The following is a 72,089-nucleotide window of genomic DNA, read 5'->3' as shown; positions in this document are numbered from 1 at the left end:
TTTGCCATTTTTAGCTTTTCTGGAAAAATGCAACTATACAATGAACAGTTGCAAAGGTGAGTTAGAGGCTTAGTCTACACTGTTGCACTTTTTTTAGTATATAAGCAGGAACATTAGCAATTCCTGAAAAAAAATTTGGATTTTAATTCCTTTTTAATATTCGGCATTTCCTTTTCAGCTGATGGATACAAAAAGATTGCTTTTTCATTTAAATAGATTTTTTGCTGATCTCTCTTTTCCAAAGCTATTTTTTGCTGTTTTTCTATCAGATTGTTTGCAGTTTCTCTGAGATATGCATTAAATACATCAGCTAGCTTTCATTTTATTATCTATATGACTGGTGTCTGTTTTTTTGAAGATGTCCAAATGAACAGACACCATTCCTGTGTTTGATCCCATGGGTGGACATAGAATATGTTTAGAAAGGAGAAATTTCAATCTCTACCACATTCAGGTAAAGAAACAATTCACTAATGACAAATGAAAATTTGTATCAAGGACAGAATTCAAACCTGGGACTCTTGCTTACTAGGCAGATGCATTAACCATCTATGCCACCTTGGCACAGTGGTTAGACAAACTTCATGAACTATCCAAGCACATCTCCTCCCTCAATCAAAATCTCCATTTGCCACATGCTAACAAAGTACTGTCCCCTAGGCCTTATTCCTTTGTTTTGCTCTTTGCATTACACGAAGTCCCACACAAGGTCAGATGAAGGGTGATCGTATTAGCCTTCATGGTGCATACTTATCTATATGAGTGGTCTCTGTTCTTTTGGACATTTGCTTCGATAGTCTGTGCAGTTGTGTCCAACCACCGTCTTCAGCAGTGGTGAGACAAGCATGCCTTGTTTACATCTCATCTGCTGTGCTACTTATGAGCAAGTGCACATTTGTTTACTTCCACATAGTTACTTGTCTTAAGAGTCCTCCTTCATCAACCATTATGGCCACAATTAAATCAACTTTTCCTTTGGATTATGAGTGACCAAAGGCATATGAAGTAGAATGGTTTATATGGGATGAAATGCATCTCCCACCACAAGATGTTCTTGGAATTCATTTTTCGATCCTCACTACTACTGCGTACATAAAGCTGGTGAATGGTAAGCTGTGCACTGATGTTGTGCAACACTATGCTAACAGTCTCAGGCTCTGATACTCTACTGGGCATATAGGGTCTGTCATGGTTGATCATGCTGGTTTTGGCCTCTGAACATTGAGGGTCTCCAAACTTCTGTTTGAGATACCATCTGACATTGAAGTGGCTGCCTATAAACCTTACAGCAAAGTTGTCCGTCATGTTGCTGAAATGTGGAAGATGTTCAAAACCTACCGTGTCCTCAGTGGTGTCCATCAGATTAAAAGTGATCTACAGAAACATGTGCCTTCCTACTTGGTTATTGCTGGTTGTGGGGCTGGCATCATGTATGATGGCCAGCTGCCCACTTGTTCAGGTTGTGGGCAGGAGGGCTATGTCCATTCTCCATGTTTCTAACATAGACTGGTTCAGATGCTGATTGGAGACATCACTCTTCCTATGACACCCACTGTATTAACTCTGACTTATGCATCTGCAACAGGGCTGCCTGCTGTACCTCCTCTGCATTAGCAGGTATTGGCGTTGACTCCTTTTGGTGACGTGATAGACATTTTACCTGTCCCTTGTACAATGCTGCTGGAGGCAGTACAAACAAATGGTGACCATTAGCAGGCACAAGCCATTTGCCCTGACAGCATGGTTGTTGATCATGGAGCTGTACCGGCCTCCACTTTTCTGCTGTCTGGTCATCCGCTGGATGTCAGTCACCCACCATTCAACATGGAACAGCATCTTAGGAAGCAATGGTCACTGAGGAAATGGAAGAGACAATGTCTCACCCCTTTGATGACTTCCTCCATTGAGTGTGTGCACATGATAGTGACCCCCATACTGATGATGTGCTGTCATCTGATGGCCTGGCACTGAATGATGCAATGTCTCTCCCCTCCTCCATTTCCTGTCAGCATCCACCCATGGACAAAGACTTTCATCTGCCTGCATCTGACGTGGCTGCCTTCCTTCTGTGTCCAATGATACCTGTGGGTGCACTGCTGATAGTGTTCCACTGAACTGGCCTGGTGAGATGTCTGTCTCCTGGGTGGATGATGTTAGTGCTGAGGATGGAAGGTCTGGAGGTATACAGAGTGATGGTATCTCCTTGGTGATATTAGCTTCCTCCACATCACACTGATGTGCCCTTGCATGGGGACTTAAAAGTGTGCCTTCTGTGCTTTCCCTTTGTTTACATCACCCCTCCTACTGGTGATGGCAGCTTTTCACACTTATCACATAGCCACAATCAATGTCAATACCATTCATGCACATCACAAACTGGCTTTACTCCATGAAATGCTGTATCCTTCAGACATTGATGCTTTCCCTACTGGTTGAGAAGTGGCATTCCTCCTACATGATGGTATCTTTGCTAACACGGTTGCCTATCTTTCTGATGCCAGAGGTATGGCTGTCATGCTTCGTGGCATCAGGATCATCAACATCTATGCAGCACACGCTTGCCCTCAACTGCTGACACTTACTGTCCCAACTATGAGCTAGGCTCCTAGATCACCATCTGTGAGCACTCGATCTTCTGCAACTGACACAATATGTAAATGTACATTCAACATCACATATCCCCCATGTGGTGCAGACTCTTCCTATTCTGCCATCCATGGCCCACTACATGCTAGCAGCATTGGATTCATATATTTGCAACAGCTAGCTGCTCAGTATAAGGCACAAGAACCTCACCATCCCATAGTGCATGATCGGTTTAGGTGTCTATCATGTCCCTGACAGAGTGACAGCCCTTTTCATCAGCTCTCAAATGGTGCCTAGTCACTGTTGTTCTATGAGCCTTACTTGCCTGTTGCTGGAGGCCCTTGCACCACATTCTCTTTCAGACCCTATGCAGCTTTTGGACATCCTGCCACCCTTTTACTTCCACCATGTTTTCCTCAAACTGAATTACATCTGTACTGCGATATTGCCAATGTGCTTGACAGCCGCAAAGGTTCTATGGCTTTCTTCACTTGCACAGCTCACTGAATGTGGTTGAGGGGAAGCGTCCCCATGTTGAGTGGTGTGCCATCTGGTGCTCACTATGTGCTCCTTGTCTTGCTACTGATGTACAGTCTGTATGCCACCTTACGATCAATGGGAAGCATGTATGTTGGTTACATCTCCACTGGATTCACCTTGCAGACACCCTGTTTTGTGTCACCTGTTGTGTTCTGGACATGGATGAACATCACCTGGTGTGCAGATCAGTGATAGACGTCTGGCTCTTGGTGCAAGAGATGATGGCCCTAATTACCTGTACAACACCTCATCAGATACCTCCTCACCTACTCCTCTTTCTGGACTCAGGATACTTCCCACAAATGAAGATGAACTCTGTGACATAGATTTGTGGACATGCAGTTGTATACTTGTTTGCTGACAGTGAAAAAATGTCCTTGATTTCTGGCACTTCTTTAATGAATGCTATTTTGCAGTCATCTGCAATCCCAAATACAATTTTCACTTGTCGACAATGAATTGTTTCATTGCCCAAATGTGTCAGAGATTGAAAATTCTCCTTTCTGGACATATTTCATATTATTTGTGGCATTTTCCATGTAGCTATCATTTGTTTGTTTTTTGACCTTTTCATAATTTTATTTAAGATCTGTTTGTATCTTTTAAAATAAGCATCAAATTCTAGAGTTGTTTTTGTTTCCTTGGATATGTAACACAGAAATCTTTTTTCCTTCAGCTTATTGTGGCACTTGCAAATGTTTGAAATTTCATGTTATATAACATGATACACACAAATCCTGACACTGTCAATGAAAGACAGTGAAGAAGTGATGCAAACAGTAAAATATCAGAATCCAGAATTTTGAACTGTCACACGAATCTGGCACATGTAGAGTCACACAAATGAAAATTCAAAATCAGCTTATATATGTAAATACACTGACAAAGAAACTTGCAACACCAAGAAGAAGTTGTGAGACAAAAATCAAAGTTGGTAGGCATGTTTCTACATCTGAAAGACAATGTCTACTCAAATTTTATGCCAGTTGCATAACAGTGGCACTAGTGGAGCCACTATAAGGATGCAAAGCAGGTTTGCTTTAAATTCAAGCTGTAATGTTTGTCAGTGTTAGTTACCTTTGAGACTGGACATGGTGAGTTGATGTTAGCCAAGACCACCGTTAAGGCAACAAAAATACTATTATCAATACCGTACTGAGTTTGAACGATGTCATATAATAGGCTTAGGAGAAGCTGGATACTCTTTCTGCGATATCGCAAAAAGACTTTCCAGGAATATAGCCACTGTACATGTCTGCTGGCAGCAGTGTTCATGACAATGTACAGTTGCAGGAACACTGTACTCTGGACAGCCATGTAGCACTACTGAGAGAGAATACCGTCTCGTTTCTGTATGGCTCTGGCACGTCATACTGCATCTGCCACAGCAATCTGAACAGCAGTTGGCACCACGATGACACAACAAACTGTTAAAAAATTTTTACTTCAAGGACAACTCTGAGACAAACATCCTGTAGCGTGCATTCCACTGCCCCCAAACCACTGCCATCTGCAACTTCAGTGGTGTCAAGTGAGAGCTCATTAGAAGGCAGTATGTAGGTCTGTCATGTTTTCTGATGAAAGTTGGTTCTGCCTTGGGGCTAGTGACGGCTGTGTGTTGGTTAGGAGGAGGACAGTTGAGGGCCTGCAACCAAGCTGTCAGCATGCTTGACACACTGGCCCTATACCTGGAGCTACGGCCTGGATTTTGTATTACAGCAGGACCACTCTTGTAGTTATCCATCCACCCTGACTGCAAAATTTTGTGACAGTCTGGTGATTTGACCTGTTGTGTTTTCCAACAGGTTAATGCTCTCCTACATACCACTGGTGTAATCCAAAATGCTCTACAGAGTGTAATGTTGCCTTGGCCTGCTTGATCACCAGATCTGCCTCCAATCAAGAATCTACGGGACATCATCAGATGACAACTCCTGCGTCACCCACAAACAGCATTAACTGTCCCTGTACTGACTGACCAAGTGCAACAGACATGGAACTCCATCCCACAAACTGACACCCAAACACAATGCATGCACATTTGCATGCTTACATTCAATATTCTGGCAGCTACACCAGTTATTTATGTACCAACATTTTATATTTGCAGTGGCTTATCTCACACTTATGACAAAGTATTCCTAAAATTTTATTTTACTTAGCTGGATCTGTGAAAACTTCTGAAGTGGGATACTGAAAGTGAACACTATAGTGTCAGTTTATCTCAGTCAAAATTGCGAAAATTGTGGAGCACCAACAAAGCATGTTTTCTGCTTGGAACAGCTAACAATTATTGTCTTTGAATAAAAGAGTTATATCTGTTCATATCATTGCATATTTCTTTCAGTTACCTTCTGAGATATACTGTAGCAGTACTTTCTGTGTATGGTCCAAGTTTCATTGAACTGTGTTCCTTGGTAGCAACCTATCATGCAAAAGTTACTTTTGTCCCTAAGTTTTGCATACCAGTGCAAATAGTTCAAAGTACACATACACATGGAATATGTGTTTTTATGAGGATAAAACATGGAGTCATCATGGTATTTGTTTCAAATAAGTAAGGAAAACCACAGAAAACCTGAACTGAAATGGCCAGTCAGAGCAAATTCCACCCACCTGAATATGAGGTCAGTGCCTTAACAGTTGCACTGCCTCATTAGGTTAGTCCTTATTGTACTATTGTCTTGGATTTACAGCCCTATAGTTTGCATGAGATAACATATAATATGAAACATAGTTTTGCGGTGACTCGCAGCATACTTTTATGACTCCCTCCAGTGTGGTGCTCAGCAAGAATCTTTCGATGTGCTGCGAAAAACTCTGATGACTGACCCTGTACTCGGTCTGTATGATGAGAGAGCCCCTACAGAACTACACACAGATGCCAGTGGGTATGGGATTGGTGCTGTTCTGGTGCAAATTTTGAATGGAAAAGAGAAGGTTGTAGCCTATACTTCTAGGACACTTATGAAAGCTGAGAGAAACTACTCAACTACAGAAAGAGAATGTCTTGCTGTGATCTGGGCCATGTGCAGATTTTGACAGTATCTCTATGGAAGGCCATTTACAGTTGTTACAGACCATCATTCACTTTTTTGGTTGACAGGTCTTAAGGATCCAACAGGATGACTCGCCAGGTGGGCATTACACGTGAACTGTAAAATTTTAATTTTTATATTTGGTTGAATTAAAAATATTTAATTTCTATATTTGGTTCAAGTACATTCTAGAAGTATCCACAAATGTCAAGAATCATTGTGCTGGAATGTTCTGTAACAGTATATATACCTTATGTGTTCTGACCGGAGCTTAATATCGGTTTATCTACATCTTAGAATTGTCAAATCATGTTCCAGTTAGTTTCCCCCTTAAACTGCAGTGATTATTTCCTGCATTTGTCAAGCAATCTGTTAGTGAGCATAACCTCAGACCGAGCTCTTGTATGTGCAAGTGCTGAATAAACGTTTGTTAAGTGAAGTTAGTGTTCATCATTCATCTAATTACACCTTCTTCTATGTGACATTATTATGGCAAATATTCATTAGTGAATCCATAATCATCCCAAATACTTGGTTCCTCGAAGCTGTCTTTATTGCTACACTCATGGTGAATCACACTGACCACAGTTAAGACAATTAAACAAGTAAAATCACATTACTGGAATAATCAAAAGCTCAAACATCCACAATGAATTGAGAAAACTCAAAATAATAGCAGACAGAGTAATGTAACACCCAACTACACTACTTCAGACATCAGCAGAAACTTGTTTTGCTATCTATATGGTTGCTATGTTAGTTACAAAATTACACGATTTACACAGAATGCCACTTACTGTACAAGATCCCAACCATATTTAAAAAAATAGGAAAAAGTGGAGTTATACCACTTGGTCTCTATGGGGCTCAAATATTAAGAACAGAAGTGGATCCAATACACTACCCAGAGGTACACCTAAGTGTGCACATTTCTTATCTCACACTTGTTTTACTTAAAACTTGTTTTCAGTAGACATGTGAACTATCACTACTTTTTGAAGCTTGTTTCCATGAGGGACTGGAACCACTCATTTGCTGTTCTTCTTACATCTAGTGTTTCTGGCTTGTTTAGTTGTATTTTATGGACAACAGCATCAATAACTTTTCACAATAACCTTTCATAAGTCTAAGAATATGCCTGTAAAAGTCACGGTTGTCAAGAGCATCAAGTATCACTTTTGCAAATTCTGTAATGGCAGATATTCTTCTTCGTCTTCTCTTTCTTCTTTATATTGTTGTATTTATTCATTTATTCATGTAACTGTTAGTGTGTCTTTCAAAATAGATTCATTTATTTTTGGTAATGCTGACACTGGTGAAATTGGAATGTACTTTTCAGTACTCACAGCATTCTGTTTCTTTAGGAAGGGCACAACTCGTGCTTGTGTTAGGTACTCGAGAAAAATATCTGACCTGAAGGACTCATTTATTACATTTGTTAATGGGGCTAGCATGCTGTCTGTGCACAGCTTCAGAACAGAGAATGGAACATCATCTATACCTTCTGATGTTGTATTTTATTTATTTTATTATTATTATTATTATTATTATTATTATTATTATTTTACAGAATTATGCCAAACCATGGAGCATAATTGAACTTCCTCACTGATTTGCTTGCTTTCTTCTTCTCCCAAAATCTCTTCATCTTCTTACTGTGATTTTCTTATGTTCTTCTGTCCATGTTCTCTTATATGAAACACTTGGCTTGGGTTTAAACTGATGGTTGTCAGTTAAAGTTTTGAATGTAGCTCTGTTCTGTAGAATTTTATTCTTAATTCCTATTTCCTGAGGATCTTTTTCAATTTCAAAGATCCAATCCTTTTTAACATTCATTGAGAGCACAAGGTAGAGAATCCTTTTGGTCTGTATATTGTTGTCCATTCTGAGTATGTGCCCATAAAAGGTTAATCTTTTGTTCCTGAAAGTGTCTGAGATTTTCTCCAAATTTTGATATAAATGATTAAGCTGCTGTCTCATCCAGATCCCTCAACACTAACTGGACCAAAAATTTGAGTACAGAATAAGCACAGCATTGTATCATAGTGAATCATGGACTGTGGAGTCTGCTTCGATAGGTGAGTGGTCAGTGCTGCAGAATGTCATGCAAAGGGGTCCTGGTTTCATTTTCAGCTGGGATGGAGATTTTCTCTGCTCAGGGACTGGGTGTTGTGTTGTCTTCATCATCATCCCATCCCCATTGACAGACAAGTCCCCAAAGTGGCACCATCTAAAAAGACTTGCACCAGACAACCAGTCTACCCGACGGGAGGTCCTCGCCACACAACATTTCATTTCATGGACTGTGGGAAAACTGAAACAGAGGACAATTGAAGCAGTTGAGATGTGGTGCTGCTGGAGAATGCTGAAAATTAGGTGGACTGATAAGGTAGGAAATGAGGAGGTTCTCTGCAGAACTGGCAAAGAAAGAAACGCATGTAAAACACTGATAGGAAGAGGGTGTGTGTTAAGACATCAGGAAACAACTTCTATGGTACTAGAGAGAGCTGTAGAGGGTAAAAACTATAGAATAAGACAGGGACTGTATGTCTGACAACATCAAACTAGTCAGAAGACTGATGACTCAAACAAGAAGGGATTGTGATGCTGTCTGTCTGAGCTTTGCTTGGAAAGTACACTGTATGTACCAGGTTGGAAGATTCTAGTACGTCCCTTAACATTGTTTTCTCTGGAGAAAAAGTCAGAAAAATTATATTGAAATATCCATTCAAAATCAACATTAAGAACCCACAATAATCGTCATGTCTTTCTCAAGGACCAAGCACAGCATCAAGCCTAGAGAGGAAAGCTCTGTAGTATGAACTGTGGTACCTGTAGTGGCCTATAATTAAGTTATTTCATTGAAAATTCAAACTCTCTTTTCATGGTGTTGAATGGTTTAGAAAGGACAATAAACACTGTAGATAGCATTGGTTTACCTAATGACTGTACAATGTATTCTGTTGAGATCTGCATCTAGATATGTACTCTGAAAACTCATGTAAAGTCTGTGGCAGAGGACATTTCCCATTGTCCCATGCACAAGAGTTTATTTCTTTTCTTTTTGCATAAGGAGTGCTGGTAGAATGAGTATTTAAACGCATTCTTGGCCACTATGAGGACAATGCAATTTCCTAGATTCCTCATTAACTACAAGTTCTTGAAACTTTGTAGGTAGGCTTTTGCGTGATAGTTGCCATCGATCTCCAAGACTTTGTCAGTTCAGGTTTTCAATGTTTCAGTGATGCCCTCCTGCAAGTCACAGAAACCTGTGATCATTCATGCTGCCCTTCTGTGTATCCCTTCAATAACCACTTTTAGTGCTATATGATATGTGTTCCACACCCAAGAGCGATATTCTAGGATAGGTTGCATGTGTGCTATCCTTCTTGTAGATGTGTGTGATGTCTGCTTTCTTCCATCCACTGGACACAAATCTTTGTTTGAGAAATCTACGGTATATTATGATTTACATGCAGGCTAACTTTGCTGCAAATTCTGTGTAGAAAGTGACAGGAATTCCTTTGAGTCCTATGGTCTTGTTCTTTAACAACAGTAACACTAAAATCTATATTACTTACCTTAGTAGTGGTGTGAGAATTACATTTGAGCAGTTTTCCTAAATTTTTCTTTTTAAAGAAACATTTGGAAACAAAGTTCAGCAGTACTGATTTTGATTTACTACCTCCAATTTCCAGACCTGTGTGATCCATGAGTGTCTGGGCACTAACATTAGTACCATGAACAGCCTTAAATTAAGATCAGAATGTCTTTGAATTTTGTGAGAGATTTTTCAAATGTGATGACACTCAGGTAGTTAGTTGTTGAAGGCATCATACATTGCTCCTTTGACAGCCAAACACATTTCATTCAGCATTTCTTTATCTGTAGCCCTCTGCTTTATTTCACACATTTTTGCAGTGGTTTTTTTCTTTAGAAGTCTCTTTATACACTCCTGGAAATTGAAATAAGAACACCGTGAATTCATTGTCCCAGGAAGGGGAAACTTTATTGACACATTCCTGGGGTCAGATACATCACATGATCACACTGACAGAACCACAGGCACATAGACACAGGCAACAGAGCATGCACAATGTCGGCACTAGTACAGTGTATATCCACCTTTCGCAGCAATGCAGGCTGCTATTCTCCCATGGAGACGATCGTAGAGATGCTGGATGTAGTCCTGTGGAACGGCTTGCCATGCCATTTCCACCTGGCACCTCAGTTGGACCAGCGTTCGTGCTGGACGTGCAGACCGCATGAGACGACGCTTCATCCAGTCCCAAACATGCTCAATGGGGGACAGATCCGGAGATCTTGCTGGCCAGGGTAGTTGACTTACACCTTCTAGAGCACGTTGGGTGGCACGGGATACATGCGGACGTGCATTGTCCTGTTGGAACAGCAGGTTCCCTTGCCGGTCTAGGAATGGTAGAACAATGGGTTCGATGACGGTTTGGATGTACCGTGCACTATTCAGTGTCCCCTCGACGATCACCAGTGGTGTACGGCCAGTGTAGGAGATCGCTCCCCACACCATGATGCCGGGTGTTGGCCCTGTGTGCCTCGGTCGTATGCAGTCCTGATTGTGGCGCTCACCTGCACGGCGCCAAACACGCATACGACCATCATTGGCACCAAGACAGAAGCGACTCTCATCGCTGAAGACGACACGTCTCCATTCGTCCCTCCATTCACGCCTGTTGCGACACCACTGGAGGCGGGCTGCACGATGTTGGGGCGTGAGCGGAAGACGGCCTAACGGTGTGTGGGACCGTAGCCCAGCTTCATGGAGACGGTTGCGAATGGTCCTCGCCGATACCCCAGGAGCAACAGTGTCCCTAATTTGCTGGGAAGTGGCGGTGCGGTCCCCTACGGCACTGCGTAGGATCCTACGGTCTTGGCGTGCATCCGTGCATCGCTGCGGTCCGGTCTCAGGTCGACGGGCACGTGCACCTTCCGCCGACCACTGGTGACAACATCGATGTACTGTGGAGACCTCACGCCCCACGTGTTGAGCAATACGGCGGTACGTCCACCCGGCCTCCCGCATGCCCACTATACGCCCTCGCTCAAAGTCCGTCAACTGCACATACGGTTCACGTCCACGCTGTCGCGGCATGCTACCAGTGTTAAAGACTGCGATGGAGCTCCGTATGCCATGGCAAACTGGCTGACACTGACGGCGGCGGTGCACAAATGCTGCGCAGCTAGCGCCATTCGACGGCCAACACCGCGGTTCCTGGTGTGTCCGCTGTGCCGTGCGTGTGATCACTGCTTGTACAGCCCTCTCGTAGTGTCCGGAGCAAGTATGGTGGGACTGACACACCGGTGTCAATGTGTTCTTTTTTCCATTTCCAGGAGTGTAGATGTTTTATGGGATGGAGGATTCCTCCCATCATGAACTGTTCCACTAGGTACGTATCTATGCAGTTCTTGGTCAACTGTTCATCTAAACTTGACACACAGTTCCTCTATATGTTCCTACCAGGAACTAAATGTTTTGAATTACTGCTTGAAATATGACACTATAACCTCTTTATCTTGCTTACTGAACATGTATATATCTCTACTTGTTTTAGCTGCTGTTTGCATTTCATTAATCATTGCTATTACAATTGCATCATTATCACTGGTACCAGTTTCAGTTTGGATGTCCTCAAAGAAGTAAAGTCTATTTTTTGACATAAAATCCAGTATATTTTCATCATGAGTGGGCTTCAGAACTGTTTATTCTGCGTAGTGTTCAGATAAGGTGTTTAGTATAGTTTCACAAATTGTCTTGTCATGGCCATGTCTTACATAACTACTATTGTTATTGATGCATCTTCCAGGCTGTATGGCTATGATCGGAGAAAATTTTTGTCTGTACATCTTCAGAGGAGCTCCTTCCGAGGCTAAGTCTTATTGACTGATGCATTAGATGTCAGAGAGCAGCATAAATACTGTGTAAAATTGGCATGGTCAAAATTACATGTGATGAGAAGAAATAATCTTTGTCAGAGATTATCAATTGTCGCCTGTCAGTTCTGCAGGGCCACTGTCCATATATCATCAAGTCTTTGATAAATGATTTCACATGTAGGTTCAATTTATTTCTTGGAGGATTTGAATTATTTGCCTCCTGTGACAAATACATCACCTCCATTACCCATAGCCTATCTTTTGGGTACACATGTAAACTCACCCTAAAAAATTCACTGCTATTAATTTTGGGCTTTAGCCTGCTTTCTGTCTCTACTATTATGTGAGCTCCTCTGATATTTATGAGTGCTTCAAACTCTGGTGCTTTGCTGCAGACTCTTCAGCACCTGATCATTAGGATTTTAATACTCCCATCTGGGGAGTCGACATTACTTTGGGTCTCACTACAATACTTCAGGTATTCATTACCTGCACTGGATGGAGAGTCCCCAAATCTAATTTCAGGCATTTTTTCAGGCTACTGTCAACAGCATTGATATACTTGGAGAAATGCATATAAACACTGCACTGTCTTACAAAATATTTATACACAACCAGTTTTGATCATTGATCATCTTCACAGTTTGCAAGTCGGTTATGGCATCTTTTCTGGTTAAATAGCATTCATGACATGTGAAGTTGCCACAGTATTTTTCCACTGTGAAGACGTTCAGTGATTGAAACTGATTGTGAATAAAAATGTTGTAAAACAACATAGTGTTTACCATACATTTCTCCAAGCAAAGATGTGCTTGGAGAAATGCCTTAATGTACCTCATACGCAGGCACCTTCCAGTACAGAAGCCTCTGATGTGTAGTGCATTCTTGGGACATTTAGGGGACCCTACAGTTCTCAATCCTGTGGAACCACTGAAGTCTTCAGTTTAGCACTCCACTCAACTCAGAACCAGGGGCCCATGATGGGTTCCGTGAACAATGCTGTAGATAGTGAGTGTCATTGAAATTCCCTCTAGAAAAGGCAGTTACTGAGTCTTTGTGAAATGATATCACATACATCTTCAGTCTATATCTTGGTGAATTTGAGTTATTGTCTACTGTGACAGATACATCACCTCCATTTCCCATTGTCCTATTTTTCTGATACATACTTAAAGTTAAATTATGAGGCTGACAGGCATACAAACTGAAGGGAAAGGTGGTCTTTCTAGTTTCTTGCTACTATTTTACTAATATCCATATTCACTGTGTATTTGAACTGCTGATGATTAACAGACCCTTACTCTTGAACACTTACTTCCTCCTGACAGGACAGGCTCCCTATTAGGTGAAGTGAGTAACACTGGCTGAGTTTCAATTTTAGTGGAAGAGAACACTTCAGACTAGTTGATAAGAGGTGGGTCTTCAGGGGGGGAGAGGTGTAATACCCTGAGTTCTCCCTCATTCCTGCCTCCCCTGTGCAAGGCTTTGAGACCTACAGCTGGCCTGTGAGTCGAAGTCAAGTCCAAGAGTAATGGTAGGTCCTGTGTTTTCTGGAGAGGAGACAGGATTTATGGGAGAGGATACTACTTGAGGTGCTTTTGGTATCTCTGGTAACAAGACTCACTGTAGTTTCCAAAACAAATCTATTTGCCTCCGCTTCCATCCATTCATCTGCTATCAGGAGGATTTACAGCTACTTATGAACAACAACTAACTCCTCCCAGGCTGAAGAACAAAACTCATAATAGGGGTGGATTGTGCCTGATGGAATGGTTCTGTGAACAGTTAACATTAAATTAATCTTATTGATTCTCCTTTAATTTGAGAACCTGTTATGAAGTTTGTGATTCCCCTTCAAGACCTGAAACTACAAGGAAGTGGTTTGTGTTATAACAAGAGAAAAACCTGACATAAAATTTACTGAGCCCTTGGAGCTACTCAGAAATTTGTGTCTGAAAGTTTTGGTTTGCTGAGGTTATGCTCACTAACAAATGCAGGAAATAATCACTGCAGTTTAAGGGGGAAACTAACTGGAACATGATTTGACAATTCTAACATGTAGATAAACCGATATTAAGCTGCTGCTATTAACTTTGTAAGAGCTATGACTACACTGTGATCCCAAACTTTTGAACACTTCCTTTGAATAAATTGGCCACTGAGATGAAAATGTGAAAATATTTCGTTAATCATGTAAATATTTACATTACTCTTGAGGGGAAATGATTTTCTGACTCACATATCACTGCCAAAATTTATAGAATACATAACAGCAGCTCACAGGCATCATTTTACTATAAAATGTGTTATATACAACTCTTGCAAGCTTCTCAAAAGTCGCAGAAGTATATGAACATAGATATACAATAAAATTTGGGGATATCAAAGTCTGGAAGAGGATGCTACTGTCAAATTTTGTAGAAAGCACATAGGTAGGTTATCACTGATCAGTGGCTCACTAAGAGGGGTACAGAGGGGGTGGCCCACCAACCGAGGTTGAAGTTTGGAGGCCCCTCAGGACCAAACAATTTTTAATCAAATCCCAAACAAGTCCAAAATATGTTCAGTAAATAAGAAGCAGTTTGGAGTTGGAGGTCCCATATGTATGGCAAAATAAATGTCAACAGAGACTGCAAAGGATACATCAAAAGATATTCAACAGTATCTGGAAAAAGATGGCCTGGATATTATGTTGTGTAGTGCTCAAGACTATGACACTGCTGCATCAGTATCAGGTGTAGCTGGAGGCATACAAAAAAAAGTTCAAGAAGTCAAGCCCAAAACTCTCTTGAGTCCCTGAGCTAATCATTGCTCAAACCTCACAATACCAAGAGGGTTACTTAATGCCACAGTCACTTCATATTTTAAAATAAAAAAAGTTTATTCTTTTTAAAGAATTCTACCAGATTCCACAAATGATTTAAGTTTTTAGTACCACTTAACCCAGAAATTTAAGTCTTAGTAAGTTAGAAGATATCATATCCATTATTTTTAGGTTCAGGACCTTACTTATACACTAATATCTCTTTAAAAAGTATATTGTGACTAAAAGTCAACAAAAATTCAAGAAATTTAGATTTTTAAATTATTTTTGTGCTGGTCCTAAAGTATCCCGAGAATGATAGTACACGTTACTGAAAATGCGTTGCTGTTGCTAGGAGTGTCCTAAAAGATATTTTCAGGTTATGGACCCTACCTACATATCAGCACCTCTTTAAAAGGTATGTTGTTAATGTAAGTCAATAATAATAACGAATTTTGTTTTTTTAGCTGTTTTTAGGATGGGCATAAAGTACTCCCCTCCCAGTTAGTAATGCACATAATGGAAAATGCATTGTAGTTCTAGGGTTCAAACTTTGTGGAGTTCATACAGTCTCACGTATTCCCTCTAGCATCATCTGTTTTGGAACTCTAGAGAAGTTATATTTATTCATTCTTGTCTTCTTTAAACAAATGGGGGTTATTAGTAGGAAAAAAAGTTTGAAATGAATGTCTGATACTCACTGGAATGGTCATTATAATTTAGCTAAAGTAATAGAAGAAAATGTGGAAACAATTGTGACCACTTTGGAAGATATGGAAGATCCATAAGAGGCAAACCTTAATGCTAGATCTACAGCAAAACTTACTCCTTCCAGCTACATGTGATTTTACTTTTTGGACTACATCAGTTCTTGGCACACAATACTGGAGGAAGTAAATGTAATTCAACAATATCTACAGTCTTCAAAAATGATTTTGGATGTAAAAAACATGCCAAATTTAAGGTCCTGCATGAGATTTTAGCAATGGATCAACCTACAATTATAGACATTACTGTTACTTTTGACAGTGATTGCACTGACAAATGAGACAGGAGCGAAGTAAATAACACAACACAGGGTGAACTACTTCATGACACTGGATTATCAGTTCAAGAAGAAATTTGTCAATCAATGTTTGAATGCCCACACCTATTTATGCAATAATTGTGTCAACAATACATAGCCATGAAAGAAATCACCAAAGTCTTGTAATTGCTAAAACAAAATTTATGCTTGAAGTTTCCCATGACACTCTGGCTGTAGCACTGTTGAATCTTGTAGACATTTATGATGAGTTTGATAAGGAACAGATGTTTCAAGAAATAAAAAGCTATTGTAGGCATCTGTGTGCAACCAATACTAGGGTGGACATAGATACTATATGGTAATTTATAATTAAATGGGACTTCAGAGAATCATTACCCTGCACATCACTTATAATCCAATACTTACTGGCCATTGTGTCTCAGTCAAAACATGCAAGAGAAGTTTTTCTAAATTGAAACTAGTAAAAAATTATCTTCCCTCTACAATGAATCCATAACAAGTAGCCATTTTATCAACTGAAAGAAAGATTTCAAATGATATAGTTTTTGATGGCATTATTGAGAATTTCAATTCATTGAAGGTGCAAAAACATGTCCTACAACAGTATCAGTAATAACTACTATCTCTTACTAAGGTTAAGAAACTGATGAAATAATTGTGCAAGCTTTGTTCCCAGACATATAGAATAAGAAGTAATTTTCTTATTCTGTTCCTAATTGTTTCTTTCTTTTCTACATGATGATTGCTATGCTCAATACCAATTTGTGTTCTAAGACTCTCACCTATATATTTAAGTATTTAAACAGCTAGAATAAAATGGAACACCCCTAAGGACAAGCTCATTTTATTGATAAGTGAGGGGACAGGTTGCCCATCATTGTAGGACCATATGATAAATCCATGTAAAATGAAACACACATCACAGTAAAGGGAACCCAGATCGTCAGACAGCTGCATCAGTACATAGTGTCCATACCTTTCCCCTTCATTCCCCCTGTGGCAGCAATGCAGGCATGTATTCTCACATGCAAACGATCATAAAGATGCCAAATGGCATGATGCAATATACAGGGTGATCGGAACTTCCCGTTACAAACTTCTAGGACATGTAGAGGGTAGTGATTACAGAACATTTTGAATAGGAGCCCATGTCCGGAATCATATTGTTTCCATTCGACAACAGTTTCAATTCAGATGTGTACCTCATCAACGTCTGCTTAGGGCAACGGAAACGTCTCAGAGTTCCATGTCCTGGTGTGCAACAGGGTACACATGATGACATGTACTACATCAAATGGTCCCCATATGTTACTTATTGTCTGCTTTGCTGTAAGACTGAGTCAATACCTGTGCATCACCAATAGAGGAAACATGGTGCAGTACCCATTTGCGGAATACACAAACATGCTCCATGTGTAAGGCGAAGCTGGAGGTAACAGAAGAGCTGCTGGTCGGCTACATCACAAACGTTTTCCACATCATCACACTCCATCACACAAACTGTTTGTCCAAGTTACTCAATGGCTACGAGAAATGGTACCTTCAGTGTGAGGAGGCAGGACTGTGGTGCTCCATGGTTACGCCGCACTCCCAAATTTGAAGAAGGTGTACCGCGTCCCATTGAAGACTGCATGTCAACGAGTTCATGAACAATTGTGCATACAATGGCTGTTAGTCACAGTACTGTCTTGGACATCCTGCATGAGCAACAATTACATCCGCACCATTTACAAAGGGTCCAGCAGACTTTCCACAATGAATCGCCTTCTGCACACGGTTCCTGCAACATTGCATCGTTGCACTGTTGCACCTGTTTTCACATCGAGTTCTCTTCACAGATGAATGTAGGTTCACAAGGAACTGTGTTCTGAATGCTCAAAATAGCCATGCCACACATGTTCAGGGATTTCAAGACAGGTTTGGAATTAAAGTGTGGGCAGGTATTCTCAACGATCATGTGATTGGACCTTACCTCCTTCCATCCAAGCTCACAGGTCCCGCATACTTAGTCTTCCTACGACACATAACGGACCTGTTCTTGGAAGCTGTGCCATTGAATGCCCATCAGGAAATGTGGTTTCATCATGATGGAGCACACCTCACTTTTCACTGGCTGTCCGGAGATGTCTCAACAGACGGTATGGTGAATGATGGATAGACTGTAGTGGTTCAACTGCATGGCCGCCACAACCTCTGGATTTAACCCCTATGGACTATTTATTGTGGGGTCATATGAAGAGCCTAATTTATGAGGCACCTGTATAGACAGAGGAAGATCTGCTGGCACAAGTTCTGGCCATTGCACAAGACTTTGAAGAGGCACCAGGTGGAATGGAGAGGGTGTACCAGAACATGATTCAGAGGAGCAATATGTGTAACAACGCTGGTGGTCACCACATCTAGCCACTGTTGTAATGCATCAGTACATTGTGGCTGGTGCCATAGATGCTGGGTTCTTGTTGTTGTCGACTAATGAAAACCATAAGGTGTAAGTTGTAATGCAAATGTGTAAGTAATAACGGAACGAATCAGTATTCTTTTCAAATGGATTGTAACAATTGCACTGGGCATGCCCAAGAACATTCATCACGTGGGTGTGGATGAAATAATCACCTGCATTGAAACTGTCATAGAATGGAAACAATACTTTTCCGGACATGGGCTCCTTTTCAAAATGTTATATACTCAATGCCCTCTACATGTCCTAGAAGTTTGTAACAGGAATTTCCAACCACCCTCTATTGTCCCCAGAGTCTTGCATCTTATGTTGCAATTTGGCAATGGTTTTCACAGGCCCTTGAGAATGATTAAGTACCCACTTCATCATGACTGCTACATATGCAATAAGTGAAAGAACTGTTGATCTTGCTGGTCAGGGTAGTTGTTGTACAACACAAAGAGCAAGTTGCATCACAGCAGCCATGTGTGGCTGTGCATTGTCCTGCTGAAAAAGCACATCATCTTCCTGCCACAGAGCTGGCAGGAGCACAGGGATGTCACCCTGTAAAATTTAGTGGGAGTGAGTACTTACCCTGCAGAAACACCTAATCTGACTGCATATTGTAACTGATGGCCTCCCACACTACGAAGCCAGGGAATTGACATATGTCATTAGTGAATGTACTCTGGCATAGGCAATTCATCAGGTCTATGTGTATGTCCACCACTTGCATACAGACAGAACCTTTTCTCATCACTGAAGACAACACAGTGCCATTCCACTCTTCTGTCAACTATGTTATGGCACCAGAGTAGCCATGATTGGTGATATCACAGTGTTAATGGTAGCCTGGCCAGTGTCACATGTGATATGCCCTGATTTCATGCCTGGATGATGTTTTGTCAGCCAACGCTGCTTGCACAAAGTGTCAGTCTGTACTGTGCGGACATCCAGAACCTGATGTGAATTTTAAAATTTTCCTGGCAAATTGACTGTTCAAACAACATCCAGAACCTGGTCTAGAAGTGTGGGAATATTCCACAGAGCACTGTTGAAAGCAGCAGCACACCATCATTAAACTGTCATAGAATGGAAACGATACGTTTCCAGACATGGGTTCCTATTCAAAATGTTATATACTCATTACCCTCTACATGTCCTAGAAGTTTGTAACAGGAATTTCCAGCCACCCTCTATTGTCCCCAGAGTCTTGCATCTTTTGTTGCAATTTGGAAATGGTTCTCACAGACCCTTGAGAATGATTAAGTTCCCACTTCATCATGCCTGATACATGTGCAATAAGTGAAAGAACTTTTGATCTTGCTGTTCAGGGCAGTTGTTGTACAACATGAAGAGCAAGTTGCATCACAGCAGCCATGTGTGCATGTGCACTGTCCTGCTGAAAAAGCACATCATCTTCCTGTCACAGAGCTGGTAGGAACACAGGGATGTCACCCTGTAAAATGTAGTGGGAGTGGTTACTTTACCCTGCAGAAACACCTAATATAACCACATATTATAACTGATGGCCTCCCACACTATGAAGCCAGGGATGTGACGTATGTCATTAGTGAATGACCTCTGGCATAGTCAGTTCATCAGGTCTATGCCATACATGTGTATGTCCACCACTTGCATACAGACAGAACCTTTTCTCATCACTGAAGACAACACAGTGCCATTCCACTCTTCTGTCAACTATGTTATGGCACCAGAGTAGCCATGATTGGTGATATCACAGTGTTAATGGTAGCCTGGCCAGTGTCACATGTGATATGCCCTGATTTCATGCCTGGATGATGTTTTGTCAGCCAACGCTGCTCGCACAACGTGTCAGTCTGTACTATGCAGACATCCAGAACCTGGTCTAGAAGTGTGGGAATATTCCACAGAGTACTACTGAAAGCAGCAGCACACCACCATTAAAGTGTGCCCAACATATGCTGCAATCCATCGATACATCCATGCAGCTTCCCGTAAGCCCACAATGTGACCCTATTCAAATGACTGAAACTGTTCATCTGGAGTACATATTCATCAGTGGGGCATGTTTGTAACCTAGAATGAATGTTGTATACACTGTTCACCTCTAAAGTCATCACAGTTACTGCCTGAGGAGCAGAACAGGATACACAGATAGGCCTCCTGCATGCCATGTGATCACTGATGTCTGTGACGAATGAATCACTAATGTTAAAAACCCTCAGTATGCATATTCCCTTGTACAACTGAACAAAGTCCTTGAGGGTGTCATATTTTTTGCCAACAGTGTATATTACAATTATTACAGAGTAGTGTACACACATTGTAAATACTTGATCTTTTTGTCAGCCATTACACTCATGTTATTCACTTTTTACAAATTGTAAATACAAATACATTAGTTTCGAAGCAGACTGGGGTTCCTCATTTAGTTTTGCAGCCCTGGGCCTCTGGCAGGCTTAGTCCCCCACTGCCACTGAGTGTATGATAGGAATTACCAGTACTTTTGCATGGCACTAATTCAAAAACAATGTATGATGAGACTAAAATTAAGAAACAGTCAGTGAAAGATTATGAAGAAATATTACGAACAGCATGTGAATGTTGCACTAGAATATGGTAACATGTGTCACCAACTAGCAAGAATTTCAAGAATTAATATGGAAATCCGAGCATGAAAAATCTCCTTTATTGTTATTAGCAAATTTCTTTTTGTGAGTGTATTATGCCTGAGCTGAAATGATTATATTTTCTTGTGGATAGCTGCTGCACACTGTAAGTCTGTAAACTGCACAATATGAATACAGTGTGCAATATATATGATTTCAGTGTGCAATATATAAGGGAAGGATTTGAAACATGGTGCTGGAAAAGAACCATTGAATTGCCCATGGTTTATTGAAATGGTCATACACCATTTTTCAGTGAACAAGAAGAAACAAGCTGATTTCATCTATAAACAAATGAATTAAGGTACCATAAGCAAAACAAACAGATTAAAACTGTATATTTGACTGTGACTCGAACTGAAGATCTTTGCCTTTCATGAGCAAGTGCTATACCACCCAAGCATGAGTAATAACTCACCCTCAGACCTTCACTTTGACCAGTACCTCATCTCCCACCTTCCAAACTTCACAGAAGATCGCCTGTGAAACTTTCAAGACTGGCACTCCTGGAAGAAAGGGTAGTGTAGAAACGTGGCTTAGCCACAGCCTTGAGAATGTTTCCAGAATGAAATATTCACTCCATAGGGGAGTGTGTGATGATATGAAACTTCCTGGCAAATTAAAACTGTGTGGCAAAGTTTTGAATGTAGGGGATAAGGCGCTGGTGGAGGTAAAGTTGTGAGGATGCTTGAGCAGCTCAGTCGGTAGAACAATTGCCTGTGAAAGTTAAAGGTCCTGAGTTTTGAGTTTGAGTACTGGTCCAACATACAGTCAGTTTCAATCTGTCAGGTCAAAATAGGTGTACCACAAGGCAGTGTGTTAAGCCCTTTTATGTTCCTTATTTATGTGAATGACATACTGTAGGTAAGATAATGTTGTTTGCAGTGTAATAATAAGTGATGTTAAGGAATTTCAGTCTACAACAACTGACCAAATCTTCAAGTACTTGATTTTATGGCTGAGTTACAACAGGCTGACTCTTGATGTGAAGAAAACAAATTACATTCAGTTTGGAAAAATGAATCAAAGCCAAGATCTCCAACTGGTATGGGATAGAAAGGAGTTAAAAGGGTTAAAAACACAAACCGTTTGAGAATGAGTGTTGATTAAGACTTAAACTGGAAAGACCATGTAACAAAATTCTCTCCAAGACTTATTTCTGCATGTTTTACTCTGAGAATCATTTCTGAAGTACACTCCTCAGAAGGTACTAGAGTGTCTTACTTTGGTTATGAACAATCCCTTGTAGATCATGGAAATGAAATTTCTACATTACAGAAAATGGCTATTCAAATCTTGTCATATAGCTCTAAACACTCATGTGACCCACACTAGAATATTGCTCAGTTGTGTTTGAACCATACCAAATGGGGCTAATGGGGGATATTGAATGGATACAAACAAGGACAGCATGAATTTTTGCAAGTTTGTTTGATCCATGGGAGAATGTCACAAGGATGCTGAAAGAACTGAACTGGTGGGTGCTTGAAAACAGATTAAAACTATCCTGTGAAAACCTTCTTATAAAGTTTTTGGAGCCAACTTTAAGTGATGACAGCCTCCTCTATATCACTACCATATTTATCACAAAGACAAGATTAGATTAATTACGGCATGCTTCAGGCATTTCAGCAATTATTCTTCCCATGATCCTTATGTGGATGGAGCAGATGAAAGCCATAATAATTAGTACACTGGGGCCAACCCTCTACCATGTATTTTGCAGTAGTTTGCAGAGTATAGCTGTAGGTGTAGATGCAGAAGGGCTCATTGCAAGCCCTTATTTATAAATATTCTTACAGTATCTTCCCTGTACATATACAAACGTGTGTTGGTGATAAGATGTAATCTTGGAAACCTACATACTCACAGCAATTACCATAGCTATATCACTCTCAAATGTTGGCCCCTCCACATAGAGTGAGTTAAAATAACTTTTGCTCTAAGACATGTGAGCCATTTTGGTGTCATTCTTTATAATACACTACTTTAATACATAAAGAGCTTGAAAAAGGTAACAGCTTTTAGAGAGGAATTAAAACCATTTATTGTTGAGAAGTGTTTTGAAAGTGTAAATGAGTATGAAAGCTAACAAAAATACTTATCCCTCATTTACTGATGACTTCTTTTTAATCTGTTAACAGATGTACCATCTATGCTATGTTTATCTTTGACAAAGAATGTTTCTGCTATGGTTTTCAGTTTTCTCTGTTTAAAATAAGAGATTGGTTGTAAGATTAGTTGTGCTGGCTATAGTGCTGGCAGGTATTTGTGTGTTTTTATTTTTTCAGCAGTGCTAAATAAAGTGTTAATATGTTTTACATTAATTTTATGAAGTGAAATATAACAAAATTTTTATTTTCTAGTTAAGTTATTGTTAATACTTCTTGTCCATGTTGTAACCTCATCATACACTATGTATATTTGGTTTTCTTTCCTAACCATACACCGAGTGAGTTGTCTAAGACAGTGTTAATGCACTGGATTTTCACTTGGGAGGTGCAGTGTTCTACCTTGTCTAGTCATTCTGACTTGGGTTTTCCTAAGTTGCTAAGTCAAACAATAGGATGAATCCATTGATAAGGCCATAGCCAACTTCTTGCCCTAGCCATACAAAATACTATTCTACTTTGTATGTGTTTTTTTTTCTGTAAAGTATCTGGCGTGCTCAATAATGTTGCACTGAGTGCTCTAAGAACAAACAAATAAATAAAATAGTAGTACTAGAAGTACTCTCCACTGCACAGCATTAGGTAGCTTGGATTTAGATTTAGAATATGCTCATGGAACTACAAAGATGTCCAACAAACAAATTATCAACTGTATAAGACTGGATGGGCCACTGTCGAGCACCAACAAATGTACACAACAAGACCATTCCTCTAGAGAATGCACCAGTGGAGTCAGCAGTTAATGAAAATAATAGAATACAATAGAGCCAGAATGCCTGTGGGGAAACCTGTATCATTTATCATATGAAAATATCAAAACCTTATTAGATTAAATAAAAATTTCGGATATTTTGCTCAGAGATATCTAAGATAAAAATGTAAGGTGAATGTTCTGAGAGGTTTGGATGGGCCCCTTCTGCCAGGAAATCCTCCATAAGGAAATTTTCCAAATGATTCTCTTTAACTTTCGTTATTCATGTTTATAATGAGTGATGGATTCCCTTCTCTTTCTATGGTGTGAAATCTTTTGAAAACTGAACTGTTTTTGTTCTTTGCTGTTCCACATGTGTTTTCTGATTCTGGTAATGTAATAAACAACAGAAGAGCAGACATTGTAAATATACTGAATACATAAATTCATAAACTTATGCCATTGTTTTAGTAATTTATATTCCTTTGCTTGGCTAAGAATACTAATTATGAAATTATTCCTGTACTATGAGAAAACTATGTTATTCAAAGTTTCTCATTATCATCACTAACATCATCAGCTTCCTGAATTAGATCCTCTGATCTGCTGCCACATCCATTTATATCAGCTTTGTATTGCATGCTATGTACCTAAGTTTTGCACACAGCTCTTTTGCATTTTCTTCTATGTTTGATCTATTTGTTTTAGTATTCCTGTTTATTAATCTGAGGCAACAGACATCTACAGTGGGTGGACAGTAATATGGAAACACCAAAAACACAATACATTATCAAGACTAATGTAAGAAAACCATTGGTATTTAAAAAAGCTTCCAGTCATCTCAGAATGGATAAATACAGGTCCTGTATAGCTTTTAAGAGAATCTTATAGCGTTACTCCTACAAAATAGTGGCAAGTTCAGGTAATGATGATGAAAGTGGATAGCATTCATGCAAGTAGGCCACAAAGGATCAATAATATTGAGATATTGTGACTGAGGTGGTCAGGGAGATGTGACAATTCACTGTTGTGCTTAGAAAAGCGCTCCTGGGTTATGCAAGCTGTGTGAATAGGGGTCTTGTCATTTTGAAACACTGTATCACCATTGGGGAACAAATACTGTGTCATGGGATGAGACTGATCAGCAAAAATGGTCGCATAGTCCTTGGCAGTAATGCAGCCTTGCAGAGTAACAATGGGACCCATGGAATGCCACAATGTGCCTGCCCAAATCCTCAACAAATCCATGCTATGTTTCACTCTTGGGACATATTCCCAGCTAGAAGTTGGAAATAATGGGAAACAAGACTTATTTGACCAAATGACTTCCTTCCATTGCTCCATTATTGAGGTTTTATGGCTTTGGTACCATATTCTCTTGTTACACGCAGTTGCATCACTGATGAGTGGTTTTGGAGTTCCATCTTACTCTACAGCTCCCTGTTTCTGGATATTCCTTTATGTTGTTTTGGTGCTAACAGATTTGTCAGGATATGCCACAGTCCTCTTCAGTGACAATCCATTACAATCACTCAACACACACTTAGATGCATGTTGCGACTTAGCAGATGACACTTATCCACTTTCCCTGTATGCAGAATAAATCTTCAATAGTTTCTCTTGAAACATGGTACAGTTTGGCTACCTTGGTTACAGAAGTACCCATCATATGAGCAACAATGATCTGTCCACATTTGGGCTCACTTAGCTCTGACATAGTGCACTCACAGTTATACAGAACACTGTTCTGACTGTGACTGATACTTGGAAAATATTGAGGACATTGAACAGGTGGTGCAAGATTCCTGCTTGGCTAACATCTACATTTATGTTCAAGCATACATTTCTCATGGTGTTTCCACTTTTTTTCCATTTCCTATAATTCTTGTTTTATTTAGATAAAACACAGCTAAGATTCTCATAGAACTTAAATGGCAATCTCTGGAAGAATGGCAAAATTGTTCTCATAAAACCTTGTTGGGTAAAGTTAGAGAACCAGTGTTTAAGGAAGACTAAACCAATTCAACTGCCCCATTAAATATCCTGCTTGGTGATCACAAGAATAAGGTAAGAGACAATAGACTGTTTACCAAGATACACAAACAGTCATTTCTGCCTTGCTATTTATGCTAATGAGGCAGGACAGACAACTGCAAACAATAGTGTGAAGTACGCTCTCTCATGCTTGTGGAATCTATATGTAGATGAAGATCTCATGGTTTCTTACATGCCCTCTTTTGGAGCAGACGTTTATTGCACGCAGGAACCTCATTTCTGCTGTGTGGGTCAGAGACTCTTCTCTGCATTTAAGTACTTCCATTTTACAACTAAGAAACAAAGCTGGAACATTCATAATTTTGTAAAATTAACTTCATATTTCTGTTTTGCAATCACTTTACAACACCCTGTATATGTTTCCACCCTTTCATGGGAAAGTAACTGCTTTAACTTCAGTGTCTTGATCATAATTGCAGGTAAGGGTACAGTGAAGATATTTGAAGTGTTTGAACTCATCTAACTGCCAGAATATACAGTCCCTCGCTTGAAATTCTACAAATTCAGTTATTATTAAATGATACCTTCAAACAGCTGTATGTATCATGGTAATAAATTTCTGTAGGCCACATTCTGGAACTGTTAATATTGCCTTACTATCAGTAAATAGGAAGGTAAAAAAACTTCAATAAATTTCTGTAGGCACCCTGCAGAACTGTTAATATTGTCTTACTGTCAGTAAATAGGAAGGTACAATATTTATTGTGTTCTCTTGACTCAGTTGAATTACAAAAGATTCTTAGATTTTTCATTCTTGGATCATATAATCAATATAAAAAGAGAAAAGTATTGGTGGCAGACTGCAACCTTGCTGACTTCTTCATTTAGTACTACAGATATAGAGTATTTGAATGCAAATCTTGTGTTATAGATTGTAATATATATTAGTACTATGGTATTTAAGTGAGCTATAATAGTTCCTGCAATACGTTTACTAGAGGGTGTATTGCATTTCATAATAGACTTTGGTTCCTCATAAAACAAATTATGTATCCTAATATTTAAACATTTCATTGACATTCACAGCTTGCTGACAGTAACACCATCATCACAGACACATTTTCTTGTAGGCCTGTTTTTTATGTGTGACTAGCAGAAGTTGAGTTAATTTGCCATTTAATTACCATATAATGTGTGTGTATTCATTAGTCTTAGTGAGCTTTACAAACACAGAATACAGATTAGCACTTTTTTTAAGTGATATGCACCTGCTGTAGATTTTTTCCAATAAATATCAGGACTGAAGCCGTAAAATTACATTTACTAATATGCAGAGTGTGTTAAAATTTATCAAAAAACGACTTTATTGCTTCAATACATCACTTTCAGTGCTTTTTCCATTCTTTATGCACCCCTGGGAAGTTTGCAACCAGAGAGCTGTTTACATTTCATGGCAAACCTACTTACATTGTCACAGATAACCCGAAATTATGTCCTTACAGATTACTTTGTTCCAAGGGTGCAGAAAGAACATAGTTGAAGTTAAATCTGGACTGTAGCCGGCCGCGGTGGACGTGCGGTTCTAGGCGATGCAGTCCAGAATCGCGTGACTGCTACGGTCGCAGGTTTGAAGCCTGCCTTAGGTTAGTTAGGTTTAAGTAGTTCTAAGTTCTAGGGGACTGGTGACCTAAGATGTTAAGTCCCATAGTGGTCAGAGCCATTTGAACCAAATCTGGACTGCAGGTTAATTGGGTCAGCATAACCACTCACAATTAGTGATATGTAATTGAGCATGTTGCCAAGATAAAGCATCTTAGTAATGGCAATTTAATTTCTGGTAACTCATATGACATCCCCATCACCAAACCCATCCACAGAGACTGTCACACAACCCTTCCCATTATACTGGAAAAATCAGACTCTGTTCTTTTTGAAAACACTGTGTAGTTGGAATTATATTCTATGAAGTTAGCTTCCAAAGTGGGTGAGTGTTGTTTTTATTTTGTACAACTATAAAAATAGTACAATTAAAAACTCACAAAAGTTTATTTACAGCATAGCCACACAGCAAAGTGCTGCTTCACAATTACAAAGGCAATAAATATAAATAAATGAGTTTCACAAATTCTTTGTGCAATGACAGACTTCTTTCTCCTACTAGCAATTTGTTATTATCGTGTACAAAATTCTTCACAGTTCTGGGCATAGCATAAATACTAAATGCATTGCAACAAACAGCAATCTTATATTAACAAGGAAGATACTTCTTTGAAAATTGTTCTTCCACATTTCCTGTAATGCTTTCCAGGAATTAATCACTTTCACCACTATCCATTTCCTCCAAGGAGATTATCACACACAATGGCAATGAAGATATAAATCTGAATACATGTGCTTCTCACACAATGAGCTCATTATATGAGCTAAACAGTTCTCTTCTGTTCACCACTATGGTGATCAAGCCATTCCATCTTCATCTTTCCGGTTATCTAGCCGTTTAAGCTGGAAAAAAGAGAAAAATAGAAATAAGTCTGTGTCATTATAAATATACATATTGAAATCAGAGGCTGAAGCATGTATTGTAGAATGTAGAATTGAAATGTATTGAACTGTGTTGAATTTGGTATGATTCCACTGAAATGTATCTCTATCTGTACATTTCTCCTCCACTTTAACTCTATCTGTGATATATTCTCTACTTATAACATTATTTCAATGAGTATCTAGGGTATAGACTAAAAGGCACAAACTGTTGCTGTTATTGTCATAGCATACAGGTCTTTGGAAACTAATGTGACACTTGTTTTGTATAAACATAAGTAACTGATTTAAGTTTGGTACCAACACAATCTTTTAGTCATTATGAAGTTTTGTAGGAACTACTGAATGTTCTGACACATTAGATGTCAGCAGTTATTGAATATTTCATATACAATCCCTCAATGAAATACCTAGTCGGCAGACAGGTCAGTAAATAAATAGTATATGCTCTGAAACTATCAGTGTTTGGTGATTCTAATTTGCTTAGCCAGTGTTCAGCATCAGGAATGTGCTGATAAAATGGAATGACTTCAGCCTTTACAATGTGAATATCTGAAAATTTAATGTAGGTTACTGAACCTAGTGTTATCACACTACCTTGATGTCAGTGTGCAGCTTTCACTGCAATATATATTTTTTTCTTTTTTTCTCTCCTCCTAATGTGTATATTGCTATGCTTATATATGGCCTGATGTCAAACTATATAACACTGTCAGTGTTCAGTGAAGTGTCAAAGTAGTTAAGATACTGAGGTTGTATTTGGGAGTAATAGGGCTCAGGGAGCCATCTGACTATCCAAAGAAAACCTATTTCTTTGCTTTTTTCTACATCTTCTAAACATTGTGATGATCCTCTGAATATTTTATGATTAATCTTTTCACATATAATTACAGCAACTAAGCTGAAATGGCATTGATGTCAATGACTTTTAGCCTCTAACCACTCTCACCCATCTCACCACATTATTCAACTACTGTACCATTAGAAAGTCTGTGATGAGTACAATGTTCGTAGTGGATTCAGTGTTGGAAACAATTCAGTGACCTGAAACACACAATACTTGTTCATACTGTCTGGTGTCACCACTAGGCACATGATGTTTTATGTGCACTATCATGTGAGTACATATGTGTGTGTGTGTGTGTGTGTAAATGAGATGCACGGTATTTTTTAGCATTATGGATGCTTATAATTTCTTGGCTACATTCATTTTAAACTTCAAAGGTGTTTAACAAGGTGTAAGAACCTTAAATATATATTTTCACAAACCCATCCATGCTGAATTGTTCAGTACAAGATGAGTAACTGATGAGTAACTTATCATTTTGAAAACATCAAAGAAATCTACAACATTAATTAATACATTTTACTTTACTAACAGGTAGAAGTATCTATGAAGACAGGTATTATAATACCTCTTTATCCTGTACCTGAACTGGACTGTATTCCATGTTGACATCAGCTGATGGTGCAGCAAAAGCATTCTTGTATAACAGAGCAGCAGCAATACCGCCTAGGATTGGTCCTAGCCAGTATACCTGTGCAATTAGTGATTCATCATTAGCATGTGTTACATTGTGGGACATATCAGAATATTAACTGTGGGAGCAGGTCATATAACTGAAGTGATAATGCACACAGTAAAACATTATTTCAATGAGTATCTAGGGTATAGACACTCACAGAGATCAGACAGAGGTTAACTTGGTTAAATCAGAAAGACTGGCCTTTCAACAGATGAAGTATGATAATGTAGTGAAGAATGAAGAGAGTATCTATTTATGTTGTTTTTTTAAATATCAACTGAACATATAAATTATAATTCCTTCTTGTCACAGGCTTCTTCTATTGTCTTTTTCTCTTTATTGAATCATCCCACAAGAAAGGAAAAGGCAAGAACATAAAAAGTTAGTAATTCTATTTTGAAGATAGGAGATCATGAAGAAGAGCAACCTGATGTAAACTAACATGAAACTTTCTCAAAATAGCAGGGAGACTCAGAAGTTGAGAACAAGTAATATATTAAGGATTCTCACGAATGAAATAAAGAATAGATAAGATGATGGTCCATAAGTTATATGTGCAAGTATGTAACAGTCAATATTACAAACAGAACATACTGAGTGCTGTTGTATGTTATTGCATATTTTAAACTTGAAGTGAAGTGGTCTATATTCTCCATTTGTTAGCTTATTTTGCTAGTTATGCTGATGGTTGACAGATAAATTGCAGCAAACACTATATTAGAAGATAACTAACCCAGTGATTCTCCCATTCATTGGCAATGACAGCCGATCCAAGTGTCCTTGCAGGGTTCATACTTGATCCAGTATAATCAACCTAGAAAAATGAAAATTGTTCAGAACATGCTACACATAGTCTTAAAATAATGAAATTCATTCTGCACAATTTACTTGTATCATACATGTAAATTTATGTATTGTGCATATCTCAAAAGAATACTTTATAAAAATACAAATGGTATTTTTATTAGCTTGCAACCTTTATGAAGAATTGCAACAAATTCTTTCACAAGTTCAGCAGATGAAATTATAGTAACAGCTTCCATAAATGTGTACATTTTATCTACTGCTATTCAGGTTTTATTGATAATTTTTGATTTAATATGAGCAAATTAAGTACAAAAAACATGCTCTGAACACCTGCAAGTCTTTTTGTATTACATCAGTTTCTAAACCATAGAAATGTATGTCCACAGCAGTGAAACATACTCCCGGGAAAATGTTGCCTATAAGCAGTAACATCCAAAACAGTTTTTGCTTTTAATTGAGAACCTGCAGATTTTACAAAAACTTCACTAACCTTCATGTTATATGTTCAGTCTTTGTATTACTGGTACCACTTCAAAAAACTACACAATACAGTAGCCAAAGGTACCATAATTAAATTGTTAAAGAAAAATGTTAATGTGTGTTCAAGTATTATTCATAAATTGACATATAAGTGCAGAAGAATACTTACTGCAGCCAGATGTCCCATTGCAATTGTCAATCCAATAACCAGTGGAGCAAAACCCTTACTTTCTGGTTTGTTGACATCACAGACACCAAATACAACCAGGACCAGGACAAAGCCTAAGAAAAATTCAACACCAAAGCCTTGCACAGGTGTCACACTTTCTGCCACATTTGTAAGACCAAGTGAACCAGCCTTTTCTGGAGGAGTAAGAGCCTGAAACAAAAGTTGATTAGGATGGTTAGATTTATTGAAAGATTTACGTACAGTTCTGAAACAATCAAAGAGTACATTAAAATACATGAACCATCTTTCATTCGTGAATGAAACTGAGACACAGCCTATAAACATATTTAAAGTCAAATATGCATATGTTTCACTCATTTTCCTTACACATGGAATTAAGATTCAAAATGAGGACTGTTATTATAGCTAATTAACAGAAACTTCCTATGTATCACTGTAGCTCAATTGAAGTCGTTAGTTAAAACTTAAAAAGCACAAAAATAAATCCAAGTTAAATCGTTATGAAAATGGACTATTTGTAAACTGTAAATAGAACTAAATCCCTGTGCACATGGATTGAAACTCTTTATGGAAAGTGATAAATAAGATGAAAAATGGGACTTTTATTTATAAACCAGTTGAATTGTTATCTAAAGTCTGCAAATGTAGAGTATATAGACTTAATTAAAATTAATAATACTGTGAGAAGGATGAAGTACAAAGTGTTTGTTACTGTTCACTGATATTTGTAACAGATTGAATATGTGAGGGGTGAAAGTTTACTACCACATGTTGAACTCTGCTCTACTTGGTCAATACAGAGTATCACATTTCCCATGTGCTGCCACAACTGCTTGTTTGATTAATTAAAAACCACTCCAGCTGCTGTATAGAACTTTATTTAGTCCACTACTAGTTTCAGCCTCTATATTAGGTCATTTTCAAGTGCTTCTTTACAGTAAAGTTTTCATAACCACTTGAAAATTGCCTAATACAAAGGCTGAAACTAGTATTGGACTAAATAATGTTCTACACACTAAACGGAGCACCTTTTCATTAGTCATTACAGAATGCCACATTGATGGAACCATAATTAACCTATGTTACCTAAATATCATGAATCATGGAGAGAAAGGACACTAAAGTGTTAAATATAAGAGATAGATAAATATTTTGAAATTAAGCATCCTTATGAATAATTTTAAAATTTTTAACTGGCAAGTGAATGAACAGAACTAAGAGGATGCAGTGTGTTTCATAATATATAAACCATAATATCCATAAAATTTAGGAGTAAATTATTTATAATTTGTGGAGTAACATAATAAAAAAATGACACTGGATATTTTAAATCTGTGTTATCAAAACTTACCTTCAAGATTGCACTTCCTGTGATGGATCCTACACACTGAGCTATTATATACAACAGCCCCTTAAGTATTGTGATATTCCCTGTTACAAGCATGCCAGCAGTAACTGCCGGGTTTACATGTGCTCCACTCACATGCCCCACAATCTGTAAAATAAGGTATTGCAAAATTCAGATTAATTCCAAAAATGTACATCCTTCCTTCACATTAAGAAAATGTTTCTTGGACAGTATGAAAGAAATAGATGCAAGTTTCTGTCAGTGCTCTAGGATCACATAAAATTTATCAAATAACTAGGTATGATTAACTGATACTGTATTGTATCTTGCTGCAGCAAAGTATAATTACAACATACAGTGACATATGTAATATCAGTAACACATCCATAATATTACCTGCACAATTGCCATGATGACCAGACCAAATGTAAGTGCAATGAGAACCTGGCTGGATTTAGCACCTGGTACATTACCAGCATATACACAACTTCCACAACCAAAGAAGTTCAGCAGCAAGGTACCAATAAATTCTGCTAGCAGACATTTCCAGATTCCATTTTTATCAGTTATGTCAGCAATTCCAAGCCTTTCCTTGAATCCTCCAGCCATTTTGAGCAGTAATCTGAAACAGCATAACTTAAATATTAGCGTTAAAGCACTTGGGATCTATAACTTGCATATACAGGCTTTGTATCAAAAAATTTGTAATTTAAAAATGTGCTTTCATGAAAATTGACAACTGTAATTCAGCTATCATTCATTGCAGTTACACTTACACTATTATAAAAACAGGCCTGTCCTATGTAAATATATAAGATATAATGGAAAATTAGCATGGCTTTCAATTATTAAGAAATTTTAAGTGCAAGGGTAGCAGCGTATGAGTAACATGGAAAATGTTAATCAGTGTTATTGGCTGCAATACCAAAAATCTTAGGTATAATTCTATTTTCAGTATGATTTTTGACCTTCGTTCAACATCATACAGGATTACATCAGTAGAAATTTGAACTAGCATTTGGGAAGGACCATAGTCAGATTCCAATTTAGTCATCCTTATTCAGTTTTTTCTTTGTTAGAGTCCCAATGTGACTCCTTCAACAATCCAACTGTAAACACTACATGTAGCTCCCTTCATTAAAAGCTTTCCTGTTTTACATACAGTATGCTGCCAGTGAAATGCAACCCTCTGTTAATATGTGCCCGGTAGTCTAAGGTAAGCTTAGACTAGGAAGATCCTCTTCATATTTTTCGACAGCTAAAAAAGTTTATTTTAGTGGCACAATCGCATACAGTGTCTATACTGGTCTATTGGTAATTATTACGATACCATTCGAAACATAACATTTTTCAGAGAAGTGCCAATCTACCGTCGCACACTTGTGTGTATTTACACATCTATAATCGTGTGTGTTGTTTTTAGAAATGATTCGTTTCAAAACTTAATGCAATATAAAGGTCGTTTGCAAAGTGGTTTCTTTTTGAATGTTACTTTCACGGGTGACCGCAGCTGAACACCCGTATGCCACTAGCCCCTATCTTTGTAACGGATATTGTGTGGGGTACGGGCCTCGCTGGTAGCTAGTTTAGCGGAGCATAAACAAGTCAGAAACCGCTGTCAAGCGCAGCTGCACTTTCGTGGCGGTTCCGGTCTCGCACACGCAAAACACCGGACAAAGAGTACATTTTTCCGCTGGGAAGAAGAGGGACTTTCAGGTTCGTCTTCAGCGTGCGAGCCACAATGTAGCAATAATGAGACCAAATATTCCTTCTTGTTTCTGTATGCGGTCGTGATACATCACAGTGAAGAATTTAATTATTCTTTTGTAACTTTTGGAAAAACACAAACAGATTGTAAATGTTTCATACTTTTTTACGACCATTGAGTTCATATGTAACCGCGTTTGACAACAAATATCCGTAATATGCCAGATAATGACACAATTACAACCTCAAAATTAATCTGGATTAATCTGGCAGGTGGGCGATATACATATGAGTTCTGCAACAACTGCTCGAAAGTAATGTGCTCCTAAAATAGCGAAAAATCTGTTCTAATTCATTTTATGTACTCACAGGAGCAGAACGTATATGGCATAAAATACCACTAAAGAATCTTCCATAGATACTTGAAAATGGCCTAAGAGCTAAATTGTACAACCTTACATGAAATAAAGAGAATGGCAGCTGAAGGTATCAAGAAATCTTTCAAAAAATAAAAGTGGTAGTTCACAGATTAGAAAAAATTCTCTTTTCTTCTAACAGCTCAAGTGGAAACTAATAATGTGGAATGTGAATTTTTCCCGAGCTCAAGTGGAAACTGATAATGTGGACTGTGAATTTTTCCCGGCGGATTTACTGTTTGTGCATGAAGGATGAGGTTTACCTTTCGAAATATATGCTGTCTTGGTCTATACTAACCGATTGCACTCCTGTCAACTTTTGAAATAGAAATTACGAAATGAGCAGGTTAGTGGCAGTATAAGAAACCCTGCAAATTGCAGCCGATAAATATTCTATGTTATTACTAAATGAATATTTTCACTTGCGTAAAGAATAGCATGGCAAATAGAGAATGGGCAGCACGAATGAGATGGCAGAGGATTAAAAACTTTCTGACGACACACATAGATCCGTCACATCTCACATCAATTAACGATTTAAGATATTCGGGGTACTGATATGCGTGTCAGTCATACTTTCGTTTCCGCGAATTTTTTTTCGCACGTAGGGTACTGAATTTTGTGCCCTGCTACTAAGCTGCTTTATGGCCCAATTTACTACCTCTATAATTAAAACCATCGTTTCTTGGCAAGTAGCACACATTTTTATGCATCTTCTTTCACGTTCAAGTTGTTAATGAAAGGTGAATGGAAGGACGAATGAGTGAGGGCTCAGGAAATCCGGCTTTCATTTGCAAGGGAACAATGCCGGAATTTGTCTCTAACGATTTAACTAAACTATAGTGAATGTAAATACGAATGGATGGGTGGGTATTTGAACTCCGTTCATCCCGAACATGTGTACAGTATTTCAACCACAGTTCCATCTCAAGCAGTGTGAAAAGTCAGATATCCTATGAAAGAGTCATAGGGCATACCAATTTAAATCGTACACGAGTTTGGTCACACCCTCTGGTCTGGGCACATTAATTGCTGTGATTTGTTCCTTCCTTTGTTTCTCTGTATTATATCAATGTGTGAAACTAACTGAGAAATTTCTCAGGAAAGTGAAAAGGCTTTCATGATCCTGCAAAGCGAACTCAATACTGCACATTAATAGGGAACATATGAACGTAATCAGTACCAAACTGTACAGCTGCAGTTGCCAGAGTCTTATTGCACTTTCGCATAACGGCGAACCAACAACATCCCATATTTCCGTCTCAACTGTCTACCACTTTGTTATTCTGATCCTGCTATAAATGAGTTAACGGTTTAATTTTATTCTGGACGCGTTTTTCTCATTTAGTAAGGTACAGGTGTTTCTGAGGAAAGGGCCCGACAGTAAAAGTGGAGTCATTATGAGGCTGAAAGCTTTGAGGTGAAATATATTTGTGAGTGCTGTGCTATTTGTGGACCCACAAATCATTTTTTCCTGAAGCCGGTGTCCGTGATCGTCCCGAAACGTTTAGCGGCGTATCGGTTCTTTGTATGCATAGTGACTGTGATACTTGACTGTGGCTTACGAAACTGCCTGAGGGCATATGTGATAAAAGTTTGATGCGCCCTGTGAGATCAGTCTGCTAAGCTGTCGTTTACAAATACCATTAATAATGAATTTACACCGTCTGTTCAAAAAGTTTTGAGAACTGTAAATAACAGATGCGCATTCGACCAGTCAGTTGTGGGCAGGCAAAGTTGTTACCCAATGGACGTGCGGCCGTATACGTTATTGTGTCACAAATGGCAATGGCGCAACGAAATGAATATCTCTAAATCATGAGTTCAAGATATTCTCCAGAATGTTCTGAAGAAGATAAAAGTGTGTGCAGTGTTTGGCCCACACACCTTGACTCCCGAATAAAAGCAACAATGTAACTTGATTGAAACGGAAAATTCGAACATTCCTTTCTGGGAAAAATCGTCGCAATTGACGAGACTAGCTGTTATCAGTACGACTCTACAACAAAAGATACTGTAGAATGGGCCTTTGATGATTCGCCAAGACCGGCAAAGCAGTAGATAGGCGTAAAAATTAAATGTCCATAGGTGTAGAAAACATATTGCACCAATAATTTGATGAAGCAAGATTTTTGGTCACTGATAGTGTCTTAAATCTGTTATTCACAGGCCTTTCTATATTCTAGCCAGCAGAAAGCTGACGTTCCTGCTCTAAATGAACTATTTGGAGCAAGTTAGAAGCAAGAATCATCTGTGGAATCTCATAAGCACCATCGCAGTATAGATCTGTTAACAAACTGTGTAAGCAACTGCAGTTTGAAACAAATAGATCGCTTCTGTGTATACGAAATGCATCACAGAACTGCCCGTCCTTGTACGGCAAGTTACAGGTACAAGCAAAGAAATCACTCGTTCCAGATACCTCGTTTCTTTTATAGATGTTCAGCTTGAACGCGTCAGTAACAAAAGATAATAGACTTTAGAATGAACATTTCACAGAGAAGTGAAGAGTACGCTACAATGACAAATGGAAATGGCGTGCCGAATCGGAACTCGAGCCTCGAGCTTAGGTTTTTACAAGCAACGCTCTTCCGAACTAAGTGAACACTACAGCCATATCCAAAGCTGCTGTGGTTAACACAGAACTCGCAGTCGGGAGAACGACAATTCAAATCTCCGTCCACATTTAGATTTCACATGATTTCCCTAGAGCACTCCACGCAAATGCTGGGATGGTTCATTTGGCAGATTTCGTCCCCTATGCTTTCGTAATACGAGCTTATGCTCCGTGTCTAATAACCGCGTTGCCAACGGGACAATAAACTCTAATCTTCCTTCCAAAGCTGATGACTGCCCGTATAAACTACACACGACTCGCGCCCGGTCCTCACAGTTGTGCTTCGGTAGCTCAGATGGTAGAGCACTTGCCCGCGAAAGGCAAAGGTCCCGAGTTCGAGTCTCGGTCGGGCACACAGTTTTAATCTGCCACGAAGTTTTACACAGTAGTTCTCTAGCAAGCCTTGCTGGTCTAACAAGAGAACTTCTGTAAGATTGGAAAGAGTAAGAGAAATGTATAATATGGCTAGGCGTCAAAATAGGGTAGCATCAAATTACAAATCCGAAGGTCGGGGGAGGGGGGGGGGAGGTTCTGTTTTCAGTCCGTCTTGGGACTTCTTCTACTTCTCATCTTTTTTTAACCTCTGACAATGACTTGTGTACGTGGAAAATGCACCGTGGTCTGGAGTCTAGGTGAATCTGTATGTCTCCATATGGCACACAGGTTAGAAGTTCAAAGGTCGAAGGAAAGTGAGGGCAAACCACCTCCAATTTGACCATGGCCAGTAAAGCACTACGGCGTTTAAAGAAACCTGCCGACTGAGGACAGCTGTGCTCTGGACGCTATAGATAAAGACGGACAGAAACTTCGAGTTTGTCCCTGTCACTGACTTGAATGCTTCAGTTGCTACGACCTGAGCCCGCGAAAGTTGAAGGTCTAGGTTCAAGCCTTGTCCAGGTACTCAGCTGTAATCTCTGTGAATACTTCAAGAGCAATATTTGCTGTTTCTTTCTCGACTTTCTTCACGTCTAACGTTAAAGGGCAACAGGCGATGACTCCCGTAATTTCGTGAATGAATCCATAAAAAGGATTTGCAATGTGCTCTGTAACAGCGCAAAAAGTAGAGCTTTTCTTCGCCTACGTTTTGCCGGCCGAAGTGGCCGTGCGGTTAAAGGCGCTGCAGTCTGGAACCGCAAGACCGCAACGGTCGCAGGTTCGAATCCTGCCTCGGGCATGGATGTTTGTGATGTCCTTAGGTTAGTTAGGTTTAACTAGTTCTAAGTTCTAGGGGACTAATGACCTCAGCAGTTCAGTCCCATAGTGCTCAGAGCCATTTGAACCATTTTTTAGCCTACGTTTTCGACACGGAAATAATCCAATGTTGTCAGTTAGGATACAAATAATGAGAAGCTAAGCACTCGAGGAAAGCGAGCTGCTGTGCGGTAACGTTGTCGCCAAAATTGCATACACTGGGTGCGAATGCGGGTGTTTGTTTCCGGAAGCAGGCGCGGTCATGAGCAACCTCAATTCCGATGTTTGAGGTCAGTGGCACGGGCGGCAGACCCTTCAGGCAGCTCGTTTGGCCGTTTCCCTGACTGATCTTTATTGGCGGTCGCTCGCCAAGCTATAAATGAGAAAGCGACCGTTCACCTCAACCGGCTAACCTCATTATACGAATAAGTATGGCCGTGCGGGCGTTGCTTTCACGTTGCATCCATTCTGCAGCGCGCCATCTGGGAGAAGACGTTTCGCTTTGCACACAACCCAACCAGTATGTGTGTCCTACATTTATTAATCCAAATCGCGACTGCTTCAGAGTTCTAAATAATATCGAAAAAACATGTAAATATCTATCAGCGAAAAGGTGACCAAATACGTGTAACGTCCTCTCCACCTCCAGCCAGTCAATAGAATTAAGTGTCTGGTAATGAAGACAGCGCTGGGAGGAGGGGAAAATGGAGCTCTTCGTTTACTCACTGCAGACGAAGAACTGGATTTTCTGTTTAGCCTTTTAACATCGGTATTGCTATACTTTAGAGGAATGAATAAGAAGAATATGGAAAAACATCGCCTTTGGAATACTGCACGGCTCTACGTGCTTCAGTCCGGAACCGCGCTGCTGCTACTGTCGCAGGTTCGAATCCTGCCTCGGGCATGGATGTGTGTGATGTCCTTAGGTTAGGTAGGTTTAAGTAGTTCTAAGTCTAGGGAACTGATGACCTCAGATGTTAAGTCCCATAGGGCTTAGAGCCATTTGAACTAATACTGCACGTCAGCACACATCGTGTTTGGTCGATGATTGGTAGAATCTTTTCTTTCCTTTGTATACACACATCAGGAAATTCCACGGTGATACATGTAGCAAATACCGAACATTTGATGAAACATACAGCAAGGTAATGTAAGATGTTCGAAATCCCTCTCAAAAGCAGTACGCTATATGGAATGAGTCAAGGCCTTTGATACGTACTACAGACGCGTTAGATCTATGAAACCTGTTTCTTTGTCCAGAAATCGGACTTTTCGAATGCACGCTTGGAACTACACCCCACTATCTGAAATGGTTCCTGCTAGGTTAGATGCGCAGCACATATGTGATACCTAAAAGACTAATGCTTCGGCATTCTATCATGAAGTAGATACCTCTCGCTTCTTGGTGGTGGAAAATTCTTCATCAACAGAGTTTTGTCTGCTATGGAAAGGTGGTGGTATGCAGCTCATGAGCAGCAGACTGTGAGCAAACGACTGATGGAAAAACGAATTTACTTTGCATTATTTCATGTAGTGTTACACTGCTGTTGGCAACGTTTCTAACGGTTAGAAACTCTGAAGTGTGGTAACCGCCTTGGTGCTATTCGAGAAAAATAAACTGTGACGGCACTGGGGGCATCCTATCCTTTAATTTCCTACTGCACGCCTCCTCCCCCCCCCCTCCCCCTCAAAAAAAAGAAAAAACCACTACACTGCCCAAGCCCTCATCATGATCATCCACACGATGTCGAAATATATATTTGACTCACAGTGTTGGAGAAGGAAAATTAAAATTTTATATCCCTTCGATGACAAGGTGATTATAGACGTGACGCAATATCGGACAAATGTGGGAAAATCAGTGCGATGCCTCGTTTCAAAGCACCTGGCAGTCTCGGTGAAGCTATTTATGGAAACCACATGGATAGCTGAACGGGGATTTTAACTCTGTTCCTCCCAATGCTAGACAGTGCCTTAACCACTGCGCCTTCACACTTACAACTCCATTTTAGCACGGAGAGGAACACTAAGCTATTACTTCAATACGCTCCATCAGTATCCACGGAAACTGATCACTTTTTTCGGGAACGTAGGCGAATTTAGTACGACTGAGATTTATTTATTTATTTCGAACCAAATGTAAGCTTTAGCAGGGAAAACCGTCCCCTTATCCATCGAGCCACAGACAACATCGTAGGAGATGACAACGTTAGGTGATACAATGAAATGAAGTAACTGACGAATTCATTCTCGAAGTACCTATGCGGATAGTTTAGGTAAGCTATTCAGATTAGCTGTCCTGAATGCTGTTATATTAAATATACGCAGGTATTCATACTCACATATCTCCGACGGCTTAAAACCACTGATTTCTACGATTCAGTAACTATATTTAATCCACCTATTCTAAAATGTACAGCTTCTTTCATGTCGATGAGGATCAAGTTCACATTTTTATATTATCGTGCTTATACTTGTATTTAATACCAACCCGAAAATAAACTAATCATCGTTTTATGAATCGAGTAAAATCGCGGTGAAGTGTAAACAGAATATAAGAAAGAATTGGTGTGCCATCGTACTCGAATCAAGAATACTTCATCTGACACTTGTGTTTAGCTTCTTCACCAGAACAGAAATACAACTAACACTCGGTTGGCAGTCGTTCGTTGGTAGAGAGAAAGTTCAACTTCTGTAGATAGTTTCAAGCGCAGTTTCCACACTCGAATTTGTAGTTTATCATTGGTGTGTGTGTGGAAATTTTGTATTTACCAGAATTACATCACTCCCAATCTGATGTGACTCAATAGTAGTGGAAACTACTACAAAAATCTTTGACGTTTCAAATGATTGATTCAGTGACAGCCTGAGCTTTCGGCTTTGGAATTAATCTGTCTTGACGTATCATTATCTAGTAAGAAATAGTCTCTTAAAATCATGTATGATCCACAAGAATTATATCACAAATACCATGTCGTTTCATTTAGAGCCATACCTCATTTCTATTATTTACGGCTCTGAAGTACCTTACAGAAAATGCAAATGTTTAATGTGTTTATGATACGCATACTGTGTAAATATAAGGCAGTGTGAAACAATAACGGTCCATTACTTGTTTCCGTTTCCATCTCTTCCACTGATTTACTTCAACAAGAACTCTGTTCGCTGTTTGCAGTGTTAAAGTAATGTGAGCTGTTTGGTTGATTGTGCATTGTGCTGGTCTGTATGAATATGTATATGTTATGGAATTGGTCGCTCATCGTGCTATTGAGCTCCATAATTGAAGCAATAAAGTCGAACACAGTAATATTTGTTTAGCTGACTATGGAAAATCGCTGAAAATCCATACCAAATTAGGCGGGTTAGTACGCCATTACGTAGCGTCAAATGACGTCTTGCATCCATCTTCGGTATAAAAAAAATTATATCTTTGGGCAATTCAGTGGTAGCCTTTCTACCTCGCATGTAGTTATCACAGGTTGTGTTTTGACAATTGGGGACCGGAGCTTCCCTTTCAAGTTTTCACCAAGTAATGTAGCCCGAGTTTTATTTTCATGTGCTGTCCGTCCCTTTCAAAACACAGCACACTATTTTTTCCAGTTGCTCAAAAAATGGCTCTGAGCACTATGGGACTCAACTGCTGTGGTCATACGTCCCCTAGAACTTAGAACTATTTAAACCTAACTAACCTAAGGACATCACACACATCCATGCCTGAGGCAGGATTCGAACCTGCGACCGCAGCGATGGTGCGGTTCCAGACTGTAGCGCCTTTAACCGCTCGGCCACTCCGGCCGGCCCAGTTGCTCAACACTATCATATAATATTCTAAAAAGTATTCACAGTTTATTATTGAAAGAGCGCAAATAAGGAACTGATAGAACCAGAGGTCCATGGTGACGTGAATGTTGTTACCGCGTCGTATTCACGCGTAGAAGCTTGTGTTTTGTAAAAAGAATATTACGTGACTTCCTGATTAGGGTGCTCCAGTGAGTGACAGATGTCTTGACTCTTTTCTCTGGCTTCACCAGCAGAGTCACTCAACAAACAAGGAAAGTGTTCGATACAATATCTATATTTGTGTCACATCGTGCAGCATGTTAGCAGAAGACGGTACTGTAGTTTAATTACAATTTTTAATCTGGTTGTGTTTCTTAGTTTCCGTGTTTTGATGGTTACGTCCTGACGATGGCTCGTCTTTACTATGTTCCTGTTGCAGTTTCTTCTCAAACGTGAAACGTTAACTAACGGAGCACAATTTGATGCAGCGTTTTTGGCACAATTCAGATATGAAAAGAATTTTTTCATTTCATTTGTTAACATTAGCACATATCGAAAGTGTACGTGTGTGCGATGCTCATAAATTAAATACGCCATTAAATGTTTACATAGGAAAACTTAATTTTCCTGCCTCTTTAGTCGTGTTAAATGAAACAATGACATAACATAATGTTCGCATGTTCCTGGCTCATTCTGTATGCTGTTAGCTACGTGACATGCCATGTTGTGTGGTGGCTGCGAACGTGGGTAACGTTGGCCACACAGTTATATCTCTGTGGGAGTGTCGTTTTCAGATGTGCTTTATAAGCAGTACATCCTGCACAGTTTCAGACAGAACGTGAATATAAGACTTTAAAAAACAGTATTTGTGTTCAGATTTATCTGTAAAAGCAAAACGGTCTCGAGATGTTTTCCACTGTTATTACATTACATCAGCGGAGTATGGAGAAGTCAGTGGGAAGAATCGTCAGTGTTCAACGGTCATCTGGTTGAAAAGCCTTCCATGCGAGTTCCAGGTTTCACACTCCCCAGACGCCAGTGGACAACTATCAACCGCATCCGAACAGGACAAGGGAACTGCGGATATCTAAAGCACTAATGGGGCTGGGCAACATCTCCAGATTGTGTCTGTGGAACTGCCCCGCAAATAATAAATCACATTGTTGGTGAATGCCCAAAACGAGCCTTCGGGGGATCAATAAATGACAACCACCGTGCATCACCTGAAGGGCTCAACTGGATCAACAGATTGGACTTGGAAATCTAAGAACTTGTGTCGTGTGTACATAATTTAGCACAATACTTTGGACATTTGATTCTGTACCTGTATTTTGCTTGTCATTTCTTACACTGTAAACTCTTAAAATTATGTATTTGATACAAGCTCTGTATCATCATGCTATAAATGAATAAATACACAGCTGAAGTTCTCGTAGGAGACGCCACACAGCTTCGCAGTGGCCAGTGTGTTGATATGTCGGGAGCCAAGCAGTGGGATTGGCGCTTGGCAACATGTTCCCCTGTGAGTGTGTCTTCCCTGGCGCTTGTAGTGCTGCGTATTTGAGAGGCCACTACCGCGGCGGGCAGCAGTGGACGCCAGCTGGCGTGCTTCGCAGAGCGCTGTACGCTAGAGCAGCCGTGCCAATGTACTCCTGTTGACGTGCCCATGCCTGGGGTCGTTATACAAACAGCATCTGCTTTCATCGCAAGCATTAAGTGGCTCGCCACGATATCTTGTTCTAGAAAGATATTCCGTTGGCCGTTCTAAGAATGACATCTGGCCGTTTGTCCGCAATCATCACTGTCCCGTTTTCCCCGGGACAGTTTCGTTTTTTTTTTTTTCTAAAAAGTCTTGTTTCCCGAAAGCTGTTTTGGGGACGTTCAAATGTCCCGCATTTTCTTATTTCCCTTCGGTAAAGTATTTTACGCTATGGGACGTTTGGCCGGCCGGAGTGGCCGAGCGGTTCTAGGCGCTACAGTCTGGTACCGCACGACCGCTACGGTCGCAGGTTCGAATCCTGCCTCGGGCATGGATGTGTGTGATGCCCTTAGGTTAGTTAGGTTTAAGTAGTTCTAAGTTCTAGGGGACTGATGACCTCAGATGTTAAGTCCCATAGTGCTCAGAGCCGTTTGAACCATGGGACGTTTGATTTGCAGTTAATTACTGCACACTGAGCAAGTATATACGCTATGAAGAGCCACTTGTACAACGGCGAGTTTACTTTTATCACTGTAGTGGAGGTACTGTGGTATGTACGTTGTGCAAATAAAACTTTGCGATTGACATAGTGGATGGTCTAACATTGTGAATCACGTTAAAATGAAGAAACATCGCACGAGTGTTCAAGCGAAAATACGCCTCTTGATGAAATATGTAAAAGCGAGAAGTATGGTGACAATGTGGCACAATAATTGTAAAACCTCATTTGTGATCATGTGAGCCGTGCAGGGTAGCCGCGCGGTCTGAGGCGCCTTGTCATGGTCCGTGCGGCTCCACCCCATCAGAGGTTCGAGTCCTTCTGGAATGGGTGTGTGTGTTGTCCATAGCGAAAGTTAGTTTAAGTTAGGGTACGTAGTGTGTAGGCTTAGGGACCAGTGACCTCAGCAGTTTGGTCCCATAAGACCTTACCACACATTTCCAAATTTGGGATCATCTGAGTCCATGATCCAAAGGTAAACTTCTATGTCCATCAAAGTTAGTCAATACATTTTTTTTTACCCGTTTCTTTCCTTAATTGTTTCACGTTTTTTATAAACTTTTTCTAATCTAGATTGATACTACTTTCATTTCCATAGTTCTACTTTTACTTCGTTTCACTCAGAATGTCTATTAAAGAATTTATAGAAACTGAAAATTAATTCATTTCTAGGGTATCTACCATAGACTTATCATGAATGGTAAAATGTTCGTTCCATTCCAGAGCTGAATGGTACGTCTTTGTAGTTCACAAGATAAGGCGTCCCAGATATGTCTTGCTTCCCGTCCAAACGTCCTGATTTGAATTTACTGCAGCTTTTGAAAGTCACTTAGGATGAATACTAAAATGTTCCTTCAAAAAAGTTACGAACGATACTTTCCCTATCCTCGTCTCATGCAAGCTTGTCGTACGTCTATAATTACCTCGATATCAACGGCAGTTAAACTGTAACCTTCTTTCCCTCTTTTTCCTATAGTCTTTGTCCAAAGAATAAGATTTTTGTGCCTACCATGAAGAACATTTCTCCAGAATCCAGACAATTGGGATCAACGTTTAGGCAGGTATTTCCAGTCCCATGTTTGGGCTGGAGCAAACAGCCTCAATTTCTTGGAACGTGTATCATTTCCGTTGCTATAGCACGTAACATTGTTTCCCAACAAAAGCGTTTCGAGCATTAAATCGCACAATTTGACTTCGTGCGAATAGTACTACATCATTTCTTCTGAAAGCATCCCTACCATTCCCATTTCAACCGCGCTGCTGCTACGGTCGCAGGTTCTAATCCTGCCTCGGGCATGGATGTGTGTGATGTCCTTAAGTTAGCTAGGTTTAAGTAGTTGTAAGTCTAGGGGACTGATGACATCAGATGTTAAGTCCCATAGTGCTTAGAGCCATTTGAACCATTCCCTTTTCGTGGTCTTGAATGTCACTGCAAGTGATCAGAAACGTGATGTATAAGGTCGCTGCAAGTCATCTGAAACGTGATGTATATCTCACTCCTAGTTATCCGAAACCCATACGTAGGTCATGGAATGAAAGCGACTATGGACAGTTTTGAAATGGAGCGAAAATCTGATAGACATCAGGAGTATTTGAAAATAACTGTATTCTCACTGAATTCAATGATATCCACTTTAGACAACTGTAGCAGAATAGTGTCTACCGGTATTGGAAACAAAAAAGAAGCCTATTCATTTCGTCTTGTTTTATGTACCCTGGAGATATGTATTCGATGTTAACTTTCGCTCTGTGTCGTGACTAGCTTACATTGCGCACAAAAACGTAGCGCCATTCCTGCAGTCTGCTGCCTTCACCAACCAATATGGGAAAACTATAGGACCTCTTGATATTCAGAACACAAATTCAGCGTATGTTAACGTGGTATAAGAATGATTTGATTGCATCGCCTTACATATGGAACGTCTTGATGCTTTCAGCACTAACCTGCCGAGTCCACTGGTGACAAAGTCCTACGAGACGCTCCCGCGACTGCCGCGCACAGAACTGAGCCGTGTAGGTGCCCCACGGCTGTCAGATGACGGCTTAACAGCTGTAGGTCTGAGCTGCTGATCAATGAGAGCGGCGTAGCTGTTAGCGCGTTCCACTTGTCGGAGTCTGGTCACGCGGCTTGCGACAGCCGACAGGTCTAACTCACACGGAAGGTCGGCCCCGGGGCTGACATCTACACCCACATTAACGCTCCGCTGCATACGTAGACGAGGACGTGCCGAACCGTTATTGATTATTCCTTTTCCGCTCCTCGACATGAAAGGTGAAGACGAGACGCTCCGAGGTTCAAAATATTTAGAGCCCGCTTTTATTCTCATTGGGAGCAATTGAAAGTAATAAAATGTTCACAATGTCGTCACCATAGGCGATTAAATACATTCCGTGTAACTTATACGTACCCTTTGCGGCTTTAGCAATCACATGACGAAAGGCGCATATCATCTCTGCTCTCCCTCGTATCCAGAAAGGCCCAGGCGGAACGGTCAGTAATAATAATAATGTCGTGTGACGAGAACCTCCCGTCGGGCAGACCGTTCGCCTGGTGCAAGTTTTTCGATTTGACGCCACTTCGGCGACTTGTGCGTCGATGGGGATGAAATGATGATGATTAGGACCACATAACACCCAGTCCCTGAGCGGAGAAAATCTCCGACCCAACCGGGAATCGAAGCAGGGGCCTTAGGATTGACAGTCTGTGGCGCTGACCACCTTTTTTTTTTTTTTTTTTTTTTTTTACCACTCAGCTACCGGGGGCGAACGGAACGGTCAGTATTTAGGGATATGACAGGAACCATCATTCGAAGCAAAACAGTATAGAAAACGTGGGCTCTAAAATGCATACCTTAAGAGATGTGACCACTTCTTCGTTATCGATACAGTGAAACAAATCTCTTCTGCTACAAGCTCTTTGCTTTCCATATTTGGCGAAGGGATTGTATGGACCAAAAAGATAAAAAATGATGCAGTGAACATGGGCTCTAAAATGATCTTAAGAGCTATGAGCATTTGTTCAGTAGAAGAGATGTGTTTCACAGTAGCGAAGATGAACAAGTATGCTCTTCAGAACCGTGTTTACTGGAATTTTTTTCTTGTTTCGGTCCATACTACCGCCTCTCAAAATATGTTAAGAAAAGAGATTGCAATACAAGGGATTTTGTTTCATATTATCAAAGATGAAGAAGTGGTTATGCTTCTTAAGGTATGCATTTTATATCCGATGTTTATCAGACTTTTTTGCTTGGAATGATAGTTCCTGTCGTTCCTTGAATACCGACCATTCCTCCTGGGACACCCTGTATATACAGCGTGTAACGGGTATAAGTGCAGATATTTTTATGATATATATATATATATATATATATATATATATATATATATATAATACTAGCTGACGTCCCAAATCGTCCATTTCTATTACGGATATACGAAGATTTTTATGTGTGGTAGACTATCTTAATACGTACTGTGTACATCGTACACACATCTGTGTGTTGGTTGCTTTTTCTCTACGTCGAACAATCGTCCCACAAGCGCGTCACAAACTGTAACACCTCGTGTTTTCTGCACGGTCATACTGCACCACTAAGTGGACTACACGTGTCAGTATAGACTAACTGTTTTGCATCCACGCGTCCACACTTCAACAACTGACTTTCTACCCAGGGTAAAATTAGCATTAGCGGCTTACTCTTGCCACATGTACTTGGAGGTACTAACCAACCTAAAAACGTACGACTAGTAATGGCAAGTCTGAGTCTGCAAATGACCTAAACACTGATTTTGTTCACTACACCGTCCTCAGTCTCCAACAGACATATTTGACCTTATACCTGTTACACCCTTTATATACAGAGCGGATAAGAACTACAGCGACAAAATTTCTGATGCGTAGCGATGTTTTCTGGATACGGTATTTACGTACAAGGGACCCGCGGACACTGGTGTCTATATTTCACTGAAAAAGTTTGCAGAAATGTCGAAAGTATACACTGTGTGTCTTGTTCGGAGACAAATTTGTTCCATTCATCCACAATACTGGGCCGGCCGCGGTGACCGAGCGGTTCTAGGCGCTTCAGTCCAGAACCGCGCGACTGCTGCGGTAGCAGTTTCGAATCCTGCCTCGGGCATGGATGTGCGTGGTCTCCTTAGGTTGGTTAGGTTTAAGTAGTTCTAAGTTCTAGGGGACTAATGACCTCAGATGTTAAGTCCCATAGTGCTCAGATCTATCCCCACGATACTGGCTGTTAACAACAAAAATTTAGAAAACTTTCGCTCACTTTCACGAGTGACACTACACGCAGGTAATTGGGGTCCACATATCGCGTCCCGGCGGGTAATGGGTAGCGACAGGAAGGCATCCGACCATTCCTTAAACTAACTTTACTGAATTCGTTAATAACCACGCCGACCTTGTGCCGATTCGGGATAAAGGCACAAGAAAATGAAGAAGAAGACGTACGTTTTCACTGTTTTGATTGTATTTTCACGGAAAATAAGGGTAACTGCGGTACAAAAACCTAATGGATTATAATTGCGTTGTTGGTCTGTAACGAGTCATCGAAGACCACAGATCCCTTATAAAAAAGTACTCAGAAAGTATCTCACAACAACCTCTGAAAACTTGTCGGTAGAGTTTCGGTTCGCCCTGTAGAAGTCGTCAAAGATGCCCAACACCCATTCTATTTCGTTAACGGATGAATATATCGAAACAGGTTTTCGACGATGATACTACGTAGAGGGGCACGTGATTTCATTGTATGGCTTACAGCGTTAGCTCTTATTTCAACTAGGTATTGAAGCAATACACTTTTAAAGTGGAATGACGTATTTGAACGTCATAGTGTAAAGTAATATAATACTTGTTAGTAATGACGTCGAACCGCCGGAATCAGCTACTGCCATGTAAACAGCGTCGAGTGTGGCTCTCATAGCAGGCTCTGTCGTTATATGCAGCAAGAAGGAAAGCCTACGGTATTCAAATGGTTCAAATGGCTCTGAACACTATGGGACTTAACATCTGAGGTCATCAGTCCCGTAGAACTTAGAACTACTTAAACCTAACTAACCTAAGGACATCACACACATCCATGCCCGAGGCAGGATTCGAACCTCCGACCGCAGCGGTCGAGCGGTTCCAGACTGAAGCGTCCAGAACCGCTCGGTCACAACGGCCGGCCCAACGGTATTAAGAGAAAACTGGTTTCGTCTTGGTCCTAACCAATACAACGTAGATACATGGTCAGCTACGATTCTTGTAAATGAAACTGAATGTTAACTTCTAACGCAGCAGAAGGGGACGAGGAGAATTACTTAAAATGCATGTATGTTCGCATGTTTAAGCAAGCAGCCTTTATCGAAGAAGTAAAGAGTCAAAGGCTTCATACAACTCATGCACTTCCGCTGTGTCACATGTTACGGTATGTGACAGGTAGGCGCATCTTGTTTACCCTCTTGTATATAACAGGAAAATTCGAGGCACTGCTCTTTCCCTGAGGAGAAGAGCAGAAGCAGATGAGAGAAACATCTGATTTGAAGTTGTACATAGAACTTGAAAGGTACGGTTTCCAGATATGGGTTCCTATTCTTAATATTGTCTACTCAGTACCATTTACATGTCCTGCTAGTTTATACATCTCAGGGAATTCTCGTACGTGAAAGTACGTTTTAGTTATCTGCCACGACCGTACTGAAACGCACTGCAATGGTGAAACGCTGGTCTTAAAAACTGGAGAAATGCAATTACTATCTTCCTGAATTACGTTCCGTGTGCCAGTGTATATAGCACAGGCGAACGTTGCGAAGCTCCTTAAGCAGATTTATGGCTCATTCTACTGTGATCACGAAAAATGATGAAGCAGAGCGTTCGAAATGAACTCGCCGCTGTGAGGGCAGGAATCTTCAATGTCTCAATGTTGGAGCAGTGAAAATATCATTTAGCTTATAGGCATCATTAATCTTTTAGCTTTTTGTGGGCAAAGCGACTGTTACTTCTCCCGATGTGTTATAAGGGGGAAACAGTCAGTTGTTCGTTAAATTATGGAATTAATTGAGCCGTATTTATTTAACAGTAGACAATATTACTGGGTCTGATAGCTCTAGTGAGTTTAAAATACCATTCGAGAATACCCTGCGTTGTTACTTAGGAAAACAATCGTCTCAGAAATGGCAGCGGTAGTTCCATTGTGAAGGCCTCAGCGAGGATGGGAATATCCGTTTCTAGTTGAAGTGTGGCCATGTACTACAAACGCGTGCGATAAAATGTGCGAATTATCTGTCATGCTTCCTTCCTGTGCGTGTCTCTCCCAGCACCGTGTTACAGCGTGGCGGCCCGCAGACACGAGCAAGGCGTGAGCGCCTGGGCGTTACCTTCCACTGGCGTAGCTGCTTTTGCTCTCCAAACCTTTTCTGCATACTTTAGAAAAATTTCACTAGCCTTGCAGTAGATTCTTCATAATTGGAAGACAAATAAAAAAAATTCGTTCTATAAATAAATTTCTTTGGTACTGCTTCCAGTAGACTGTAGATCGTTTGTCAAGATATTTATTAGATAAGGATAATCGAGAGCGTTAGGTCGATGATGTACATAAGAGTGCTTCCATATTTTTACTCGGTGCGGAATATATTCATGTGATAACTGAATGTTCAGATCAGCTAGTAAAGGGTTGGTGACATAAATATTCAAAATTTCTAAGTAGCCGCTGCAAATTTTCAATTGCAAAAGAAAAGAACGATTGCGAAATCCAGCGATATGTAAAGTTTTCATCATCAGCAATCCGTGTCGTTTATAGAGTACTAGCCTACATCTGCTACAGTTACGCAGCCTTACTGATGCTTCCCACGTGTTAACGTTTACAGCTTTTCATGCCTGTAGTCGGGACGTGCAATGCTCCTGTGTCCCGATAGGTAGCTGAGAGTACGGACAGCCATGTATGCAACTGTGATACCGATAGTGGTTGTTAAGCAGTGAAAACAGGAAATGATGCCTACGCTTAGAGTAGAGAATTATAGAAAAAAGTAAACACTAAACATTTTAGATTTAGAGGAGTTTATTACGATTCCGGTGGCACGGTTGATACCAGCCTACTTGTGCAGACAACTTTTTACTGATAGGGTTTCAAGGGCTTAAAGACAGCAATGTCGCTGTAACAAGAATAGTGCTCAAATTACTCAAGGGAGGGGAAAGAAGTCAGCTTTAGTATTGATTAAGAAAGACACTTAAATACTCTTTTAATGAACAAACTGAACTACTGAAATCCAACTCAAGAGGTCCGGAACAAACTTTAAGAAACATCTCGCAACTACGACTACAGCGTTCCTCCGCTTGAATGAGGAAAGGCAGGAGTTCAAAGCACGATTAGACTGTGATGGGGATGTAGGAAGTAGCCTTGTTTGAGGAACGATCTCAGAATTTTCGTAACTTAATTTGAGGGAAACCACGGATAACTAGAAACGGATGGCCAGCTGGAGGTATGAACCTCGCTCCTCCCAAATACGAGTCGAGTTTTTACTACCTGACTCAGATTCACTACTTGTAGCCGTTATTCGGAGACAAGAGTACCTCATGACGCTGCGTTACCATACTAAGCAACTAGCTTTGAGGCGCCTATTCTTTCATATAGACTGGGCTACACATTTAGGGTTCACCCAATCTGCCCTGTTCACAGGTATTTGTAACGTGACGGGGTGAGCTTATTCTCTCTGTTAAGTAGGCTGAATGTTTCACTGCTCAGGTGAGCGGCGTCAGTGTTGTGTCGGAGTAGGAAATCCCTGGAAGCGCTTCATACTTCGCTGAGCTTGGCTTCCTTGCCTCGACTGTGGCGCAGCCATTAGAATGCCAAGTTACCAGATCCAAGGACAGCACTCAGCCCACAACGAGACATCTGGTTCTCTTTAACTAGAGAATGGGTGGGGCAGCGAACCGCCAAGATCAGCGTCATAAATGATATCCGTTTACACTGAAGTCAAATTCAAATTGCATTACCAGGTACGCCACACTGTTGTATAAGAAGCATTTTAGTTGATCACGTTCGAAGTATTTCATCCTATTTCTAGTATTTTCTGGTCTAGTTTTTCCAGTTGGTTTAGCAGTTGCCTAGGAAAAGACAAAACATGCAAGGTTATCCGTATCGCTGACTGCTTTGCCGCACCTTTTATCGCCTTGCGATAAGAAACCTGCAACAGCAGGGAAGCATTAACAAAACAAACCCACAACAACAGGGAAGTCTTGGGTTCCTGAATTCAAGTCATCGATTATTTCTATTCTAAGGAAGCAGACGGTTGCACAGCTTACACCTGCAAAAACTGAGCGATATTTTACTATAATTCGGCGGTTAGAGGATAGTGTTGGCAGACTGCCCTTCCCCCAGAAACCCAAGGGAAGAGGAAGTGGTGGCGTCGGAGGATATACGTCCTTACAAAATGTGGTCCACTATCTCATATCCTGCAAAAGGACCATGTAAAAAGCTACAATGATATTGTCTCTTTTTGAACGACTTTTCGGTAAACAACGTAGCGTTTTCAGATGTGAAGAATCTAGTATTTTTCTTTTTTCTGTGTTTCTTTGTAAACAAGTTTGCGCAAGACCGATATGAGTAAGTGTAACACTTTGTATAAAATATATTTAAAAACTTTATTATTAATAAGGTTTATGATCGAATAGCATAATATCACACCTAAAGTAATATCAGCGATGCTTTTGAAATGCACTTATGTACCTCTTCACCAAAATCTAAAACAGACTGTGACGTAATGAAGTACTAGAACTCTACTTATGGTTTTATGAGAAAAAATGCGACCCCGATGATTTCCAACGCGACAAACACAGCACCCGTCAGTTTAATTGTAACTCTTATTCGTGTCGTGCAGTTTCATTTAGATACTTAGTTTTATCAGTTCGTAAACGCCACTTGAAGGATACGGAAAACATTAATGTGCCCGGCTGTGCTAGCGTAAATTGTAGTCGGCTTTTGTATTTTACCAAAATGAATTCTAGGCTATTTCTAGGTCCTGGGCTTACCGACCGCAATAATGTTACTTTTTCCACTGAGATGTAAGCATTTCTGCTGTAGATAACGCCCAACATCATTGAACTAGATTCTGCCAAGTTATTTTCATTTATAGAGAGCTAATCCTCGCAAAAAGTTGCCCAATTATTTCATCCAAGCTCGAATATCTTCTTATCTGTGGTCATCATCCTGGAATATTGTGCATGAGATCATGTATACGTATATTACGGATTTTCGGAAGATCAGCGAGTTTTTACGAGATACTATTTGACGCAAACATTGCTGCAAGTTTATAGCTTTAAAAATAGGTTTATTTACTTCATTGAATACAGTGTAACTCAGACATTTAACATACAGTAACTGACATAAGTAAAATAGTTAAAGTCCAACTGTAAACTGAAATTTATACCACCTATTTCCCAATATGATCATAATTGCTATAATACATATTTTGTAGTTCATCTTCCGCAAACGAGAAATACCTGAAATGTTCCGTTTCGCATGCAGAGTACAGACGGCTAATTCATCCGCCATGTTTCTTGGAAAAAACAGTAAATATCTAGAATTGCAGCTGTATGAAAATGTGCAACATTCATACAACACTGTGGCGGCAAAGATAGGTATTTTGTGCACTGCAATCTTAAGTATCATTCGTGTCTTGAACAGTGAAAAAGGGTGGTATGATAAAGTCGTGGGCCAAGAGAAATACTTATCTTGTTGGCGCGAGCACCAGCTTATTGTTACTGAGACAGTGCTATATTTAGCTGTTAACAGTTAGGTTTGGCGATCCCTTTCGCACGTCGTGGCCAGAGGAAGAGTGGTTACGACACTGGCGGTTACGGTAATTCTGTTAGTCGTCATTGCTTCGCACACACATGTCAAACCTGAAAGATGACCTTGCTCGCTGACGATAATTGCATAACGTTCAGCAGATCTCGGTTCCTATTCATAAACTACAATTCACTCGGAAGCCCATTGCCGTTTCTGAACTAGAAAATAAAAAGACGAATACAGAAAACGTACACTCAAACGAATTATCGTTAACTGACTAATTTGTTATTGTATAATCTAGAAGACGAAAACACGACGCAATTAGTAAACAGCGTGCAAGAGTTCTCTACGGCTGAGGAGCTTTCTGCTGCCAAGAAAATATCGACATTTTGAAACTAAACTGTCAACCATCTGAAGCACTGCCTTCATAACGTCCACGAAATTACTGAGAAACACTATGTGATGTTTCCGTAGTGAGAAACTAGACAGTATTGTTATATGCCTAACCATCTCACGTAAAACTAAACATATCATGCGTTTTTGAACTTATATAGTGAAATACTGAATTACTGGAGTAATGAAGTCTGGAGACAGCCGCACCGCGTTATAACAACTATCGAGCATGGGGATGAGGCGTTAAACACTGATATGTAGCGCGGAAAGGTGCATGTTAGTACCTGGATACCAAAACACCGTTTATTAAAACATTGTTCAAACAATTTTCAATAAATGCCTTAAGCAGACATCGCCCATTAACAGATCTGCGGCCACAATGATAAGTTTCTTGTATTTCCATAAACAATTATATCATAGCCTCTGATTCAGTATCTTTCCGATTTTCAGAAATGGTACCCTTTCGCGTGTGTGTGAACTGTCACATAATACACAATACGGTATTTTCTGAACGGAGCTCTTATGAAACAATATTTTTCGACAATTTTATGATGAAGGACGTACTATCGTATGGGGAATCTGTATCTGAAGGTACAACCTGTGCTTTGCTAAGAACAAAAAGAACGAGTTTGTGCAATGATTAACATACAGGACTGGTATTCAGGAAAGAGTGGGGTTCACATCCACATCCAGCTGTCCGTATTTAAGTGTTCCGCGGTTAGCCTTACGGCAAATGATGGCTTGACTCCTTAAAATTCGTTTCCTCATCCTCCTCTACTTGAGCTACTGTTCTACGTGTAAATGAGATGAACGCGAAGGAGATGTTAAGCCCTAACCTTTCTCCCTTTCTTCCCTTCCCCAAAGAGAAACAAGCTACGCGTGTAAATAGGCTTTGAGAATACGGAGATTTCAACTGCCCATCGCGACTAATCCGCCAAATCCTCTACCGGTTAGTTGTATCAAATTTTGAGGCTAAGCTAATGTCTTTGAGAGTGTCTACGAGAACACACAACAGAACTGTTATCAAGAAGTGATCACCCGAAATCATAGTAGAGGAATGCAGTACGATACCACTATCAGACATCGCGCGGAGACAAGGAGGGATTATTTTGTCAGAACGATACAGTATCTTACAAGTGGATTAAGATTTCGTCAGTACTTATATAGGCTAAAGAATTCTTTGTTCACACATTCACGATAGTAAATCACGTAGTCAGTCTAAGACAGATATTGTCTTCTTGTGCTTGTCTAAATCCGTGTTGAATTCAAGCGTCCGAAATTAAAGCGCGATTGAAGACTGTGGCAGTCGTCTGAGTATTGTAGCTGCGTATAAAAATGCAAGAGAAGAGGTGCGTGAGGCGTATTTACCGGTTGCAGGAGCGGCGGCTGCTGGCAGAACTTTGTAAGTCCGTCTGGCGAACGACTGGTGCGGCGCGCTGGGCGTCCGCAGTATTTGAGCGACGCACGCCGCCGCGACGTCACAGCCCACGTGACCGCCGCAACAGTCCCATTGGCTGCACCGCGGCCGGCCGCGCGCTGCGTCCATTGTTCCACCACGTGTTTTGGGAATTGACGCAAAACCGCCGACAGATTTTTGTGAAAACCCAGGGAGAGCGCCCTTTATTTCCTGGTGGACACGCCGCCGGCTCGACGCCGGGATTGCCTCGCACGATGCCAGGAAAACTCGCTGTGAGTCAGCGAAGCTACAGGCTGTCATTCCGAGAGTGGCCAATGAGAGTCCGACATGGTGCCTCGTATATTGTTGGCGGTGACCTGTTCTCAGATTTTGTGTTCCCTTACGCCGAAAGGTGGTTCTTTTCCACTCGCGTCAGGTCGAACCTGACCTCTCTTGCGCAGCTACGACGTCATTTGTTGCAAAGTGTTGAGAGAACTGAAGTCAGAGCGACTTTGCTGGTAAAGTAAAGAAAAAAAAATACACAAAATAACCGTAGTATTTTTCCATGCGTCATACTCTTCTTGAAAACTTACGGCATTTTTTCTTTGAATGTTTATAATAGGGGTAGTACCTCCATTCTTGTTATTATTTCTGATGCGTTTTCTACTTATGTAGTAAAAATAGTACTTCTCTACGTATATCGACTCTCTGAGATACTTAAGGAGATTTCTAGGATGTAATTTTGTCGTATGATGACATGATGGAGACCGTGGCTGTTGTTTGAAGACAAATGTTGATGGTGTTAGGACAGCAACGAGCTTCAAATTTACTTTCAGTTCCTTTATTCAGAGGGTACCGTTACCGGTTTCGAATCGTTGTGATTCATCCTCAGAGGATTTGCACGCTTTCTTTATGACATGTGGTGTGTTTTTTACAGATTAATTGTCCTAAAATATAAATAACATAATTATAAACACGCCACACACAGATGGTTACGTTACAGATTTTCGTTGCATGGCCGTCCGGAGTGGCCGTGCGGTTCTAGGCGCTACAGTCTGGAGCCGAGCCACCGCTACGGTCGCAGGTTCGAATCCTGCCTCGGGCATGGATGTGTGTGATGTCCTTAGGTTAGTTAGGTTCAATTAGTTCTACGTTCCAGGGGACTGATGACCTCAGAAGTTAAGTCGCATAGTGCTGAGAGCCATTTGAACCATTTTTTTCGTTGCATGTGACTTACGTGAAACGTCGGTTTGGGGTGATTGTTTCCATTCTAGGATGTTTCCTTTGAAGGGTTCCTTACACCTTAAATGATTCCTTGCTGCATCCTTTTAAAAGTGTCTCAGCACATCGTCTCTTACGGTCTGACTGTAGTAAAAATGGAATAGCGGTAGTTCAAATTACCGTCCGTCCATCCAGTATTGGGTTTCCCGGCGGTTATTTTAATCATCCAAGGCAAAGTTACTTTGAAAAGGACACGGTCGCTTCTCTTTCCCTATCTTTCCCCAATCCGAGCTTGAAATCCGCCCCTAATAATCTAATCGCCGACTGCACATTATACCGTAATCTTCCGTCCTTCTTTCCTTCCTTGTAATGACCTCACTGTCGAAAAAAAAGTGTGTGAAATCTTATGGGACTTAACAGCTAAGGTTATCAGTCCCTAAGCTTTTTTTTTTTTTGGTCATCAGTCTACTGACTGGTTTGATGCGGCTCGCCACGAATTCCTTTCCTGTGCTAACCTCTTCATCTCAGAGTAGCACTTGCAACCTACGTCCTCAATTATTTGCTTGACGTATTCCAATCTCTGTCTTCCTCTACAGTTTTTGCCCTCTACAGCTCCCTCTAGTTCCATGGAAGTCATTCCCTCATGTCATAGCAGATGTCCTATCATCATGTCCCTTCTCCTTATCAGTGTTTTCCACATATTCCTTTCCTCTCCGATTCTGCGTAGAACCTCCTCATTCCTTACCTTATCAGTCCACCTAATTTTCAACATTCATCTATAGCACCACATCTCAAATGCTTCGATTCTCTTCTGTTCCGGTTTTCCCACAGTCCATGTTTCACTACCATACAATGCTGTACTCCAGACGTACATCCTCAGAAATTTCTTCCTCAAATTAAGGCCGGTATTTGATATTAGTAGACTTCTCTTGGCCAGAAATGCCTTTTTTGCCATAGCGAGTCTGCTTTTGATGTCCTCCTTGCTCCGTCCGTCATTGATTATTTTACTGCCTAGGTAGCAGAATTCCTTAACTTCATTGACTTCGTGACCATCAATCCTGATGTTAAGTTTCTCGCTGTTCTCATTTCTACTACTTCTCATTACCTTCGTCTTTCTCCGATTTACTCTCAAACCATACTGTGTACTCATTAGACTGTTCATTCCGTTCAGCAGATCATTTAATTCTTCTTCACTTTCACTCAGGATAGCAATGTCATCAGCGAATCGTATCATTGATATCCTTTCACCTTGTATTTTAATTCCACTCCTGAACCTTTCTTTTATTTCCATGATTGCTTCCTCGATGTACAGATTGAAGAGTAGGGGCGAAAGGCTACAGCCTTGTCTTACACCCTTCTTAATTCGAGCACTTCGTTCTTGATCGTCCACTCTTATTATTCCCTCTTGGTTGTTGTACATATTGTATATGACCCGTCTCTCCCTATAGCTTACCCCTACTTTTTTCAGAATCTCGAACAGCTTGCACCATTTTATATTGTCGAACGCTTTTTCCAGGTCGACAAATCCTATGAAAGTGTCCTGATTTTTCTTTAGCCTTGCTTCCATTATTAGCCGCAACGTCAGAATTGCCTCTCTCGTCCCTTTACTTTTCCTAAAGCCAAACTGATCGTCACCTAGTGCATTCTCAATTTTCTTGTCCATTATTCTGTATATTATTCTTGTAAGCAGCTTCGATGCATGAGCTGTTAAGCTGATTGTGCGATATTTCTCGCACTTGTCAGCTCTTGCCGTCTTCGGAACTGTGTGGATGATGCTTTTCCGAAAGTCAGATGGTATGTCGCCAGACTCATATATTCTACACACCAACGTGAATAGTCGTTTTGTTGCCACTTCCCCCAATGATTTTAGAAATTCTGATGGAATGTTATCTATCCCTTCTGCCTTATTTGACCGTAAGTCCTCCAAAGCTCTTTTAAATTACGATTCTAATACTGGATCCCCTATCTCTTCTAAATCGACTTCTGTTTCTTCTTCTATCACATCAGACAAATCTTCACCCTCATAGAGGCTTTCAATGTATTCTTTCCACCTATCTGCTCTCTGCTCTGCATTTAACAGTGGAATTCCCGTTGCACTCTTAATGTTACCACCGTTGCTTTTAATGTCACCAAAGGTTGTTTTGACTTTCCTGTATGCTGAGTCGGTCCTTCCGACAATCATATCTTTTTCGATGTCCTCATATTTTTCCTGCAGCCATTTCGTCTTAGCTTCCCTGCACTTCCTATTTATTTCATTCCTCAGCGACTTGTATTTCTGTATTCCTGATTTTCCCGGAACATGTTTGTACTTCCTCCTTTCATCAATCAACTGAAGTATTTCTTCTGTTACCAATGGTTTTTTCGCAGCTACCTTCTTTGTACCTATGTTTTCCTTCCCAACTTCTGTGATGGCCCTTTTTAGAGATGTCCATTCCTCTTCAACTGTACTGCCTACTGCGCTATTCCTTATTGCTGTATCTATAGCGTTAGAGAACTTCAAACGTATCTCGTCATTCCTTAGTACTTCCGTATCCTACTTCTTTGCGTATTGATTCTTCTTGACTAATGTCTTGAACTTCAGCCTACTCTTCATCACTACTATATTGTGATCTGAGTCTATATCTGCTCCTGGGTATGCCTTACAATCCAGTATCTGATTTCGGAATCTCTGTCTGACCATGATGTAATCTAATTGAAATCTTCCCGTATCTCCCGGCCTTTTCCAAGTATACCTCCTCCTCTTGTGATTCTTGAACAGGGTATTCGCTATTACTAGCTGAAACTTGTTACAGAACTCAATTAGTCTTTCTCCTCTTTCATTCCTTGTCCCAAGCCCATATTCTCCTGTAACTTTTTCTTCTACCCCTTCCCCTACAACTGCATTCCAGTCGCCCATGACTATTAGATTTTCGTTCCCCTTTACATACTGCATTACCCTTTCAATATCCTCATACACTTTCTCTATCTGTTCATCTTCAGCTTGCGACGTCGGCATGTATACCTGAAGTATCGTTGTCGGTGTTGGTCTGCTGTCGATTCTGATTAGAACAACCTGGTCACTGAACTGTTCACAGTAACACTCCCTCTGCCCTACCTTCCTATTCATAACGAATCCTACACCTGTTATACCATTTTCTGCTGCTGTTGATATTACCCGATACTCATCTGACCAGAAATCCTTGTCTTCCTTCCACTTCACTTCACTGACCCCTACTATATCTAGATTGAGCCTTTGCATTTCCCTTTTCAGATTTTCTAGTTTCCCTACCACGTTCAAGCTTACACACTACTTAACCTAAATTATCCTAAGAACAAACACAGACACCCATGCCCGAGGGAGGACTCGAACCTCCTCCGGGACCAGCCGCACACTGTCGACAATATGGTAATCATTACACACGGTCGTCTCCGGGTACGGCTGTTAGAATGTTTAATTTTTTTTCTGTAGTGCCGATGCAGTTTCGAGTATTGCTCATCTTCAGATAGAAATCTAAGTGTACAGCTCATAGATACACAGACATAAATACAGTCGCTAATGCAAACATTAAGCGAGTAACAACGTGACCAAATCATAGAGTATTCAAATAAACGTAAACCAAGATAATAATCACGAGAGTAACCTATGTTTTCACGTTCGTATGGTCCCGCCTGGCAGTTGGAAAAGGCAACAGTTAACGTTCCCTCTTTGCTTCTACTACTTCTGTAATTATTCTCCACGAGCCTCCACCTAACACATGGTTAAAAGCATCTTTTTTCGATATAATTTGTTTTCCTCCGTACTTCAGTCATAGGTAGAACGTGTAGGGGAGAAGTCTTGTATGGTGTTTACTTTGGTGAGGCTTACTTATTAAAGATACTTACTAAAGAAGTTGCTAGCATTATTAAGACCAAGATTCGGATACTGATCCCACCACCATGTGCCCCTAAGTACCATCTAGATGGCTGTTGTTATTGTACACTCAAAAAGGCCATTGCTTATTCGTTTCAGTTCCTCCTCCAACTGCGTTAGTGTTCTGTTTCTAATGATTTTGCTGTCTAAAAGACTTTAACCCTCTTCCCCTCGATGACATCCGAAGAAGTGAAATAAAAACGAAATATGGTAGCTGCGTAGTACATAATTTTCGAGAGATTGCAGGTTCTAAGTCTGCTTGTCGTTTATATACTCCTTAAGTGTTGAGTATACTTTCTACGCAAAGAACGGCAAGTTTTCGTGGAGTGATTCCCATTACTGTCCAATGAGTATCTAACGGAGAAAGTCCACTGTACTACTAAAGGAAATAAATTTCTTACATCAATCAACATTCATTACGAACTTTCGCGTATAACACTGTCTACATTGCTTACGGTACTTTTTTCTCATCTTAAAAAATATTACAAACTCGTGTTTCGTCTGACTTGGCATCAACTTATTAATAAAGGAATTAAATTTCTAAAGTGAGTGTATTATCAAAATGAACTTTCGTGAATAATGCTGTCGAGATCGCATTTTGTATTTTTTTAAAGCTATCTAGACAGTTTTATTCACAGAAGTCCAATGCCTTAACCATCGCCTCAGCTGGCTCAAATAAAACCCCTGACAACTGTACATTCCTTCTGAGGACCTTCTTACTTAGATTCTCTCACCTCGATCCTAAGGAAATTGCATTCATTCTTGTAATAATTATTCAACAATCAGATTTACGCGTAACATTTTCTGCACAATCGTTGGTAACGGCCACTTAACGTTTATTGCTAGATATATCGAGAATGTAATTCAGGGAATAAAACATTCACTGTCAAGTTATGCATTCTAGCTGCGAAGGTTCGACGTTTACGCAACATTTTATGTATAGAATTTGACAAATGAGCGTTATATACCAGGCTTGTAATAGAAGTGGAGTGGATTGCTTAAAATAGTTTGTACAAAATTGCATTGTAGCTAGTTACGTTGGCGGTAACCTGACCGAGTATATCTTTTGACAATTTTGCACACTGGTTACGGCAAATGCCCTTTTACATAACCCCTTGAATCAATTCCGCTGGTTGGTTTATTCAAGGGTATTATAGCCCACAATGTTTCAGTAATTTAGCGGCTACGGGCATATGTGACGAAATGAAATTATTGTGTGGTAAAATTAATAACAATTTTCCTGTTAAAATACACGCTCCTCTTGGCCTGTCATTTTAAGATACAACTACATCGCGTAACTAAAATAAAAATGCATGATCTCGACAGGTGGAATGTTTGATAACAGAAGTCAGCCGGCCGCTGTGGAAGAGCGGTTCTAGGCGCTTCGATCGGGAACCGCGCTGCTGCTACGCTCGCAGGTTCGAATCCTGCCTCGGGCATGGATTTGTGTGATGTCCTTAGGTTAGTTAGGTTTTAGTAGTTCTAAGTCTAGGGGACTGATGACATCAGACGTTAAGTCCCATAGTGCTTGGAGCCATTTGAACTATTTTTGAACAGAAGTCAACACTTGTAATTTTACTGTATCTAGGCTAGATAGGAACTTATAAGCTAGTACTCTCAAGTGAAATGTTGACGTCTGTCGTCCTAGAAAGTTCGCACATGATTTACGAGCCCATACTTTCTGATACATCATAGTAAATCATAGTCCGTGATTCAGTTCAGCATTAAACGGTTAACCTCACTGGAGAATTTTGTGTTTACTCCAAAATCAAACAGCCGAATATTAACTATCAGTATGATTTCAGTTCCTGATGATTTGAGAAACGCAAGGGGAATTGAGAGGAGCTTGCAGTGGAATAAATATATGATTTCCAGTGTCGTGATTACTTATTACTTCAATAAATGTAATTAAAAAGGTTTATATCGATCGATGATATGCAGGGCCAGGCATAAATGTACATTTTTTGACTTGAATACAATGTCAGTGCATGGGGAAGAACTGAAGAAATTATGGAGGGCTTTCTTCTGGGACAAAACGTCTGAAAAACGGATTACGTTTCTTTGGATATTCGTAGCATGTGTGCCGTTTTCTAGTATATTTATAACTAGCTGTGTTACAACACAGTTTGGTACTCTTAAGAATAGAATTTGACACAGTACATATAATGTAAATTTAAGTATTTTCTTGAGACATGTGTCAGGAGTGTAACCTTGTTCGGCAGTGAAGCGCGGACGATAAGCAATCCAGATAAGACGAGAATAGAAACGTTTGAACTACAGAAGAGTGCTGAAGATTAGATGGGTAGATCCAGTAGCTAATGGGGAGGTACTGAATCCAACATCGAAAAGAAAGAAATTTATGGCACAACTTGACTAAATGGAGGTATCAATTGACAGCACACATCCTGAAACATGGAGGAATCGTCAGTTTGGTAATGGTGGAAAGTGTGTGTATGTGTGTGTGTGTGTGTGTGTGTGTGTGTGTGTGTGAGAGAGAGAGAGAGAGAGAGAGAGAGAGAAAGGGGGTGATGGGGCGAGGGGAGATCAAGGGGTGAATACAGTAAGCAGGTTCAAACGGGTCTAAGTTGTAATAGTAATTAGAAGATGAACAGATTTGCACAGGACAGAGTAGCGTGGACAACTGCATGAGACTAGTCTTCAGGCCGGCCGGTGTGGCCGTGCGGTTAAAGGCGCTTCAGTCTGGAACCGCGTGACCGCTACGGTCGCAGGTTCGAATCCTGCCTCGGGCATGGATGTGTGTGATGTCCTTAGGTTAGTTAGGTTTAATTAGTTCTAAGTTCTAGGCGACTGATGACCTCAGAAGTTAAGTCGCATAGTACTCAGAGCCATTTGAACCAACTAGTCTTCAGACTGAAGATCACAGCAACAATAACGGTGGCCTATCAACATTGCCTGTAGCAAGAAGGTAAAAACTTCTAAAAATATGTTTTTGGGGTAATCACATTTAAACGGAGTTACATCAAAAGATCAGCAACATACAAAATCATTACCAAAAATCTGTTGTAGAATAGTGGAAAGAAGGAAAACTGAATAGCAGTTAGAAAAAAATAACAACAAATACATTTAAGCATACAGTATTCATTTCGATGAATAAGACCAGCTGAAATTCATTCAACCCGCTAAACGACGAGTTAAAGGAAAATTGGAAGGTATTGGATCTTTTCATGAAAAAGTGAAATGTAAAGGCGTATTTGCGTCAGATTACCGGCATTTTATTTGTCTGTTGGTTGACAAGACAACAAGTAAATCACTATATTCTGTGAGGTACGGGTGCTAATAACTGTTTTGCCGGTCATCATGATCTTATTTTGCCATCTTTAGAGGAAAAGTAACTTAAAATTGCTTAACATTATGCTACATGGCTTATAAATAGATTGTTTTAACGATCTGCGACATACGTCTTCCGAAGAGATGCGAGAGGTATCTACGTATTTTAATCACGTTTGGTTGTCTCCAACCAGCTGCTGACATGCGAGAGTCTGAGATTGGAAACACTGGGGAAGGGTGGGGGATGGATCGATGAGTCACCGTGAACTTGTTCTTCCGACCCGTAAAAAGATCGCCTACCGGTAGAACAGGTTTCTCAGTCGGAAGCTGGAAGACATTGTAGTTCGCTGCATTTGGTACGTCACGCGGTTAACGGATAGGCTTTTTTCCGCGAAATTCGGTTTACAGATAAGCCACTAAGTTGTCCCAAAAAGACTTAGGAGTGCTCACGAATCCCAGGTTGTGACTAGCGGGCGCGCACGTGGCGGAGCGTGTTGTGTGATACGTGTACTCGGAGCCGTGCAGCGCGCCGTATCACGTTGCTGGCAGGATCGGCCAAACAGGTCTGACAAGCTTCCCCTCCCCTCCCCCGCGGCCGTACCTCATGCAATGCGAATGCGACTCTTCCGGCAACGCGCTGCCTGCTACAGCCCGGCAGGCTGCGAGCGCTGTTGGAGAGGCCATGGACTCAGCTGGCCATGTTGCGAAAGCTCGGGATGTATTTTTGTATCTGCAGGCACAAAAACCATCCTTTCTCTTACACGACTGAAACATCGCATATAAAACTGATGTGAAGCCATCATACAACTGTTATTAAAGCAATATCGAGAACATTCAGCCCCATTGTCAATCGTGTAATTACTGCCACAACATGTACAGGGACAACATTATACCATTTACAAACGCTAAAAGCAAGGAAACAAAATAAAGGTGATTCTTCAATTTCTCCAGGCGTATTTTATGACGAAATAAATCTCGGGTGAACAGCCTGGTATGAGTGTGCATCAAAAAAAGTTTTGCATCACCCCGGTTCCTAGAATTCCTAAAGATAGACGTTGACTGTGGATATTGTATCACAGACACAGTCCCTTTTGACTGTTCAGAGATGTCACTAAATTCGCCCAAAGATGTAAACAACCATGCTAATAGACGGAGGGGGTCCGACAGCCGACCACTTCGTCATTCCACCAGGAAGGAGGTACACGGCTCGTTTTCTCTGTAGTTCAACCATTCCTAGACGTTCAATAAAACGGTTCGATCGCGTCAGTATTGTTGCTTTGTCACAGGAAGGGTTCTCATCAAGGGAGGTGTCCAGGCGTTTCGGAGTGAACCAGAGCGATGTTGTTCGGACTTGGAGGAGGTACAGAGAGTCAGGAACTGTCGATGAAATGCCTCGCTCAGGCCGCCCAAGGGCTACTACACCAGTGGATGACCGCAACCGTCGGATTATGGCTCGGAGGAACCCTGACAGCAACGTCACTATGCTGAATAATGCTTTTCGTGCAGCCACAGGACGCGGTGTTACGACTCAAACTGTGCGCAATAGGCTACGAGATGCGCAACTCACTCCCGACGTCCATGGCGAGGTCCATCTTTGCAACCACGACACCATGCAGCGCGGTACAAATGGGACCAACAACATGGCGAATGGACCGCTCAGGATTGGCATCACGTTCTCTTCACCGATGAGTGTCGCATATGCCTTCAAGCAGACAATCGTCGGAGATGTGTTTGGAGGTAACCTGGTCAGGCTGAACGCCTTAGACACACTGTCCAGTGAGTGCAGCAAGGTTGAGGTTCCCTTCAGTTTTGGGGTGCCATTATGTGGGGCCGACACACGCCGCTGGTGGTCATGGGAGGCGCCTTAACGACTGTACGATGTGTGAATGCCATACTCCGACCGATAATGCAACCATATCGGCAGCATATTCGCGAGGCATTCGCCAGTGTGTACAGCAATCTGGACTACCACCTCTGAATGTTTCGCTGTATGGCGGTACAACATGCAATGTGTGGCCTTCATGTGCAATAAAAAGGGCGGAAATGATGTTTATGTTGATCTTTTTCAATTTTCTGTAAAGGTTCCGGAAATCTCGGAACCGAAGTGACGCAAAAAGTTTTTGTGTGTGTGTATAAGGATTACAGACGTCCTGTGTTAAAATAGCGCTAAAAAATGATTTTGGTGAGGGTTTGATAGATCGGTTGGATGTAGCAGTTAGGCAAAGTAACTAGCAAAATGATAAAAATCCAGACAAATATAGAATCATGCCGTATTGGTATGTGACAATATCACATAAATTAGCGAGGTTGTTTAAGAAGAAAGGGGCTGGAATTGCTTACGAGACGGACTGCAAATTAGAACAGAGGCTGAGGTATAAGGTAGACGCAGATGAGAACTGGATGAGGAAATCGGAAGTGTATGATTTAAAATGTCAGTCTTGTGAAGCGAGATATGTGTGGCAGACGGGACGGAATTTTAAAGAGCAAAATGATACCAAGGACGGCTCGTGAGCTAGAGCTAAGCATCTCAAGAATAAGCAACATTCGTTGGGGGATATAACGGGGAGCTTGAGGGTGTTTCACGTTAAAGAAAATGGGGGGTTGCTATCAAATTTAGAGGAGGTAGAGAATTATTGTGCCTTGAAAGAGGAGTGCGTCGACGTTTCAAATGAGAGGACGGATGTGTCTAAAGGGCATTTCTGGATACTCTTCAGCGATATCCTCCTTGAGAAGCAGCCATAAACATATTTGACGTAGTGACAAAGAATTTACGTACATTATTTCCGTTTAGATTTCAGTGTGGAGGTAGTTTTATGTTAGAATGGGCTAGGACCAGACATGCATTTCTCAAAGAATTTATTTATAACCGACTGAAGTATCGTTGGTGCTGAACATAACGCTTTAAGTAAACATCATCATTGGTAGGTGACGGCAGCGGCTTTCAATTTGCAACTGTACCTCGGGAACGGTGAATGCACCGACTTGTGATGTTTTATGTTATTGTGGTTTGAGTTGGCAGTGCACGTGCACAGCTTGTTTTTAAGTTGTGACGAGGCCTAATAGCATTAAAAAATTTTAAGCTAAGTTTTAACTTTGAACATCTGTAATCAAATGGTTCAAATGGCTCTGAGCACTATGGGACTTAACTTTTCAGGTCATCAGTCCCCTAGAACTTAGAACTACTTAAACCTAACTAACCTAAGGACATCACACACATCCATGCCCGAGGCAGGATTCGAACCTGCGACCGTAGCGGTCGTGCGGTGCCAGACTGTAGCGCCTAGAGCCGCTCGGCCATTGCGGCCGGCGTAAAAGCTATCTGATATAGTAAACACGCCTGTGGTGTTGCCAGTCTCCTACTGAACGCCTCTCCGTATTGTGGAAAGAGGAATACTTACCAGATATGATGAAAGTATCGCAGAAATTGCTGCCTAATAGCGTATTAATGTGTAAGGGAAATGTAATATTTGTTACGAAAACTTCCTTTGGTCTGCTTTTAGATGTAGACCCAAATTATATTCTTCTTGACATCGGGTCCCACCTACGGTAATTTTCACACCATCAGATAACTCAATATGTCATAAGCTTGTTTCCTTGCCTTATGTGTCGGCACTGTGCCCTTTCTCCCTTTTATTGTCATTAAATTTTGCATCAAGTAGTCGCATCCTCACACGGATTCATTTCTCACGATCTTTTCCATGATTGCACTAGGCTGAAATAGAACAAGGCTATATTTAGCTACATGGCCATACTAGTATTCGTCAAGGCTATGTCACAGATTGCTTTGTCGATTAAAACGCTATCCATTTTTTCGCACAGTACCCAAGCGAGCTCCTCACTATCGCATCCGAACTGTTTTCATCTATTTCGTCCATCGCTATTGATGCTGCCGCAGCTTTGTAGGTTTCACCCAAGGTACCAGAATATGTTCACCTTCTTTAAAATTAATTTTTTGATTCGTAGTATTTAAAGAATTGTAGCAGTTTTCAAGTACTCAGTTTTTATTGCATTCAATCGGTAACGCAGTAAACTGAGATAATAACACATTGAATGGTCGTTTATTTACCTCAGTTTGATTTTCTCTTCGTTTGTAGCACTACTGCATTGTTTTCAGGCTTTTTGAAGTATGTTACAAGTAGGTAATGTGAAGCTAGGCTGTCAGATTGAAATATTTTGGTGTTAGGTAGCACGGGAAAACACGCTTCTACAGACGGATGAAATCTATCTCACTAGTAATTCCATCTCTATTATATATGATGGGGTGGGTGATATGTTACAAGTTAGATCATTTGCTTCTGAAGAAACAAGGATTCGTATGCCACCCGGAATGGTGGAGGAGATTGCACCAGATCCTCTGTTTCAAATCTCAGGTTGAAGCCAAAGGCTGGCCAGGAAATGTTAAGAAATTCAGTCACTAGTTTTTCAAGCCACTTCCAAGCCGGGCTAACAGTGGGAACTGGGACGTTTTAATATTAAGAACTGGCATTATTTTTACAGAACTTTTATATTATACTGGCCGCAAATCGTTCTTGCAAAACCAATAGCAAGACGATCGGGTTGTATCAAAACTGCACTCCATTCCATCAGAGAGCCAGCTTCATATTTAAAAGTGCGAAGTAGGCATCCTGCGAATTTACTTCTTGCGGAGTCCGAAGCATATCGACTCCATCTGTTGTTGAAAACAAGGTAAAGTATAGCACGTCGTGTGGACTTACTCTCACAGAGTGATCGTTGGCCCATGTTTCATGGTGTCTATAGCATTTGCGACGTTATCTCATGTTCTACGTAGTAATCGGAGGTTTGTAGGAAAGCATCCGCCTATGGATGTTCAGCTACGTAGCTCTATATGAACTATTAGTCGTAGAAAAAGATTGTTTAAGATTCGTATTAAGTTTTAAATCCACTTGCACCACTTTAACGGTTCGCTACTTTCTCAGAAACCTCTTACATGTACCCGAAGACTGATTTTCATCCTCTTCTACCCTCAATTAATCAAGTGTTGCCAAGAGACGTCCTTGTGGCCATCGCACTGGATAACATTGTTTTCGGTACATACCTGCTCGAACTAACCGCTCTCCAATAATCTTCTCCTCTTGAGAAGCTGACGCGTCTCAAATTATCAGCGATCGAGAGGACAATTACAAGGACAAATAGACAACTCGGAGATAAAAATTTATTCTCTACCGCAACAAACCACAGTTGCAAAGGAAAACTGATCGGTGTTGTCATATCACTACTAACTGTATTCCTGAACGTAGGTATTACCATTACTTTAATAACTTCTTACGAAAAATATATGCAGTGAGAACAAATTAGATCGTGCAGATGGACTCATAACACCACTCGCAGAATGTAGTCAGTTTCAGTTCGACCTCTTGTCTTTGCTACAGCTAAGATTTCGATATAAGGACTCCGAGATACCAGAATCGATGAGAGCAGCTTCAGATTTTGTTTGCCACATCTTGTTGACGTTAGGTTTAAATTGTTCTATGTTATTTTGTTTTCAGTAGTTTTGTGAAAGGTGTTGCCCCAGACCGGTCTAACGTGTTAATTAAGATACACGACATCTGGTCAACGCTGAGTGTGTTTATTTATTTATTTTTTTGAGCTTATGGTGTGGTCTCCATATATTTGCTCTTCATAGATACGTTGCCAAAACTGAACGGTTCGTTACAACAAAGTCATCTTTGTCAGGGCACTCGTGAAAAAGTCTGCACCAAGAGTAACTTTAAGGATAACAATTTCTTTCCATTGTTACTACTGCACTATTTCTGTTGTCGTAGTGGTAGTAGTAGTGGTGGTAGTAGTAGTTTTTGTTGTTGTTGCTAGTAGTCTTACTGCTGCTGCGGCTGTTTTTGTTAGTAGGCACCTATTTCTCAGATTCAGTCGACCAGACACTAATTTGCGAACTTGCAACATTCTGCAGGTGAAAAATAGGTTCGCTGCTTCTTTTATAATTGAAATACATGGTTGTAGCTTCGTTATAAATTGCATTGAGAAGTATATTTTTTTTAATTTCTTGATGATGCCGCTCTGATCATCACTGCAGGGGCAGTGTTTGTACATAGGCTATCGCTTGTATTGTCACACTTGCAATACGGATGGTCTGAAAATGGACAGAGGTGTACAAAACAAGTCACCATCAAAAAATTAATCAAAAGATACTTCTCAGTGCAGCTTATGACGGAGCTACAACAGTTTATTTCGACCAGACAGTAAAACAGACCAACTTCATGTGCGTCCTTCCGATATGCTTCTTGTAGTCCTCAGGTACATATTAGAGGAGATACGTTTTTTGGTCAAAGGAGATTGAATAAGAGCTCTGTAACGACTAATTAGTTCCACTGAAACGTGCCGGATTATGTAAGTCACGCTACGTGCGCTTTTCTGCAGCGCAGGCTAGAGAGATGATGTTCTCATTCGCTATACACGTTGTCCCAAATATATAGGGACAACTTTATGCAGATACAGAATATCCTTAGCTGAGTACTCTATGATAAGGAACTAATGCTACGAAATGAATATGTAGTCGCTTATTGACATAAACAAGGTGCAACTTACAGCAACAACATAGAAACTGTTGAGTGGTGACCGTGTCTCATTAAACGCATTACAACGACGCAAAAATTTCTTCCACGTTCTTTCATACATTCTTGTTTTCAATAAGATCTACGTCAGCATCAACATTTATACTCTGAAAACCACTGTGAAGTGAATGGCAAAGGTTACTTTCCATTTTACCACTTATTAGAGATTTTTCCCCTTCCATTTGCATGTGAAGCGCCGGAAGAATGATTACTTAAAGGCCCCTGTGATCGCGTAATTAGTCTAACTTCCCTCCGGAAGCTGTACGTAGGGGGCTACACTGTAATAATAGATTCCACACTTAATGCCGGTACTTGAAACTACGCAGCCACGATCCTGCCAACCAGTTTCTCATCAGTGTCTACGGGGGTTTCATTACTCAACGACTGCATTTAACCTCATCGGAAAGAGTCCACCATGGGCTCATCAGACTATAGCGTATTGTTTTTCAAGGTAACATAACCAACGTCAGTGAAGTTTATAAACATGTGCCTCACACAGATTCTTTATTCAAGAACACCCTTCGCCTGAAATATTCCATTTATCAATCATGGTCCTAATCTCAAAATACTAGTTTAGGACCTTCTACCAGAGATATCAATATGGCTTCTAAGGGTTTGGGACATTCTGTGTATCTCCTATTGTGATACCTAAAGGCGAACTCTCCTTGCACAACATCCTTTATCCCAGAGATAGACACCCAGCAGGAGCGGACATCTGTAGGAGTGGCGTGGCGTAATGCAAGCCTGTAGCATAGAAAAATTACCATTTTATCAGCTATACGACAATGATGACAGCTTATCGTCTCTTCTTGTTTCATTCGTATGCTGCAAGTTCATTGTAGCTTTTCGTCCTATA

The 72,089-nt window shown here is 40.5% G+C and overlaps 1 protein-coding gene across 2 annotated transcripts; it reads right to left on the bottom strand.

The window, feature by feature from the left end:
* Positions 1-27,895: 27,895 nt before the first annotated feature.
* On the bottom strand, positions 27,896-56,294 carry LOC124721485 (aquaporin AQPAe.a). Of its 2 annotated transcripts, none has more exons than XM_047246492.1 (7): positions 56,221-56,294; positions 33,162-33,387; positions 32,769-32,912; positions 31,397-31,606; positions 30,674-30,754; positions 29,830-29,952; positions 27,896-28,375 (listed from the first exon to the last, which is right to left on the bottom strand). In XM_047246492.1, exons 2-7 carry the CDS (start codon positions 33,372-33,374, stop codon positions 28,331-28,333), a joined length of 816 nt encoding a protein of 271 aa, XP_047102448.1. In that variant the 5' UTR covers positions 33,375-33,387; positions 56,221-56,294; the 3' UTR covers positions 27,896-28,330. The 2 variants fall into 2 exon arrangements, with proteins under 2 accessions (XP_047102448.1, XP_047102449.1); XM_047246493.1 differs by having other exon boundaries at positions 29,845-29,952.
* Positions 56,295-72,089: the final 15,795 nt, after the last annotated feature.

The sequence above is a fragment of the Schistocerca piceifrons genome, chromosome X (assembly GCF_021461385.2).
Source record: "Schistocerca piceifrons isolate TAMUIC-IGC-003096 chromosome X, iqSchPice1.1, whole genome shotgun sequence".
In the NCBI taxonomy this organism is placed as follows: Eukaryota; Metazoa; Arthropoda; class Insecta; order Orthoptera; family Acrididae; genus Schistocerca; species Schistocerca piceifrons.
This window is presented reverse-complemented; position numbering and strand designations above follow the sequence as displayed.

Bases quoted from the DNA above. Each gene is read 5' to 3' on its own strand.
- LOC124721485 (XM_047246492.1), bottom strand. From the start codon at position 33,374: ATGGCTGGAGGATTCAAGGAAAGGCTTGGAATTGCTGACATAACTGAT. The intron at 31,607-32,768 runs GTAAGTTTTGAT...CTTTTGTTTCAG, and splicing joins CAGGAAGTGCAATCTTGAAG to GCTCTTACTCCTCCAGAAAA. The intron at 30,755-31,396 runs GTAAGTATTCTT...TCATTTTTCTAG, and splicing joins CAATGGGACATCTGGCTGCA to GTTGATTATACTGGATCAAG.